Genomic DNA, 72089 nt, shown 5'->3' with positions numbered 1-72089 from the left:
TAGTCTTTTTTATTTTGAGAAAACAATGGAGTAAACTCGGTGACTCTAAGAAGACTTAATACTTGAGGCTAGATAGCCTTTGGCTGTTGTGACATCATGTTCTCAGTCTGTCTTATGACTCACACAAAGGTGCAGAAGTGATTTCAAAACAGTTTTGTTAAGTACATTAAATAAAGAGCACTACAAAGAGAACCCTAAACACAGAGAAATATCAGAATTCCTGTGTGGATTAGATTATGAGTAACCATTCTTTTATTTGTTCTGCTTTGTCACTGTATACTCTGTCAACATAAAGAAAGGACATACAACAGAAGAGTAATCATGAGTGGACGGAAGATTGAATGCTGTCTTTGAACACCTGTAAAAAAGGAAGGAGAGACTATAAGCAGACAGAATACAGATTTTTGCAAGGAATCTCCCTTGGGTATGATACCTGCACATTGGGATATTTGAATTGTCCCAAATGATGTTCAAGCAAGCCTCAAAAGAAGCAAGTCCAAATTCTAGGCACCATAGAGAAGGGTGACACACAGGGGTGGGTTCTACTTACCTTTACTACCGGTTTGCAATAGGATCATGTGTGCGTGCTCGCTTCGCTCGCTTCACTCGCTCATGTCCAGATGACAACATCTGTGGTGGTGTGCGGGGCCTCCCATCGGTTTTACTACCGATTCTTGCGAACTTGTCCGAACCAGGGACAACCCAGCAGTAGTGGGTTCTAAACATAGCTCTGAAGAAAAGGTGTTGGCATGTGACTAGGACCAATTCAAAAACACACACCACTAATCCATCTGTGTGCATGCAGAATCATTTGAATGATCCACTGATCATTTTTATAGCTTGGTACAAGCATCGCAATAATTATGTGGCTATGGGGACTCAGATCAACAGACACTAAGCTTATGGGTGTATTTTGATCCCTCAAACATACATATCACTCCTCCACCATCATATAGCAGTATTATTTTACTCTACAGGTAGTCCTTGACTTACAACCGTTCTTTTAGTGACTGTTCAAAGTTACAATGGCATGGGAAAAAGTGATTTATGACCCTTTTTCAAACTTACAATCATTATGGCATCCCCATGATCACGTGATCAAAATTTGAATGTTGGCAACTGACTCCTATTTATGACAGTTGCTGTATCCCAGGGTCATGTGATCATCTTTTGTGACCTTCTGACAAGCAAAGTCTATGTGGAAGCTAGATTCACTTAACAACTGTATCACTAACTTAACAATCTTAACAGAACTGAGGCAAGAAATATCGTAAAATGGGGCAAATTTCACTTAACAACTGTCTCATTGAGCAACAGAAATTTTGGGCTCAATTGTGGTTGTAAATTGAGGACTACCCATACTGTGTTTGCAAATAATCACCCCAGAAGGAATTAAGCTATTAAATGTTGCTTTCCCCCCATTTTGAGAAAAGAAGTTGTAGATTCCTCCTAATTATTTTTTAAAACTTTATTCCTCTCCTTAGCTAGAACTTTAGCTACTTCTCTACTTTTTCAACAGCAGCTACCACAACCTGTCCATCGAACAAATGATCTATTGGGTTAGGCTAAGACCTAGATTTGGGGATCAGCCACCTTGGTGAGTCCACCCAAAGTTGAACATCATACACATAATAAGGCATGTTTATAGTGATAGACTTTCTAAAACCACATGGAAGGGTCTTTCTGCATTCAAGCATGTAAAAAGAGGTAATTATCAAAGACCTCTCAATTCAACATGAATTCAGGCAAATAGGGGATGGCTGTTGATCTTTAGTGGATGGATGGATCTTGATAGACTTGAACACTGGGCCCTATCTAACAAAATGAAATTCAACGTAGAGAAAAGTAAAGTCTTACACTTAGGCAAGAAAAACCAAAAGTACACATATACTGTAGACTCAGTGAAACCAGGCTTAATAGCAGTAACTGTGAGAGAGATCTTGGAGTCTTAGTGGACAACCAATTAAATATGAACCAACAGTGTGCGGTGGCAGCTAAAAAAGCCAAAGCAATCCTAAATTGCATTAACAGAGGGATACAATCAAGATCAAGTGAGGTACTAATATCACTCTATAAAGCCTTAGTAAGACTACATCTAGAATACTGCATCCAGTTTTGGTCACCACACTATAAAAAAAAATGTTGAGACTCTAGAAAGAGTGCAGAGAAGAGCAACCAGGATGATTAGGGGACTGGAGACTAAAACATATGAAGAACAGTTGCAGGAACTGGGTATGGCTATGTTGCTAGTCTAGTGAAGAAAAGGACCAGGGGAGACATGATAGCAGTGTTCCAATATTTGAGGGGCTGTCACAGAGAGGAAGGAGTCAAACTGTTTTCCAAGGTACCCGAAGGCCAGACAAAGGAATAATGGATGGAAACTGATCAAGGAGAGATTCAACCTAGAAATAAATTTTCTGACAGTGAGAACAATCAACCCATAGAACAGAAGTTGCCTTCAGAAGTTGTGGGAGCTTCATCACTGGAGGCTTTCAAGAAGAGACTGGACTGCCATTTGTCAGAAATGATGTAGGGTCTCCTACTTGGGGGGGAGGGTTGGATTAGATGACCTACAAGGTCCCTTCCAACTCTGTTAATCTGTTAAAGATCTGTTAATCTGTTAGTGTGACTTTTGTTATTGTTTTGTTGTGGTGGTCATTGTTGTTTTCCATTTCTGGTTGTTCTGGAGCAGTTCCAGCTCTTTAAAAAGTCTTTTTTCTTCAGTGAAACACTAGTAGACACCACCGCATTAAAAAAAATAAAGCAACCACAAAGCAAATTGCTGTTGGGCGATAACACTCTGGAAGGAAAATAAAACAGTGCAGCAAATAAACTTATTTAAAGCACACTGCAGGTGGATAACAGCAGTGCCAGTCTCAAGTACAAGATGGTTCTGCTTTATTCATATTACAAATTCTGCTACTTGCATTTTAAAGATAGGAAGGAGCACACCTTAGAAAAACTTGGGGGAGGTAGCAGCAGAGTTCTGTCAGAGCTTTACAATGTTGTAAGAATGGTGCGAATAAAAATAAGTTAGGGATACTGAGAGTAGTGGTAATATTTCTGAGTAAAATCATATGGATTGAACTTCTGGAAACATTCACTTTGGGATTAATGAAGTAGGTTTGGGAGCCCTTATTTTCTGGGCTCCTAGATTGATTGAGTTCAAACGCCAGACTTTTATAAAGGATAGAAAAGCCAAGAAAGAAAGTTTATTATAACATTTTGCATAACCAGTATAATCACCGAACAAAGTTTTGCAAAATGATGATTGTTTACCTTGGATTGATTACTTATCAAATAGCCACATTCAGTCATTCTTCTTGTTTCTTCCTAGAATTGTTAACAGCTAATTTTTGTTCTTTTAGACTCTTGATTCATTTGCACTTCCACAAAAGGTGTCCGCTTTCTAGTTTATTTGCTTTTTCTATTCAACAGGCCTTGTTGCTCAGGACTTGTTACTACACAAGAAATCTATATAAATTAGGGCATTCTGGCTTTCAGAAAAGCAAGGAGGTTTTTTTTTTTTTTTAAACTTTGTAGTCATTCTGGTCATAAATATGCAGAAAAGAATATTGGTACAAAAAGAGTGGAAAATCACACCAGTTTTGTGCTAGTTGATATTGCAAGATAGTATTAACTCAATGCAACAGAGTTAATACTATCAGAGCCCTGGTGGTGCAGCAGACTAAAGCACTGTTATTAACATCAGCTGCCTGCAATTACTGCAAGTTCAAATCTCAGCAGGCTCAAGGTTGACTCAGCCTTCCATCCTTTCTAAGGTAGGTAAAATGAGGACCCAGATTGTGGGGGCAATAAGCTGACTTTGTATAAAATATACAAAAGTATGAAGGCTATTGCTTAACGCATTGTAAGCCGCCCTGAGTCTTCCGAGAAGGGTGGCATATAAATCAAATTTAAAAAAAAAAAACTTAGAAAAGGGAATGATATTTCTAGTTCTCCAGTTCTTAACATTAGGTGCAAAACATAGCAAAGTCAAACCTGTAAACAATTTCTGAGCAGATCTAAGGTACGTGAAAATGATTGCCCCGGGGTGAAATCTACTTACCTTCCCTACCAGTTCAGAAGTGCACACGCCATCGTCACGTCTAATTTGTCACCCTCTGCGCATGCAGAGTCAAAATCAGGGTCTGACAAAGTCAGAGTCAGTGTCAAAAACAGGTTACTTCCTGGTTAAAACCAGGAAGTAACGACGTCCGGGCAGGTGGGCAGAGCCTCGCGCTGCTGCCACTACTAGTTCGCCAAACCATGTGCCACTGCCGCTACCAGTTTGTGCAAGCCGGACAGAACTGGCAGGGTTTCGCCACTGGATTGCCCTCCTAAATTCTCCAGTGGCAGTACAAGAACCATAATATCGAAGGCAAAAAGACCAAAAAAATCCCACTCCATTAGTCCTACACTTTAATTTACTTAGGAGTTTTTAGGCCCATCTTTAATCTGCCTACATCCTTGCCCTCTAAGAAGTTTCTTTTATAACTAAGAGGATATGCAATAGGATTGTATGAGCATATAGGATTCCTGGTCATCTATTCAAGGGAACATGGATAGAAAGATTTCCATACAACCCATAACAAGTATTGCAGTTGGAACAAATGTATCCAGGGAGAATAGCAAATGATGAGTGAATGGCTCAGTGTTGGGAAGCTACTGTCTTTGCTACAATTCTGATGAGGCAGCTGCAAAGCCAGACTGGTTTCAGAGGAAAATAAGAGTCAAAGATTATCAGCATCAGTGATGAATGTTTTTCAGCTCCTGAGCTTTTGACAAGGGTCAAAACATGTTGACCTCCAAGCCAGGGGTGGGTTCTACTTACCTTTACTACTGGTTTGCAGTGGGGACGCGCGCACACTCTTCTGCGCATGCGCAGAGGTGTTTTGATGACATCAGGGTTGGTGGGTGGAGCTTTCTGCTGGTTTTACTACCGGTTCAATAGAACGATGCGAATTGGGGGCAACCCACCACTGCTCCAAGACAACCAACAAGTTGCTCCCTACATCTAAATACAACATTGCTTTGGTAAAGGAGGATCATTAGAGCATATACAGTAAGAAGAAGGAAAAGATCGTAGTATCTATGCAGTTGTTGATAGATCTCTAATTCCTTGCTAATGAAGAATTTAATGTAAATATATTTGTCTCTTATATATCTATAGAAAAAAAAAAAGAGGAAACAACACTCAGGAAAATGAAAAAAGAAAAGGAATTGGCCTGACTTGGAGACACATAGATCAAATGGTACCTTACAGGCATGTAGGTTAAACATTTCTCATTCTTCTCATATAAGATTGCAGCCTGAGTGTACAATTGATTGATTGATTGATTGATTGATTGATTGATTGATCAACAAATAAGAAAACAAGTAACAAAGTAGACACAGACATGGACACATGAAAAATTTTTGGCACACACACAAAAAAGGATATAAATAGGCAAAACATAGCCATAAACACATAGAATGATAACATATAATTGAGAACAGTAGGACAGGGACGGTAGGCACGCTGGTGCGCTTATGCACACCCACTTAGGCACCTCTTAAGAAACATGAAAGGTCCATGGTAGACAGTTTAAGGTAAAAGGTATGGGGATTAGAGAGACTAACAACAGGATCAGGTAGATTGTTCCAGACATTTACTACTCTATTGCAAAATTCTAAGGAAGATGGAGATTACTGCCAAATAAACGTACACATATAGCTTGAATTACCAGCAAACTTCTCCATTTAGTATATCATGATAGTGACCATGTCTTCCACAAGGCCATTCAGCTATCTGAGGATGATGGGAGTTATCATCCAGTACAGCTGACAAGCATCCAACTGAAGAAGACTAGCTATCAAAGCATTCCCTCTGCAACAGTGTGCTGACACTATTGCAATATTGATCAGTGAGTTCCAATATGTTTGCCGGTTCAGCATAAGTTCAGTAAGCTCCTTCCAACAGAAGAGAATACCTATAACTCAAGGTTGGAGTCCTTGGTGTTCTCTGAGCTTGTTGGTTTGCTTGCAGACATTCCATTACCTGAGTAATAATATAACCAGTGTGAGTGAACGGGGGCTTTGCTCCTTGTTTATATGCAGCAGTCACCCCAGGGTGGCCTCCTTTTCCTTTGTCCCATGAAAGATTGGCACCTCATGCACTCAAAATACATGGAGGCACAGTTGCAAATTCTGTGAAATTAATTTTTTTAAAAAATGGATTGTTTGGAATTGCACATTAAATTAGACCTTTGTTTCCCCTAGCAGGATGTTTACAGTCATGGCTTCCTTCAGTACATTAGACTGCAAGGTAGAAGTGAAAAGCAGTCACTGCAGTTTCTAAACCAACAATTTATGCTTCGTCTAAACCAGGGGTCAGCAACCTGCAGCTCTGGAGCCGCATGTGGCTCTTTCACCCCTCTGCTGCGGCTCCCTGTCACTCAAAATATGCATCACAACTGCCAATGTGTGACACCCACCGGCACACGATTTATTGAGCTTTTCAATAACCATGGATATAATCCAAGAAAAGAAAAGTTTCAAAGGAAAACAGAACATTTAATTCAACTACATATGCTAGTTTTGTGGCTTCTCAAGAAATAGTCAGGCATGGGAAGGGTTTTGTGGTTCCCGGTGTTTTCTTTTCTGTGGGAAACGGGTCCAAATGGCTGTTTGAGTGTTTAAGGTTGCAAATCCCTGGTCTAAATGCCGAAATGTAAGGCAAAAAGCCTGCTCTTCCTACTGACGTGGGAAGGAGCCAGAACAATGCTCTGTTGGACCACACAGGCAAAGCACATGGCTTTTTCACAGCCCTGGTGATAACTGATGTTTTGCCCATGTTCTGTTTGATATCATGCAGCTTTGTTTTCAGAGCAAGCTTTGTGCGTCTGGAAAGCCTTTGATTTTTTTTGCCATTGTTTTGTTTTTCATCTCAAGATGTACTGTTTAATCTTTTCCATTCAGATGCCAGCAGCCCGGTGGGCAAACTACTAAGGAAGAAACTCTTCAAAGATGGGACTGTAAACAGACACCTGTTGCCCACCGAACATACTGACCACCTGAGGTCTTATATGTGTTTATTTAATTAGTTATTAAAAGAGACCAATTAAATCAATACAATTGTCTGGTCATATGCTACTGACTTGTTTTCCTATCACTGTAACATTCAGAGTGATTAAACCAAAAGGAAAAGGAAGATTATTGTCATAAACTAATAATTCCTAAGTATATAGAAATTTGCCGCTTTAGAAGTTTCATCTTCTCCAGTTTTATTTCTGACAGAGGGGTTCTCTCTGTGCATATTTTTACAAGTCAGGGCTTTAAATGTCTTCCAAAAAGGAATAGACAAAAATGATACACGTGACAGCTAAAAATTGCCCATAGCTTTCCTGGCAATGGATTGAGAAATATTTCTTCATCTTTTCTTGCATAATCATTTTTGACGCATTCTTTGTTCCAACAGTGTTGTTTTCATCAAATCACAAATCCTGGGGAATTGTAGAAATTTCTCTCTCTCTCTCTCTCTCTCTCTGTTTTTTAATCCCCTTTCAGAAGCTATTGACAGTAATCACTGAAGAGAACATATTTCAAAATGCAGCTTTTATTAGCTAATATCCCACTTAGCCGTTATACAGGTTTCCTGTATAATTCCCAGTAAGCAGGCTGTTGACAGCCAACAGTTGATGGATTTCACCTGGCATAAGAAGCTAACTTGAAATGGGAGGGGAGAGGATCTAAATCACACTGACTTTCTGTATAATTAAAAGTCCATCATAGATAGGCATGCCAAATAGAATAGCAACATTCAGTTGCTCAGGTGTAAAACCAATGTAACAGCCAATCGTATGGTACCTGAAAACCTGCATGATATACCCAAGATGTTATATTTTTAGATCTATATCCTAGACCAGGGGTCTGCAACCTTAAACACTTAAAGAGCCATTTGGACCCATTTCCCACAGAAAAGAAAACACTGGGAGCCACAAAACCCTTCCCGTGCCTGACTATTTCTTGAAAGGCCACAAAACTAGCATATGTAGTTTATTTTATTTATTTTATTTTATTTTATTCAATTTGTATACCGCCCTTCTCCTAGTGGACTCAGGGCGGTGCACAGCCAGAACTAAAACACATACCAATACAAAATTCAAAATTATTAAAAGAATTACATACTTTGGCCCAAATTTAAAACAATTCGAATTAAAACCCATTGACAAATTAAAAGCTAAAAGACTAAAAAAGACTAAAAAGGGGGGGGGTTCATGCCAGCCTGTTTGATGGAAAAGAAAAGTTTTCAGGGCACGGCGAAAGACCCGGAGATCCAATATCCTTCGTATCTCCGGGGGCAAATCGTTCCAGATGGCAGGAGCTGCCACAGAGAAGGCCCTCCCCCTGGGGGTCACCAACCAACATTGCCTGGCTGACGGCACCCTGAGGAGTCTCTCTCTGTGGGAGTGTACTGGGCGGTGGGAGGCTATCGGCGGTAGAAGGCGGTCCCGCAAATATCCAGGTCCTATGCCATTGAACAGTTGAATGCAGTTGAATTAAATGTTCTGTTTTCCTTTGAAACTTTTATTTTCTTGGATTATATCCATGGTTATTGAAAAGCTCAGGTTATTGAAATTGTGTGCCGGTGGGTGTCGCACATTGGCGGTTGTGACGCATATTTTGAGTGACAGGGAGCCGCAGCAGAGAGGTAAAAGAGCCATGTGCGGCTCCAGAGCCGCAGGTTGCTGACCCCTGTCCTAGACTTATTTCTTTAAGAAAAGAATCAAAATATAGAAATTTTAGTACTTCCTTAAGGTTATTTCCTTTTCTCCTTTTTCAGAACTGACTTTACTATTTATTGCATGTTTGGCTTTAGTATTTCAACAATGACCCTTTCAGATGCTAAAAATCCCTCCTTTTATTGCGAAGTTTCATTGTCTGTTGTTTTATTGTAAGTGACTTTAACTCAGTTTTCCTCTGAGCACCAGGAAAGAGGAAATATGGAGGGAGGGGGTTATCCAATTTTTCACCTTTGACCTTCCTGTTTTGATGGGAAAGAACCTGAAGGGAAGATAATATGTTTGGTTGATCAAATGTGCACACACACACATATATAGATTTTTCCTATAGATTTCTCCTATCCCCCTATCCACATGTGGTAGTCACAGAAATTAAAATAGGACAGGTAATTTCAACAGGAGCTCTGGTGGCTCAGCAGACTAATTAACATCCACTTACATCTGCTGCCTGCAATTACTGCAAGTTCAACTCTCACCAGGCTCAAGGTTGACTCAGCCTTCCATCCTTTCTAAGGTAGGTAAAATGAGGACCCAGATTATGGGGGCAATAAACTGACTTTGTATAAATATACAAAAGTATGAAGGCTATTGCTTAACGCATTGTAAGCCACCCTGAGTCTCCGGAGAAGGGCAGCATATAAATCAAATTTAAAAAACAACAACACAGTTTGGCCCTAGAACAGTTGTACCTGCACCTGTCCAGGTGAACAAGTATATCCCAAGCCAGTGTTTCTCAACCTTGGCAGCTTTAAGATGCGCGGACCTGAACTCCCAGAGTCCCCAGCAAAACTGGCTGAGGATTTCTGGGAATTGAAGTCCATGCATCTTAAAGTTGCTAAGGTTGAGAAAAATTCTCTTCAGCTGTTCAGAACAGCATGGGAGCCAAGAGTGTGTCTATGGGGCATTACAGAATTTTCATTCCTGTAAATACATAATGAAGTTATTTATGAATGTCTATTAGGATTAACCAGATGAAGAGTAGCCTCTTCAGAAGATTGTTTAGGATGTCAGCCGTATGAAGACATATTCTATGTGTCATCTCTTTAAAAATAGCTATCTTGGCCGTTTCTTTACATAATCCCTGAATACTATTGTTAGTTTTTAAAATCTGGATAGAAGCATAAATTAAATAGATCTGTGAATAACTGGCTATCCCATGCAAACTCCAATTTAAAAATCCATGATAACTGGTTGCCTAGGCCCAACTTGAAGACACTTAGTGAAAAGATCAAGATTTCTATGAGTAACTGGTTTGATTGTCAAACTGCTCCTATTGCTAAGAAAATCTTACCTTTGTGTGACTTTCTTCTGTACGATAAACTACTACCCTACATTATGCTACCATATTTCCCTTCAGTCCTAAAATGCATGGACTTCAATACAATGATGAAAAAAATGATGAAATGCAAATTATGGCCTTACAATATAAACCTTAGTCTTGTGTACTTGGTCTTGATATTAAACACCAGAAGTAAGTCCTGAGGTTTTCATTGTTATATTACAATATATCACCTGGTCCCTACAGATACCTGAGTAAACAGCTCCAACTCATCCAATCCTGACATAAGACTTAATTTCTAATATCATTCTCGTTGCCCCTTTTTTGACTCCTTCCTACTTTGTCTTCTTAATGTGCTTCCCATACATTGGGTGGGATCTCACCAACACAGAATAAAATAGATAGCTATACTTCCCAGTATTTCTGAAGCTATCCTTCTGCTGTTAGACTCTAAAATTGTATTTGCCGTTTAGGCGGCCAATGTTGATTGGTATTTAAGTGTACAATCAGCTGTTTTTGCAACACTTTCCAAAATTATGGTGGGAAGTGTCATCGCACTTCCTACCACCATTACATGGTTTTGCCAAATTGTCAAGAAATAGGATGTACCAGAATCAAAACAGAAATGAAATTATTCCCAGGTATGAAATCAGTCTCAGTAATATTAAATTAGTAAATATTATTGTGGCACTCCACTGTACCCATTATGACAAACACATACACACACATAAGCATATGTGCGTACATGGACACACAGACACACAAATATCCTGATCAGATGCACTGAATTTTTTTTTAATGTGTCCAAGCTACGGGGGAATAATGTCAAGTCTGCTTTAACTCTCACTGATTTCAAATGACTAGTCCAGAGGAAATTCTTAATTCATTTTAACCTTCGTTCTGAGGTTGCTGAATGTGCTGATTTTTTTTTTTTTTAACTTATGCAAAAGCTGCATCTTTATTTGCTAGATTTGTTGTTCTGTTCTGTTCCTTCCTGCTTCTTGCCCTTCTGGAGACAGTCCCGTTTTCATTATCATCCAAGTTCTAAAGTTCTCCAGTGGCCAAGACTTTGAGATTTTAAAATATATGGCACTTTTCCTGAACTGACACGTGTACATTTTTTAATTAATTATTAATTAATTAATTAATTAATTAATTAATTAGTCATATTTCTATGCTGCCCACTCTCCGAGGACTATGAGCGGCTTACACCAAAGACAGTATACTAAATAGCATATTGCCCCCTAACAATCTGGGTCCTCATTTTACCCACCTCGGAAGGATGGAAGGCTGAATCAACCTTGAGCCAGTGGGATTTGATCCACTGATCTACTAAACTAGCAGTCAGCTGAAGTAGCTGCAGTGCTGCACTCTAACCACTGCGCCACCTCGGCTCTTATGGACGTCATTTATGTCTTATTCAGTGCTGTCTAATTTCCGACCACCTTTCCAACAACCCAATCATAGCCAATTATGGTCATTATATTCTAGTGATAAAAAAAGGAGCTTGTTTTCTACTTTTCCTTGCAGATTTTATAACCACATTACATTTCTCTCCCTCCTTGAGCACGCTCTTCCTATCTCATGTTGCAATTTTCGAATGATTTGCATTGCCCACAAACACTAGCATACCTGGAAACACACTTCTTCTATAAAAATAATGCAATATGACAGCCAATTATGTCTCTATGTAATGTTTCAGAAAGGAACCTTCTGTATGCTAATTTTTGTTGTTTTATGCCGCACTACGCCTTTCATATTACAGTGAATATCCATAGAAATCATCTTTCAAACCTTGGATTCTAATTAAGCTGATTTGGCTGCCATTGAGATGGAGCCCTTCACAGGGTGTTTATAATGAGAACTTGATGACTTCAGAGTGATAGAATGTCATACACATCAAGAGTCTCTCTCTCTTTTATCATCTTTGCATAAACTTATGAGGAATATAGACATGGTGAGCTACTCTGTTAAGCATTGGCTGTCATTTAATGGTCTTTTGGGACTCAGTTTCATAAAACCTGAGTAACATCACTATTTACCATAGATCACTGGAGATTTCAGCATTTCTTTCCCCTTCTGTTGAACAAGCAAATAGAACAAACTGTTCTTCATTGCCTCTGTCATAGGCCTCTGCGTGGTTATTGGAAGAGAGCGGTAAGTGAATGGGCAATGCTGAGGTCACATTGCCTAACAACCCAGAATATGAATGTAGGGCTTAATTATCAGTTAAGAAGTTGAAAATATAGATTGAAAGTTCCTCTTTAGAGATGACCCTGCATACCACTAGCTTCCTGTTGCTGGTTTCCTTACCTTCCTGCCAGGAATGGGGCAAAGTTTGCATTTTCACTTATAGTGAAAAATAAATTCATGTTTCCTTCCTGCTTGCTTCCAGGATAGAAAAAGTACAAGTGTGTGTCATAATTGTCCTTACCATTTTAAAATTATTTATGATGAGGAAGTAGAAGGCTGCTTTATACTTGTCACAGCTGCATTCAAGGGGGTTTATCTGTCACCAGCTGTAAAATTAGAAAATCAGCCATTATTGCTTAGAGGCAGAAACTTACAATTATGAAATGTTGTATATGGTGCACTGATAATGAACTGTCAAAGCTCATCCAATCGTCTTATGGATTTTTTTCTCTATGATCACTAAGGAAGTAAAGGTCTTTAGAAGAATTTATAGTTGGTTTAATAGTAGTTCCCATGATGATCAGTCCCAAAGACTTATCATCTGTTCCTTCCCCATCTGGAGCAGCAGCATCAATGTAAAAATCAAACATTGCATAGTCCATCATCCCAACCATTCTCCACAGGAACTTTATTCTCATTGTCCTCTATCTTATTAATTTATCATTTACATTAACACTCGCATTTGGCCTTGGGAATCTGTTTTCTTGATGACATATTCATGACAGCATGAGGCTCCATTTAACATGAGAACAACACACCCAATGCGAAGCAAAATAATAGAAATAGAATAGAAATCAACACAGCGAATCAAAATCAATGTCAGGGAATAAAAGGGAAGCTAAGAATGAGCTCAATAAAAGGAGAGGAAGATTAGGTAAATATATATATATATAGTATCATTACAATCAGAATAGTTATTCAGTAAAACCTGAATATTGCCAAGATATGAATTTTTGGGGAGGATTTTTGGAATCAGTGGCAAAAAATGATTGCAGAGATTTAGGTCTTAGAAAGCTCTTATATTTCAATGATGACATAAACTATTAATATGCAGAGAAGAGAACTAAAGATATAGCCAAGAAATATAAGATTAAATGTGATTTGTAGTGATGCCAGCATTGATTCACACTGCAGTTTCTGAAGGATAATTCTAAGAATTTATTTAAAAGAAGGAGTTAGGAAGAGATGGATAAATCCTAAAAAAAAATTAGTTTTGACTAATGGGACCACATTCAGCTCCCTATAATTATTATCGGTCATCAAGTGATAAGCAAGTTTGTCACTCTCATCTATCTATCTCAACTATCAACTATCAGTAACATTCTTTTCCATATTTAAATTAGTTTGCTGAAAAAAATATATGCCCTGGAGATAAACCAAAAATATTACATTAGGAAGCTTCTCAATATCTTCAGTCCATGGTCACACATTTTTAGTCTGAGCACTTACTGTTCCTTATTTCTTAACACATACTAACCTGAACTGCTCTTCTGAATATGCCTGGTTAGTCGAATTTCATTAAGTCACAAAGTCAATCCCACAGAGATGCCCTAGCTTGTTAAACGCATTATAGTTTGCATAGGTAGTTGGAATACTTCTAAAATTGGGTTTGAGTTCCCTTTTCTGAATGAAGTTACACTAACTACAGTATAGAACTAATGAGCCACATGGAGATAAGTTTAATTACTTTCAATGCTGTTGCCTAGAAGTAGCTTAAGATGGCAATATTTCTTACTTGAAAGATAATGAAGGAAGAAAGACGACTTCATTAGATAGACAGGAACTCTAAGCAAGCAGGCTTTTCAAAGAAGACTTGAAGGTCAAATCATCACTTGTAACCACTTTCAAGCCAGGGTGAGCTTTCACCATCTCTGCAAATAGTAACAAACAGTTTTATTCTTATCTTATTCATAGATTTTACCAATTTACCTCCACTTGCTATTTAATTGCCTAGCCTGATTTAAAAATAGGTTCTGCAAGAGCATTTTTACAGGAAAAAAAAATCAAAGGGCAGCTGCAATTGTCACACAGATATACCAATTTTCCTTCAAAGACATGGGCTGGGATCCAAAAAGATATTTGAGATGCACTCAGAAGCTTCTGTGTATTCTCATGAGATATGTTTTCCCTTCATGAAAGAGATCTCTATGCCATTTCTAAAACTACTTGTGGAAACAAATTCCCTATTAAAAAGGGCTTATTGCAGCATAGGTAGAACCATTAAAAAAAACAACAGTATTTGGTGTAGTAGTTGCAACAGGTACCTTGAAGAGTTCTTAAAGCAGAGGTGTCAAACTCGATTTTATTGAGAGCCATATCAGGGTTGTGTTTGACCTTGGGGGCTGGAGTCGGCATGGCCAAGGTGGGCATGGCCAGATTGACATCACTCATTTTGGGGGCACCTGTGGTGGCCCAAGTGTTCTGCCAGTGAAAACGGGCTCCCGAGCGCTGTTTTCGGTGGTGAAGGCCTCATGCAACCCTCTGGCAGCAAAAACGGAGCTCATGAGGGTTCCATGCAGCCCTCCCAAGCTTTGTTTTTGCTGGCAGAGGCACCGCGGGCTGGTCCTTCACTGTTTCCAGGGTGGTCCCATAGGCGAGATGTAAGCACTCTACGGGCTGGGGCCGGCCCACGGGGCTTGAGTTTTACACCCCTATCTTAAAGCATTTCTCCCCATATCCAGCAGTATTATTTTACAAATAGTAAGTTGTCATAGCATCATCATCCCAATGATGCTACTAGGAGTGGCTAAGCAAGGAAGCCATTGAGCAATTGCATGATATGTGAAGAAGTGTACATTAGATCCATGTTAGTATCATATGCATTTATGTATAACTGCACTCCATTCGTTTCCTCAAGGAATAGGTAGGAATCTTCACAGAGGGCAGAGTAATGTATCAGACATCCTGGTTAGGTAAAGGTAAAGGTTCCCCTCGCATATACGTGCTAGTCATTCCCGACTCTAGGGGGCAGTGCTCCTCTCCATTTCAAAGCCAAAGAGCCAGCACTGTCCGAAGACGTCTCTGTGTTCATGTGGCCGGCATGACTAAACGCCAAAGGCATACAGAATGCTGTTACCTTCCCACCAAAGGTGGTCCCTATTTTTCTACTTGCATTTTTTACATGCTTTCGAACTGCTAGGTTGGCAGAAGCTGGGACAAGTAATGGGAGCTCAGCTCGTTACGCGGCACTAGGGATTTGAACCGCTGAACTGCTGACCTTTCGATCGACAAGCTCAGCATCTTAGCCTCTGAGCCACCACGTCCCTACATCCTGGTTGGCAGAATTGAAAAAAAGGATGGAGGAGCACAGAAGGGATCTAGCAGCTCAGCATTATGTTTTTGCAATGGATCATCCCCTACACTTTGGGACAACATGACCTGGATGACTGAGAATCTTTACAGACTTTTAGCTACACCACCTTTGAATGGTGTGGAGTAGGAATGGATTTCTAGAGGAAAAATTGCAGACTATAGGAACCAGAAGCACTACTCAGGTGACCCCGAGGACACAGATAAACCTCCAAGTGCTTCAACGACCCTCTAAAAGGATGCAAATGACCAACTGTCTGCAAGGAATATAAATCCTTCCATTCCTCATTATCCTGTCAGAGCTGAGGAAGCTTCTTGGATGAGAAGCGAAATCTCTTCAAAAACAAGAAAGTTCAGTTGCCTCCTGAAAAAGGATCTTCGGGACAACCATGACCTGGATGACTGAGAATCTCTACAGACATCATGTCCTACAATCATATGTGAATAAAAAACTTGTTCCTCATTTGAAAAAAATTAACTAGCCAACGATTATACATACTTTTTAAAGAAAAACACTTGATGTGATATACTAAAACTGCTTCTATACAGATTGCTGGGACTCTGCGTTGCAAAGATTTGTCTAGCTACACAAGACTTAAAAACCATCAGCACTATATAATGCCTCTTGTTCATTATTCTAATAAATATTACAGCAATGTATTTGCCTCCATATTTTGAAGTTATAATGTATGTTCAGTGAAATATAAACTGGGTTCATTTCTGTATTCTCTGTGCTGCCAGTCTTAATCTTTTTCAACAGTGGATCTTCTATGCCAGCTTGTTCATTCTGGAAAATCTCAAGTAATTTTATCAATCATTCTTAATTGTAGGCAAAGTTGCTGACTTTCAGCATTGAGTGTTGATGATCTGAGCAGCCAGAAGACAATTTAGAATATTTAAGTTGATGGGGGAATTGATAATTGCCCTTAATATGGGCTAATAATTGTGGATCAAATCATTTTTATAATTGAGAAAATGCAGCCCCTGCATCAAAGCACAATCCACCAGAAATTAATAAAACTTGCCAAATATGCCTATTTTTTTTTTTGACATCTGAAACTTTAAAGGTATTTTTAACTGTTTTTCCAATACTGAGGTCAGTGGGATGAGATCAGAAATATTAGGCTAATAACTTTCATGAAACTAGCCTGAAAATTGAATGCAGTTGGAAATCAATATAAGTAATAAAGGACATCTTTTTTTTCCCCAAGTAACTGTTAAGAACCTAACATTATAATAACTTTAACTATATTAATTGGTTAAGGTTAGAATTTATAAAGTTTCAAGGCTGGACTCCCTAAGAACTGTGAAACTTTGAAAAACTTCCATTATGAAAAGAGTGTATGATTTTTTTACTGTTTTTTTCTTCAGGTAACAAAATAAACGTTCATCCATAATTCTTACATCTATAATTTCTAATTAAAACTTTGCTGAGTTAAGAGTTTGGAATCATTATTAGTGTAATTCTAATGCAGATTTTAAAAAATGGAAAATGAAACGGTTTTGTTTATTAAATTAATACCTACAAAGATCAGAACTGTGAAAGTCATGCTATTCTTTGCGACTGTGTTTGGAAGCAAAAGTTGGATTTTAAAGTAGCAGGAGATGAAGATTATTGTCATTTTTGAATTTTGGTGTTCCTGAAAATACCGTGGACAGCCGAGAAAATAAACTGATTGATCACCAAATAAATCAACTCAGGATTCTCATTTGAGACACAAATAGATCATAGGATAATAGGGTGAAAAGGGATCTTGGGAGTACTCTAGTCCAACTCCTTGCTTGAGCAGGAGACCTTATAACATTCTGGCTTTCCAGTCTCATCTTGAAAACCTCCACCTGCAATTTAGAGCACCTACAACTTCCAGAGGTAAGACATTTCACTCATTAATTGTTCTCATTGTGCAAGAAATTTCTCCTAGGTTGGATCTCTCTTTATATAATAGTCAGCTGGTGCCATCGCTGACTATTGGGGGCGAATCATTGGCCCCCACGGAAAGGGCTCGCAACTTGGGTGTCCTCCTGGATTCACGGCTGTCTTTAGAAGAGCAATTGACGGCCGTGACCGGGAGGATTTTTCATCAGGTTCTCCTGATCCACCAGTTGCGTCCCTTTCTGGATCGGGACTCGTTATGCACGGTCATTCATGCCCTCGTCACCTCCCGTCTGGACTATTGTAATGCTCTCTACATGGGGCTCCCCTTGAGGAGCACTCGGAGGCTCCAACTGGCGCAGAGTGCGGCCGCGCAGGTGGTGATGGGAGCGACGTGGCGCTCCCATGTAACGCCTCTCCTGTGTGAGCTGCACTGGCTCCCGGTGGTCTTCCGAGTGCGCTTCAAGGTTTTGGTTATCACCTTCAGAGCGCTCCATGGCTTAGGACCTGGTTATTTGCGGGACCACCACCAATAGCCTCCCACCGACCAGTATGCTCCCATAGAGAGGGACTCCTCCGGGTGCCGTCGGCCAAACAATGTCGACTGGCGGCCCCCAGGGTGAGAGCCTTCTCTGTGGGGGCACCTACTATCTGGAACGAGCTCCCCCCGGAGATATGGAGGATCCTGGATCTGCGTACCTTCTGTCGCGCGCTTAAGACGTTCCTATTTCATCAAGCTGGCCTGACCTAAATTTTCCTCTTTTTAAATGGGAATTTTAAATTTGGTTTTAAACTATTGGGGTTTTAAAATGGTTCAGCCAAATTTATTTAATTTGTTTTATCTCTATTTTAAATTTTGTATCTATATGTTTTATTTTATGGCTGTTCACCGCCCTGAGTCCTTCGGGAGTAGGGCAGTATACAAATTTAATTAATAAAAAAATAATAATAATAAATAATGATCTTCCACCCATTATTTTTTATCCTGCCTTCAGGTGCTTTAGACAACAAGTTTACCCTGTCTTCTCTGTGATCAAGCTCAAACTTTGGACACATTATTTGAAGACCCAACTAATGGAGAAGGCTCTAATGCTAGGAATGATGGAAGGATAGAGAAGAGGATGACCAGAGGATGAACTCTGGTGATACAGCAGTGATGAGTGCATCATAGGGAGACTTTAAAATAACAGATTAGGGATAAATCATCATGGAGAAAACCTATTCTATGTAGTCAATAGGGGCCAAAAACAATGATAGCAAATATCAATCAATTTATTTATTGGATTGGCATTCTGGTGCAGAATAGATTCTCAGCAGTTCGCATACATCAATAAAAGTGCAATTAAGCATTCACAGTAAATTGATAAAAGCACTTAATGCAATATTACATACAGTAGTTGCAATCTGATGGTACCAACTCATTCCCAGTTTATTTATCCTAAATGTCTGATATAAGATGGAATGACTTTGTTAATACAGTCATAAAATTCCAGGCATAAGTCTGTCCAGGAGAAAGACAGGAAAGCAAAGGTCAATAGGAAATTCAACTGTATTCATTCTTCAGGAAGATCCAGATTAATAGATCAAAGTAATCTAGGGCTACAGATATTGCCATTGGGAGTTGACCAATTCACCATAGGTGGCAACTGAACTCAGGATCCAATACAATGGTTGTCATCATTAATTGGTTCCAGGAAGTGCAACGAGAATCAAAAACGATGAGTACCAAACACATTTTTCCTATAAGGAATAATGTAAATAAATTTAATGTGTTTCCAAACTAAAGACCCATGATGAGAAAAAAAATGCCTCAAAATACAGAAAATGGCCATAGAAGCTAAGACTGCAAGGGGATATGCACAGGGCAAGAGATAGCTTGTGATTAATGGATGGCCCTTTGTTTTGGCTGGAAAGGGTAAAAAGTCACAAGGCAACTGACACCAACAAGTTCTAGCTTGCACATCAAGTACAAAACAAATGACAAGTACCTGGACAAAATTTTCATGTCAAAGTCATTGATGAGTTTTAAAACAGTCAAATATCAAGGTATGACCATAGTTTCTATTGTTTTCTCTGTGCTGAACATTTCCCATACTAAAGGGAAGAGCGAATATAGAAATGATGATGAATACAGCTGAAATAACTGGGATGGAGTCCCATGAGTTATAATTGCAGTTATAAATCCAGCTTTTTGAATATTTATTTATTTATTTATCAAAATTATCCATCAACCATCTCACCCAAGTGACTCTGGCCACTAGGGTGGCACTAAAAGTTTAAAAACTTGATGGACCTCTGCTCGTCACTCTTCAACTAAACAACCAGAAGATGGTTGAAGTACCGTATTTTTCGGAGTATAAGACGTACCAGAGTATAAGAGGCATCTTAGTTTTTGGGGAAGAAAATAAAAAAAAAGCTGATTGGTGGGTGGATCAAATACTCCCAATCAGCTGTTCCCAGAGGTGAATTTTAGCAACAGTGTCCTTGGTTGTGTGGTCTGTGCCTTGTTTTTTTATTCTGCCTCTGAAACTTCTGAAACTCTGTTTCAGAAAAAGCTTTTTTTTCTGCCTCTAAAAGCTTCCGAAACAGCTTCAGAAAAAAAGCCTCAGAAGCTTTGTTTACGGGCTTCTTTTCTGAAGCTCTGTTTGAGGGCTTCTTTTCTGAAGCTTCGTTTCTGATGCTTTTTTCAGCCTCTGAAACCTCCGTTTGAGAAGCTGGGCGGGGCTACATTTGGAGTATAAGATGCACCCAGATTTTCACCCTCTTTTTTGGGGAAAAAGGTGTGTCTTATACTCCGAAAAATACAGTAGATAGTAAACAGATGAAGATACTGAACTTTCCCCATGTTGACAATTAGTTTGGTATCCAAAGATGGATAGTTCTTATTAATTGAAACTATTATTTTCTGTTGTAGGGAAAACTAATAGTTTGGACTACGTGCTTTATCTAGGATCAATATTGCAGCTAGATCATCTTAGATTAAAGAATTCTTAATAGTCTTATAGATAAGTATGTGCATTAGTTACATTGTGAAATGTGTCATTAACTATGATTTTTCGCTTGCTTACAATTCCTTTCTTGCTTCTGCTTTTCTGATAATTTAGAAAATTTGTGGGCTTTTTTCCAATTGCGTGATTTAAAATAAATAAAGAAATCAAGCAGCTGCAATGTTAGATTTTATTCAGAGTAGAGGTGTAAAATATAGCTTACTTTTGCACACTAAATATATTCCCTTCAAAGGAAGCTGTATTTCATTCAAGAAATAAATAATCTATGTATAAAACGAAAGTGGAATCAACAACTGCCTAGCCATCCTTAAATCATTTCAAAAAGAAGAGAGTGTGCTAAGGTGAACAGTGTCTGCATTGATGTGACCATTACTGGAATATGGCAACTACTGCCATTATCACTTGTTCTCTCCACGGATGCTTGCCCTGCTCCAAAGGATGAGAGTCCTTGTCTCTGATTTTATATGCAACATCATCAGAGGTGGTATTCAGCTGGTTTAGACCAGTTCACCCGAACCGGAAGCGGAAATCATGAGTGGGCCCACCCACCCCGCCCCTGCCCCGGCTCTATGCCATCCTATTTAGGCATGTTTCTGTGGCTGGATGCATGCACTGAAGGCATATGTGCAAGCAAAGTGCATGCACAGAAGGCTGGGCGCATGCCCGGAAGGCAAGCATGCACACGAACCAGGCGCGCACGCACATGAAGCAAGCATGTACGCCAGAGGTGGGTTTCAGCAGGTTCTGACCAGTTCTGGAGAACTGATAGCGGAAATTTTGATTAGTTTGGAGAACCAGTAGTAAAAATTCTGACTGGCCCCACCCCCATCTATTCTCTGCCTCCCAAGTCCCACCTGATCGGGAGGAAATGGGGATTTTGCAGTAACCTTCCCCTGGAGTGGGGAGGGAATGGAGATTTTACAGTATCCTTCCCCTGCCACCCCCACCATGCCACGCCCATCAAGTCATGCCGTGCCCATCAAGCCACACCCACAGAACCGGTAGTAAAAAATTTTTGAAACCCACCACTGGTGCACACGTGTGGTGAACTGGTAGTAACATAATCCGAAACCTACCACTGAACATCATCCACTAACATCCACACTTCTCTTCTGCCACAATGAAAAGACTTTCTGCAGTTTTCAGATGGATTCTCTAGATCATTTTACAGAGCATCAGGTCTTTTCTCTGGGAATTTCCCTTTAGAATTTCCCACTGCAGTACAAAAAAAATTGAACTTCCTTGTATTTTCTTCTCAAAACTGATTATTGTCCATTTCTTCCACCTTCTCCACATAACATTACCTAACCTGAAAGCGAATAATATGCTAGGTATTTATGCCCTTGTACTTGCATTCATCTTTGGGCTTAAAGTTAGGCTGTTCTTAACCGAACTGGAAAAAAAAAAAAAGCCCTTACAAAGATCAGTTCAGATCCATAATAAGGACTTCTCTCCTGATGCCTGTTGCTTGAAACAGATGAAAAGGAGATGTCAGAAAGAAAGAGGTGTCTAAGAGTCCTGCCACAGAACAGCCTCTTGGAGAGTTTCAAGCTGTCCCTTCTATTTATCTTCTGGGATGAGCTAATGTTGACCAGCTTCAAAATAATTTTCTGAAGTTCATCTGAGCACAGGAACAATAAATAGCCCCTGAAAATTCATCCCACTGATCACTGGGCTTAGAAAGGTCACACAAGAGAGACCTAGAAACAACCTGGTTCTTTAATGGAGCCATTTGTAACACTCTGGGTGAGGCGCTGGCATCGGTGCGCTGCTGTTCCTTGTCAAAGTGCAAAGACAGCATTGTAAGCATGGAATGTTTGCCATGTATGGCAGTGGCCACAGCCAGAAGGCAAAGGGCCAACGGGAGAAATTTACTGGCTTTTGGAATTAGCTACATCTAATGCTTCCTTTAAGGGACACAGTGGCTCAGTGGCTGGGAGCAGACATTGCCTTTTTGCATTTATGTAAGAATTTTAGATAAGGGACCCGGTGGCTCAGTGACTAAGATGCTGAGCTTGTCAATCGAACAGTCGGCAGTTCAGCGGTTCAAATCCCTAGTGCCGCGTAAGAGCATGAGTTCCCATTACTTGTCCCAGCTTCTGCCAACCTAGCAGTCTCGAAAACACATAAAAAATGCAAGTAGAAAAATAGGGACCACCTTTGGTGGGAAGGTAACAGCGTTCCATGCGTCTTTGGCATTTAGTCATGCCGGCCACATGACCATAGAGATGTCTTCGGTCAGTGCTGGCTCTTCGGCTTTGAAACAGAGATGAGCACCGCCCCCTAGAGTCGGGAATGACTATCACATATGTGCGAAGGGAACCTTTACCTTTTACTGCTTCCTTTAGTGAACCCACCATGATGCTTTCAGTGACTACCTTGATCAAAAGTGATCCACAATTTCAAAAGATTGCCCAATCATCTTCTGAGTTATTTGCTATACTTAGCAACATCCATGCAGATATATCACCTTTGATTGCAAACATATCTGATTCTGAAGGCCACTGGAGTGTGATTTCAAAGCCCTCCCGTGCCACCAGCTTTTGCCTTGGTAACCCAAACACTTTCTCCATTTGTTAGAATCACCGGAGTCCTTGCCGTCTAGCTGGTGTTTTCATTGATAGACTGACACTAATTAAGAGGAACAGAGCTGGGACACTGCAGTACATTTTCCACAGCCACTGCAGGTTGGGCTTCTGGCCAAGACAGCGAACGCTTCTCTTTGCATTCCTTTCTTCTCCCCAGAGAAGAGCTATTTTACAGACACCTGGCATTTGCAGATCCAAGAAATCTGGGGCCGCTGCTGTTGAAATGTTGCCGTGAAAGAAAATTTCTGCCGCAGCACAATCCTCTCTCTGAAGTACCGTGTCATTAAGAGAATGAGGTATTTTCAAACGGAGGAGGGTGAGAGGCTGAGACTTCCATTGGTTTAAATCTTCAAGTTAATTTCATTAAAGTTGTAATTGCTCATTTTGAAAGTGGCACAAATACCATCCTGCTTTGCCAAGGGCAGACTTGGGGATAAACCGCTAACAAGATAAATTGCTTATTTATCGCAGGAGTGGACGTTCTTGTAGAACATCAGCTGAATATACGAGAAATAGGCTGCCTTTGGGCTCTGGCCTAGAGCACATTTCTTGGAGAAAGTAAGACCAAAAGTGAAACAACAGGGAACAACTTGGATCATAGCTAAGGTGACCAGATTTTAACATTGGTAAAGAGGGACATTGTGGGCGTGGCTTATTTTGTGGGCGTGGCTAGCTGGTCATGTGACTGGGTGGGCGTGGCTAGCTGGTCATGTGACCGGGTGGCCATGGCTATGTCTATAGGGTAAGGTGAACAGATTTTAACATTGGTAAGAAGGACACCATTGTGGGCGTGGCTTATTGTGTGGGCGTGGCTTGGAGGCCATGTGACTGGGTGGGCGTGGCTACCTGGTCATGTGACCGGGTGGCCATGGCTATGTGTATAGGGACTACTCAGAGGGCTGAAAAGTCATTTCTGACAGGTCCTCACACTTTTGACTGGTCCTCACACTTATGACCATCCTCACATTTATGCCCGTGCAGCATTCTTAACAACCATGTCACTCATTTCACAACTGCTTCTCTTCAACATGGTGACAAGATAGGGCAAAAATGTAAAATGTGAGGACAGTCGTAAGTTCGAGGACTGGTCAAAAGTGTGAGGACCAGTCAAAAATAACTTTTTCAGCCCTCTGAGTAGTCCATATGCACAAAAGGACTAACCAGAGAGCTGAAAAAAGTCATTTCTGACAGGTCCTCGCACTTTTGACTGGTCCTCACACTTATGACCATCCTCACATTTATGCCCATGCAGCATTCTTAACAACCATGTCACTCATTTCACAACTGCTTCTCTTCACCATGATGACAAGATAGGGCAAAAACGTAAAATGTGAGGACAGTCATAAGTTCGAGGACTGGTCAAAAGTGTGAGGACCAGTCAAAAATAACTTTTTCAGCCCTCTGAGTAGTCCATATGCATTAAAGGATTACAGCAATAGAGAGGGATGAAGGAATGGAAATTAAAGTAGGAGTGAGGGTAAGAGAGGGAGGAAGAGAGGAGGAGAAGGAGAAAGAAAGAGGAAGTAGGGAGGAGAAAAAGAGGGTGGGGGGAAGAGAAAGTAAGAAGGAAAGAAAAGAGAGAGGTGGTAGGTTTGAGGAGAAAGATTGCTGTACAATAAAAAAGATGAAAGGGAAGAAAGCCAACCCCAAGCAAATATAAAGATATTAAGATAAAGAATGAATTGTTAAACTTTAAAGAATAAAAGAGAACAAATATGAATAAATAGCAATAATTAGAAACACACATACAAACATACAATGTATTTTCTTTGAACAGAATATTTGGCTGGTTCACAAATTTAAACAGCGTTTAGTCATTTCAATTAAATTTACAATTTCTATATTTCCTTTTTGCCATATTTATTCCTCATCTATTTTTTAAAAAAACCAATATTACCCTTCATCCTCATCTCTAATCTTAATCAAATTCAATTTTTCCCTTCTATTCTATATTATACCCCTTCCCATTGTCATCTATTTTTATATCCATCCTCACATTGTTTAATTATGTAATTATGTAATACAGTTGTTTAATACAAATTCAACATTTTAATATAAATCAATTAGTTATAAAACTATCTTTTTTGTATATTAATCAATATGAACATGAATATTCCAATTATTTCCATGCAATCCAATTTCTTACAAATCAATTAATTATATTTACCAATAATAATAAACCAAATAATTTCTCCCATATATTCCTCCGAACCACAACTTAACCATTTCTGCTTTCAACACAATATACAATTAATAGTATCTCAATTATTACAATTCCCTAGTTAAATACAGCTTTTTTTCCTTTGTGTTTTAAAATCTTGAACTCTCCTCCTAAATTTCCCATTGTTTGGAGTTTTTCACCTACCTTTTTTGGGGAGGAAAAATAAAAATAAAAATAAATCTCTCTCTGCCTCATTTTGTCACGCTGCACCAAAGACCCTGGTTTCGGTTTCATTTTCGTTTCTGAAGCTTAGCTAGGGGGGAAAAAAACTGCTTTACACTGATTGCCTGTAGGGCGGCCCTTTGAAGCCCCGGGCAAGAGTTTAAACAGTTTTTTTTTTCTTCTCGCCATCAGCTGGGGCTCAAGAAAAATCGGGACTTTTTTGAAACGCCGCGGGACGCGGGACAAATTGCTCAAAAGCGGGACTGTCCCGCCAAAAGCGGGACGTCTGGTCACCTTAATCATAGCCTTCATGAGCTGGAGGTCTAAATGTACTTTTCAGGTCATCATTGGTTATGGCCTAAGAAGAAAGATATTTCCCAGCTTGTTTGCAGAGAGGGGACCCAAGAAATTAGAATGATAGCCCAAATCATGTGATCAAAGCTCTTTTATTTTTTTTATGTGCATGGTAACACGTGCCCAAAAAAAGGTAAAGATTCTCCTTGCACAAATGTGCTAGTCGTTCCCAACTCTAGGGGGCGGTGCTCATCTCCGTTTCAAAGCCGAAGAGCCAGCACTGTCCGAAGATGTCTCCATAGTCATGTGGCTGGCATGACTAAATGGCAAAGGCGCACAGAATGCTGTTACCTTCCCACCAAAGGTGGTCCCTATTTTTTTCTACTTGCATTTTTTATGTGCTTCCGAACTGCTAAGTTGGCAGAAGCTGGGACAAGTAACGGGAGCTCACCCCATTATGCAGCACTAGGGATTCGAACTGCTGAAACTGCCGACCTTTTGATCGACAAGCTCAGCGTCTTAGCCACTGAGCCACCACATCCCTCTAAATTGAAGAAAGCTTGCATCTAAAAGCCATTTCTGGCTTTTATTGTATGTTTGGAGAGACATCACCATGACATCTTTTAGACATCTTTTATTTTTCCCTTGACTGACTGTTATCCTAATTTCCCTATCCAGTACTGTCATTACCACTACAGTTCCTTCCTTGCATTTGCGAAGATAAAATGAATAAATCAAAACTTATTTCATATACCATTTTCCTTTCTTCCCTGTCTTATTCTGCTCCAAAGAACTTCTGCCCAATGTAAACTTCTCAAATGTTGCACTGATTTGCAATTTGCAATTTATTTATCATTCCAGAATGACAGTGCCTCAAATGTTGCAATACTGTTGGCAGCATATTTTTCATGTATCAGAGCAAACTGGAAAAACTGCTCAGAAAAACTTATATTCAAAAGTATATAAAGTATATAATATAGGAGGGGAAATTGTTTCTAAAATTAGAACTCTTAGGTGTACTTGCAATGACAAATGCATATACAGAATGTAGAGATTGGTCACCCCAGGTGATAAATGTATTAACTTTAAAACAAAATTGAAATTGGATTAATTGAACTCAGCTTGCTTAGAAAAATGAGAGACTGCAATTTGAGAGAAACTGCAATGAAAAGATTCATCCATTTCTATGCTTTTTGGCTCAACCACCTTACAAGGATGACAGCCACAGATAAACAGTAAAGGATGAAACAGTAAAGGATGAAACAGCGGCTCCCTGGGTGGCTCAGTGGCTAAGACGCTGAGCTTGTCAATCAGAAAGGTTGGGGGTTCGAATCCCTAGTATAGGTCTCCTGCATGAGCAGGGGGTTGGCCCGGATGATCTCCAAGGTCCCTTCCAACTCTGTTACTTCGAGTTTCTAATAAATGAAATTAAAATCACTCCATTTAACCCTTACATGACAACATATCGTGATGGGAGGATGGGTTTAGCTGGGTAAGGATGTCCATATATTACAGCTAGGAGAGGACCTGCCAGTGAAAAATTATTTTGGATGGCAGATGTAACTTAGGTTCCATCTTCTGTATTTTTAAAGGAAGATCTTTATGTATGCATATATAGAATAGAATAGAATAGAATAGAATAGAATAGAATAGAATAGAATAGAATAGAATAGAATAGAATAGAATAGAATAGAATAATTTATTTATTTATTATTTTATTAATTAAATTTGTATACCGTCCTTCTCCCGAAGGACTCAGGGCGGTGAACAGCCAAGATTAAAATACATACATAAATACATAATAAATACATAATAGAGTTGGAAGGGACCTTGGAGGTCTTCTAGTCCAACCCCCACTTCAGAAAAATGATTATCCAACATCTTCTTAAAAGCTTCCAGTGTTGGAATATTGACAACTTCTGGAGGCAAGTTGTTCCACTGATTAATTGTTCTAACTGTCAGGAAATTTCTCCTTAGTTCTAAGTTGCTTCTCTCCTTGATTAGTTTCCACCAGTAGTGGGTTCCACAGTTCCAGTTTGGAACTGTGAGCGTGCATATATGTACGCTCGCTTCACTCACGCATGATGCTTCTGCACATACACAGAACCTTCTGCGCATGCGCAGAGCATCCGTGATGACGTCCAGACAGATGGGCGGAGCCTCCTGCTGTCGCCACTACCGGTTCGCCCAAACTGGGGTGAAGCAGTAGAAACCTAACACTGGTTTCCACCCATTGCTTCTTGTCCTGCCCTCAGGTGCTTTGGAAAATAGCTTCACTCCCTCTTCTTTGTGGCAACCCCTGAGATATTGGAACACTGCTATCATGTCTCCCCTAGTCCTTCTTTTCATCAAACTAGACATAGATACATATAGACATATAGATACAGCACACAGTGATATGACTTCATATCAGAATTTAAAGACAGAATTTGAAATGAATATCAAATTATATAATTTTGAGAACGCCGAATAATGGGCCAAAAAATGAAAATGATTGATTTGCCCAGTATTAATCCAGGCATGGTACAGTTAGGAGAAAATCCTTGGTTTATGATGGGGATTACAATGAAATGGTAACAAGAAAGAGGTAGTTCAGGTAGCTCTAATCCAGTCCAGGGTTTTTAAAATCAATACTGATTTCTCTCCAGTGAATATACAACTGTCATGAAAGAAATCCATTATCCTACGAGGGGTACAATCTCCACTAATGCCAGATTGTGAAGTACAACTGTGCTTGATTTCCTTATTCAGACAAAGCTATTGATTTTTTTGGAGAGACATGTGAAACAGACAGCAAGTGGCTGAGATGTCTGGCGGGGGAATTAAATGTCTTTATCCTAACAGAAACTCCAAGCAAGAAAGATGGAACATTGTGAAAATGGGATCTTTTGAAAAAGAGCCACAGAGACAATAGCAGTAGCATTTAGACTTATATACCTCTTCACCATGCTTTACAGTCCTTTCTAAGCAGTTTTACAGAGTCAGCATATTTCCCCCAACAATCTGGATCCTCATTTACCGACCTCAGAAGGATAGAAGGCTGAGTCAACTTTGAACTGGTGAGACTCTAACTGCCGAACTTCTGGCAGTTGGCAGTCAGCAGAACTAGCCTGCAATACTGCATTTTAACCACTGGGCCACCACGGCTCTACGGGCCAAAATAAAGTTGCCATACATTTTGAAAGGTTGTATTATGGCAAAATCCAGCACGCAAAGATTATACACAAGCAAGCAGCAGCAAGACATGCAAACAAGACAGATCTGGGTGTCTAGTTGTAAATAGAATGTGGCTTGAAGGCTCCATGCATCTTCATGGCACTTCGCAAGACTGGTTGCCTCTTCAGCTGCATTTATAAGGATTAACTGAGCAGCGCTCATGCATCAAAATACTCCCATAACTAGAGGAACATCTGAAAGCATGATTAAAAGAACAGAACACCTTAAGACAGTCAGGAGGTGGGTATCTCTCCCTGCATTATATATCTCTCTCTCTTTTTCTTTTTAGATTGCAGGATGGGGGAAGATCACAGGTTTGGATTGTTGAAAAGGCATTTCAGAAAATATTCTTGGCCAGAACTGCTCACAAACACTGAATAAATTCCAAACTTGTACGATGTTATAAATGTATTTTTGCTTTTAATGTTATTTTCAGATGACCCGCCTTTCCATCATCTGTTCAGTGATTATATAATTAAAACATACCACCAGAACTCATCTTGTTCTGATTATTTCACAGTTTTGCTGTTGAGTCATTCAATAACTTTTGACTCTCCATAACCTGAAAAGCTGTGTGTCTGTAACTACTTCTTTTAATTCTTGTAAGCTAATGTCATCAGACAACCAGTCATCCTCTAGCCCCTGGCCACACTTTCTTCTCTCAGTGTCTGTTTTGATTGCCTTACAAGTTTCCAAACATCAATATTTTCCCATGTGTCTCTTCCCTTCATATTACGAGTCCAAAACATCCACACTTTAACGTCATTATTATAAGAGTTTCCAGTGAATAGTCTGCTTTTATCTCATCTGGTACTGATAATGGCCACACGGAACACCTGATGGAATACCATTCAGTTAAAAAAAAAAAAACTTCTTGCAAATAGCATCCCCCTGTTTGACAAATACAAGAATTAATCTAATTGTAAACTCATAGCAATAGTGATTGCTATGTGATTGACAGTCATTTCAATCCACGATCAGATCTGGAAATAATCGGAGATGTGGGGCATACCCAAACACTAATTATAGTGTTGGCTTGGCTCTTAATGTGTTAATACCAGTTCACCGACAAAAAACATTCTTGCAGCCTTCTCCACTTCATTCAAAACCTCTGCAGAGGGCTCAGGACTCCACTTCAGTGAGACCATCTTCTAGTGTGTAATTCTTTTTTATGCCATGTTAAAATATTGCATTCATTTTCATTTCCAGTTTTCCCTAATATATATAAAAAAAATTGAGGAAGAATGTGACAAGTGGGAGAAACAGAAAAAGAAGCAGGATGTAAGAAGTTAACATGCACAGGAAGTATGCTAGGAAATTAGAATCAATGGTGAAGATGCAGGGGAAGAAATGATCAAGAGGAAATAGTAGAACGGAAAGCTTCCTACTCCACCTTCGTTTCCAATTTCATAGTTTTCATTTCAGGAGATGAGAAATATCTCAAGAATTCAGAGCTACAACTTCATCCCAGCAAAAGTTGCTCAGAGACATAAATATCTGCTGCATCCTTTGAAGACTATTTTAAGCCTCTGGCAAGTCCTAAAACAGCTGAGACATGGATGAAAGATTTGGTTCCCTATCCCAACCTGTTTCAAATAGATAGTAAGAGCCCAACAGTATGACTGCAGCAAAACTGGAGACTCCAATGACACCAGATGAAAATCAAAAGCATGATACCTACATTTTTGCAGTGTCTTTCATAGAAGATGTATCAAATTCTAACATGTCCAGTTTTCCAAATGGAATCAGCTTCTGTCCATTGAGGAAGGTTTCCAACCTTAGAGTGGTAGAGTATATGTTTTGCATGAAAAGTGATTCTAAATTCAATCTATAATCCTTCCAATTAAAAAGATCAGGTGGGTAGCAAGAGGAAAATTTCTACCTGGCCTGGAAAATTAGAATGTACAATACTGGGCAAAGTGAATCAATTACCACATTATTAACCTGTTAGTTATGATTTGGTCAGCCATGATTTATTGAACAATTATGCTTAGCTCAGTGGTGAGTTTCAATTTTTTTTACTACCGGTTCTGTGGGTGTGGCTTGGTGGGCGTGGCATGTCTTGGTGGGCGTGGCAGGGGAAGGATACTGTAAAATCTCCATTCCCTCCCCAATCCAGGGGAAGGTTACTGTAAAATCCCCATTTCCTTCCAATCAGCTGGGACTGGGGAGACAGAGAATAGATGGGGGCGGGGCCAATCAGAATTTTTACTACCGGTTCTCCAAACTACTCAAAAATTCCACTACCTGTTCTCCAGAACTGGTCAGAACCTGCTGAAACCCACCTCTGACTTAGCTTTGTGTTGCGAAGAATCAAACCTAGATCGGGCTCAATGTGGAATTAGACCACAGTCACCATGCAACTACAAAATGGCTAGGACTGATCTTCCCCCAAGTTCCTTGGAGCCTTATCTAATTGTTCCCAGGAGTAGCCTGTCAGTCTTGGGAGATTCCTGTATTATAGACAGAACTTAATTAAGTAGCTTGAAGTCTGTATGTGTGGGCCTTGTTGTTCATACCTGACAGTATGATTGAGACCAGGTGCAGAGGTGATATTCAGCAGGTTCTGACCAGTTCTGGAGAACCAGTAGTGGAAATTTTGAGTAGTTCGGAGAACCAGTAAATACTGCCTCTGACTGGCCCCCATCTATTCTCTGCCTCCCGAGTCCCAGCTGATAGGGAGGAAATGGGGATTTTGCAGTAACCTTCCCCCAGGAGTGGGGAGGGAATGGAGATTTTACATTATCCTTCCCCTGCCATGCCCACCAAGCCACGCCCACCAAGCCATGCCTCGCCCACCATGCCACGCCCACAGAACCGGTAGCAAAAAAATTTGAATCCCACCACTGACCAGGTGGTAGTTAATTCTTCTTGGAGGGAGAGGATAGATGGTAAGCCAACTCTGGAAAATGATTTTATAGTCATTGTGCTGTGTGAACAAAGCCAATTTTTCACGATGACCCTTCTCACCTATAGATCCAGTGCTGTGACATTCTGAGAGAGATAAAAAAAACCAATAATGACCTTTTTAACATTCTGCTCAGAAAAATAGAAAATATATGATACTAATTTAGGTCTGGTTCTACCACTTTCCTAGAGAGATTATGAAACTTTTCTTAAAACCAAACCAAGCAGAAACAAAATAGTAGCCGAGTGACAATTCTTCAGATCCTTTCATTCGGACGGATACTGAAGCAAGAGAAAAGAGAAAGTTGCCCTGATATTAAATCACCAGTTTATTAGTGTAGTAATCTCATAACTGAAGAACGCTTTAAATTTTTTCTTAACTGAAAGAAAACCTAAAAGCTTGCCTTACACATTTGGATTTGAAACTCAAATATGTAAGCCATCGTGCTTTAAATTCTTTTGGTACTGACCCAGACCAGGAAATTCTGGAGAACAGTGTGGAATCTTACAGCACCCAGTTTCCCCAGGTGGCCTCCCATACAAACACAAACCAGGCCTGACCCTGCTTAGCTTCTGAAATAAAGCATTTTCAGGGTGGCACGGAGATAGTTCTTCTCAGCTTTTTGGTTAAGATCATGTGTAGTATCTGCTCTTATCAGTTTAATGTGGAACCTTCCTTATGCAAAATCGCTACTCCATATTTTGCTGTGAGATCTCCCCAAATATTTCATTTGATTCCTAGGTAAAGATCAATTTCTCTTTTAATGAATTGTAATGTAATATAAACGAATACTCCACTGCAGCAAGAGAACATCTTACTTTTCAAGATTCCAGCAAAGGCAACTACCGTACAGTATTGAAATTCTTTAGTTTTGTTTGCCACCTATTTGTGTTTTTACACTGCCCAGAGCATGAAAACAGAAAGAAAAAAAGGACATTTAGTTTTCTATGGTGATTCTGGTTATGTCTGCATTTTCCATGAAAGGGATAGCCAACAATCATCAACTATGATGATTTTATCTTTCTTATTGCATTCAAGATATTTGTAGTCTGGGCTTCATTCCCATTTAGGGTTGTTAGGGGTTTTTTTTTTGGTTTTTTTTTTACATTGGCTTGGGAAGAGAAGATTTTATCAAGTTAATGTAAGAAAAAAAAATCCATATAAAAGGGTGGACGGAATGAAGGTTGAAACGACAAGATGAAAGATATGCTCTGGCCCATTTAAAAGCATGCAAGAGCTGGTGGAAATTTCTTGACTCTTTGGAGCAAAGGAATATTGGCAGCCTACCCAGTCTAGACCCTTCTTTCCCAATGTTGTGATATGGTAACTGAATCACACTGTTAGTTCACATGCCTAGTACTCTTTGCTCTAACTGGACAGGATCGCCAGGGCCTCGGGCATAGCTTTTTCTTCTCTCATTTCCTACCTGATCTTTCTAAATGGAAAGATCAGGCATTGGATCTGGAACCTGAAGTTCAGGCTGGCTGAGAATTGTTAGTTACAAAATTTTGAACGGCGTCCAACTGGGGAAAACTGATTTAGACACAGCATAGCTTGGTATGTTTGTAAAGTTCTTGATTAAATCTGCTTGTATGGGAATGCAGCCCTGCTCAGGGACCAGCCTTGTCTTGATTTAAAAAGATATAAAATTTGTTTACTTTACAAATCATAAAAGATGGACCTCAGTGTAAGTTTTCTAAATCAGGAGATTACAATTTCGCATGAATTATCATAATAGAAATTGTAGTAGGAGGTCAAGAGAGACATCTGGATGTTTTATTAGGTATTGATGTAGCTATGGAAGATGCACTTCAGTTTTTCCTTTAACTACTAACCAAGAACAATGAATGATTAATAAAAATGTAAAACAATAATAAAATAGAATTAAAAGCAACTGGTACAATAATGTAAAACACTAGCAAAATAGATAGATGATGATATACATATATACTGCTCAAAAAAATAAAGGGAACACAAGCAGAAGACATCCGAGATCTGAATGAATGAAATAGCCTTATTAAATACTTTGTTCTTTACATACAGTAGTTTATACACTGCTCAAACAACTAAAGGGAACACAAAACTACTGTATGTAATGAACAAAGTATTTAATAAGGCTATTTCATTCATTCAGATCTCGGATATATATATATATATATATGTCTTTGGTTATTCGGGTCTTCTCCCACGTAAAATTGGAAGTGTCTTGGCGACGTTTCAACAAAGTCTCATTCGTCATCTTCAGGCTGGTGTTCTCGGCTTCGTGCTTCCAGGAGCAAAGCTGAAGATGACGAATGAGACTTCGTCGAAACGTCGCCAAGACACTTCCAATTTTACGTGGGAGAAGACCCGAATAACCAAAGACCTACATACAAACACCCGCGAAAACCTGAGAAAACAAATATATATATATATATATATATATATATATATAAAATTTGTTTTCTGAGGTTTTCGTGGGTGTTTGTATGTAGGTCTTTGGTTATTCGGGTTTTCTCCCACATAAAATTGGAAGTGTCTTGGCAAGATACACACACACACACACACACACACACACACACACACGCACACATGCACACATACACAAACATATACATATACAGATATAGATATAGATATAGATATAGATATAGATATAGATATAGATATAGATATAAATAGAGAGAGAGAGAGAGAGACAGACAGACAGACAGACAGAGAAAGAGAGAGAGAGACAGGGAGTCAGAGAGAGAGAGGGAGTAGATAGCTATCTAGATCAGTGGTGAAATGTAAAATTTGTTACTACCAGTTCTGTGGGCGTAGCTTGGTGGGGGGGGGGGGGGTAATGTGACGGTGGGCGTGGCCAACTTTTTTTTTTACAATCACAGCTGTGCCTCATGATCGTCAGAGCCTTTTTTTTTAAAAAAGTATTTTTTTACAACCTATTTGGCCGAATAGATTGTTAAAAAAATGCTTTCAAGAGTAAAAAAAAAGGCTCTGATGATCACAGCTATGCCTCGCAATCATCAGAGCCTTTTTTTTTACCTTTTAAAAGCAGGAAGTAATAACACCCGGGCGGGTGGGCAGAGCCTCGCACCACCATCGCTACGGGTTCTCTAAACCACCTGCTACAATCGCTACCGGATCGCCTGATCCGGTCCAAACCGGGAGCATTTCACTCTTGATCTAGATGATAAGTAGATAGAATGATAGAGGGAGGGAGGGAGAGAGATGGATGGAGAGAGAAAGGGAGTGTTTTTGTACATATCCATTCATATTCTGCACAAGTAAAGAGATTTTGACTGTCTAGAGGCAGAGAGAGCAGTTCTCCAAATATCTGGGGGCGGAGTTTACTATGATTTGTTTTAGACAGCTGAGGTTGTTTCTTTTTATTCATTCACATTCTAAACTAAACAAATTGTTTCCTGTGCCCTCCTCGACTGGGAAAGCCATCCAGCAAGCTGCATAGAGGTTCTCACAGCTGCTATGAAAAGCCATGTGCTTCTTAAAAATAGGACAGAGAATCTGTGGTCTTCAAAACAGTTATTTACAGCTATTCTAGAACATCTTTTAAAAAATGAAAATGACTGTGGAATTCAATGAAGTAATATTCAGAGTGATTTGTGATTGAAAGATGCCTACTCAAGACATAATAAACTAAGGGCACAAAGCATATTGGACTATTACGGTTTTAAATTGTTTCTAAAGAAGAATGGGTGGGGTTGCTTGAATCTCCATGGTAGGATGTTCCACAGTGTGGAGACCACCACTGAGAAGGTCTTTCCACAACCCATGTTCTTTGTGAGGGATGATCTCTGAACAGGTCCTCTCTTAATGACCAGATTGACTGGTAGATTCAGTTCTGCCAAGATGATATATTCCAGGGACACTATTCCTATTTATCATTGTTGACCACTTTGTTTCTTCTCCAATGCTTGTAGATTTAACTCCTCAACCTGGGATTTGATCTTTTTTTTTTTTTTACTAATGTTCTGTTGCAGGCCAATACCTAAAAGTCTAAGTCAGGGGTCTCCAACCTTGGCAACTTTAAGCTTTGCTGGCTGAGGAATTCTGGGAGTTGAAGTCCACAAGTCTTAAAGTTGCCAAGGTTGGAGACCCCTGGTCTAAGTTATGGCTTTTGTATCTTACTTCAGACATAATGCTTCCATCTAATCACAAACGGATAATAAACTTTTTTTCCCCAATTTCTCATGGCTTTCACTACAAACACCGTCTGCACAAAACACCATCACCACTATTCCCTCATTTATTTTCTTATTATCTCACTTTTTTTTTTAATTTGATTTATATGCCGCCCTTCTCCGGAGACTCAGGGCGGCTTACAATGCATTAAGCAATAGCCTTCATACTTTTGTATATTTATACAAAGTCAGCTTATTGCCCCCACAAACTGGGTCCTCAATTTACCTACCTTAGAAAGGATGGAAGGCTGAGTCAACCTTGAGCCTGGGGAGATTCGAACCTGCAGTAATTGCAGGCAGCTGAATGTTAATAACAGGCTATTAGCCAGCTGCGCCACCAGGCCCCTTTTTCTTTTTCTACTACTTTCTCAAGTACTTTCTTCAATGAACATTTCCCCCTTCTTCAGCACCACTGACAAACTATTAGCTCCCAAAGCAAAACCTGTATTATCCAACTAACTAATCCCAGATATAACTAACAAGTAGATGCCATATCTGTGATCTATGCTGATGAGCCTCTTTGGATGTTTGTGAGGCAGTTGATAGCCAGGGAGAAGACCATGTTGAGGCAAAATGTGACACTTCTCAGAATTTCCTTTGCTAAACATTTTTACGAAATTCCCTTTCTTATTTTTGATTGCATGACAGATTAGAATTTAACAATTCCGTATATATTTTGAGTGGTGGATACCACAAGGTGTGCCTCTAGAATAGAATCTAAACATATTAGTCATAATATTCCATAAACCAAATCAATCAATCAACTGACAGAAGATTGATGAGATATGATCATCTGGGGATCCCTGCTTGAGCCTACAATATGATGACTTCAATCAGGTAATTATGAAACCTTCTTAATAGAAGTCTATGTTGCCCAGTTGTAGTTCACATCTCAAGACACTTACGATCCCATTTTTGTTTTGAGATTAAATATTTTTTCATTCTGTCAACCTAATGTCTGTGGTGATAGCTAACTTTTTAAAAAATTATAGAGTTAATTATTACACTGTTTTTTTATTTTTTTTCACTCCTTTTTATTATATATTGTTTAGTCCATTGCTTTTGGCTCCTTTAAGATGAAATGTAATATATAAATATAATACCTAACACAGCAGTCAATGACCTTTCAAATATTCTCAGCAATCTTTGAAGTCTACTGCTTCCTGCTGTTACGATACTGGATGCTATTTGATTTGTTCATCTGACTTGTGTTTTATTTGATGAATACAATCTAGCAGTTGATGACAAAGGGTAGATAGACAAGACTAACATAAATACAATAATTCAATGCAATCAGAGTGGGAGGGTAGTGAAGGTTAGTTAATAATAAAAGTAACAAAAGCAAATATACCCTCTAGCTTCTCGAAATGATATCTGAAGTATATTTGTAGGACTATCTTTTAAACATATATTACAAGGAGCTTCTGTCAATCTTGAGCTCTTGGTAATTATATTCGTGATCTCAAAAGACCTTAGGTTATATATTTAAGTCTTCGACATAGATTCATACAGCTGCTGCTCAGCTTGGCTGCTGACTCAGGCAGGCTGTGTTGAGGTTCTGTTGACAGAGAAAATATAAAGCTGAAGACATCTGAGTTTGTATCTGATGGGAGGAGAAATCCTCATTTCAGATATGCCTTACAGCAACACTTGAATTAGAAGTGCTGTGTAGCCCAGATACATATTCTACTTAGTTTCTTTTTTTGGTGGACACAACTGTCCAAGGGCTTTCATCAAGGACATCCAGCTTCTGATAGGGGAAACAACTTGATTTCTGCTATGTTAAAAAAAAAAACCCAACAATTTCAGGTCTACTGAACAGAAAAAAAGAATTAGAAAGACAACTGACTTGGACAGTCAGTCTAGCAACGGGAATTAAAAGCAGAGTTGAACAAAGCTGTGCTGGCTAATAATGACAAGCTATTTAACTTTATATACTGAGTTAAGACAAGATTTATGTGATATTTTTGAAGTCTGATTGATGTCTGTGATTCACATAAAAACACACCACCACATTATGTAGAGAATGTAGAGAAAAGTAAAGTCTTACACTTAGGCAAGAAAAACCAAAAGTACACATATACTGTAGACTCGGTGAAACCAGGCTTAATAGCAGTAACTGTGAGAGGGATCTCGGAGTCTTAGTGGACAACCAATTAAATATGCGCCAACAGTGTGTGGTGGCAGCAAAAAAATCCACAATGCAATCCTAAACTGCATTAGCAGAGGGATACAATCAAGATCAAGGGTGGTACTAATATCACTCTATAAAGCCTTAGTAAGACCACACCTAGAGTACTGCACCCAGTTTTGGTCACCACACTATAAAAAAGATGTTGAGACTCTAGAAAGAATGCAGAGAAGAGCAACCAAAATGATTAGGGGACTGGAGGCTAAAATATATGATGAACGGATGCAGGAACTGGGCATGGCTAGTCTAGTGAAGAGAAGGACTAGGGGAGACATGATAGCAATGTTCCAATATTTGAGGGGCTACCACAGAGAGGAGGGGGTCAACTGTTTTCCAAAGCACCTGAAGGCCAGACAAGGAATAATGGATGGAAACCAGGGGTGAAATCTACTTACCTTCCCTACCGGTTCGGAAGTGTGTGCTGAACAAGGAGAGATTCAACCTGGAAATAAGGATAAATTTTCTGACAGTGAGAAGCATCCACCAATGGATCAGCTTGCCTTCAGAAGTTGTGGGAGCTTCATCATGGGAAGCTTTCAAGAAGAGACTGGACTGCTATCTGTCAAAAATGGTGTAGGGTCTGCTTGGGCAGGTGGCTTGGACTAGATGACCTACAAAGTCCCTTCCAACTCTGTTAATCTGTAATCTAATTATCTGTGTCCAAAAGTAATCTCCCTGAGGAACCCCACTGTTCAAAAACTCAGGCCATATCAGGCCAGCATCAAGCCAGTATTTTGTAATGATTAAGATTACCCTTTCCTTACCCTTCTATAGGGAAGGTGAGATATAATAAAAGTAGAATACCATTAGCATATGCTTTCCTTTGCTCTCTGCCTCCTGTGTTTCTATTATGAACTGTTGTAAACAATATTTTGCTAATCACCATGTCTACTAAACAGAGTTACAGATTGAACATGTATGTTCATTTTTATCTTTTGATAAGTGTTTAGGATTTTAGCCACCTTGAGTTCAGATAATTCAAGCTCTGGTTTTTCTGCTGTTCTCATTCCTCACACCCCCCACCGCCTGCCCCCTCCCCAAAAAAACCCCAGTGAAGTTGATGAAGGGATATAAAAATATCCTATGTGGTTGCCAGTTGCTGTATGAGCAATTCAGAGGGTTTGCTCACGTAGCAGTGTTCACAGGTGTGAGTGGTGCCTTCTGGGAAAGCCATGACCTCATAATCTATTTGGAAGTGGCCCTCTGTGGTTGAAATTGAATCCTTCACCTGTTAGGTCCAGAATAGATGCAAACACCATTGCCACCCTCTATAAAGAAGGCATCTCAAACACTTTACATGTACGTAACATTTGGCTAGAATCTCGATGCAGGCACAACCTTCTTAGAGTCACAATTTCTCCATCTGATTTTAAATTTAAGATTATTAGAACTCGGTTGCATAAAATCTGGTAGCTAAGGTTTCGTGAGCTTCTTTGCCAACATCTAGCTAACATTTGAATTTTTACAGTCCACAGCAGGATTGTCTAGTTTGATATTTGCTAGCTGGGCATCTGGATCTCTGCTCTCATGAGCCTTAGCAATGGCCATGCTGGCTGGGGAATTCTGGGAGTTGAAGTCCGGGCATTCCAAAGCTGCCTAGGTTGGAAAAGACACTCAGGTTCTTGTTTCTTCTAACAAGAAAGGAACTAAAGACAAACTCATTCATAAGTTCACTGGATTCCTGCCTTATAAACTTTCACAAAGGTCACAGTATTTTATCTAAACACAAAAATATGTAAGGATTTATCACACTTATGCAAGCTTCCCTGATATCATGGGCTTCCCCAGTCAGCCACCCAATTTGGTTTGTTTGCAAGTAAAGCAGGTGTATACTATTCATCAAATCTAAATAAAAATAGCAATATAACATGTTAATAAAAGAAAGCTAAATATATTTGCAAATACCTTTGCAGTAAAAAAAAAACCCCCACATACACGTTTTCATCTACATAATGCATATAGTATTCCAGGTAGTTTCTGCCCAATTTTATAAATTTCCTTTAAAAGCTATTGAAGCTCATTAACTCTCCTCTACTACATGAGTCAGACGATTTTGCCAGTGAGCCTAAGAGTTAGTGTCAGCCTTCAGTTAATAAAGAAGATAGAACCATGTGCTATTCCAGAGGTCTTCAAACTTGGCAGCTTTAAGCCTTATGGACTTCAACTCCCAGAATTCTCCAGCCAGCTATGCTTGGGGACCACTGTGCTTTATCTATCTATCTATCTATCTATCTATCTATCTATCTATCTATCTATCATCTATCTATCTATCTATCATCTATCTATCATCTATCTATCTTTCTATCATCTGTCTATCTATCTATTTATCTATCTATCCATCTATCATCTATCTATCTATCATCTATCTATCTATCTTTCTATCATCTGTCTATCTATCTATCTATCTATCTATCTATCTATCTATCTATCCATCTATCATCTATCTATCTATCTATCTATCTATCTATCTATCTATCATCTATCTATCATCTATCTATCTTTCTATCATCTGTCTATCTATCTATCTATCTATCTATCTATCTATCTATCTATCTATCATCTATCTCTCTATCATCTATCTATCTATCTATCTATCTATCTATCTATCTATCTATCTATCTATCTATCAAACATCTTAGCCAGGCATCTTCCTCTTGGAGTGATTGTGGACAGTTTAATTTCTTGGTTAAAAACTCAGGTTTTTCCCTTTCTTCTTCAATTGTAGAGGCCTTTTTGGCAATTGAAATCACAAGTGAACTTGGCACCTTTATCTTTCTTATTAAAAGAGGCAGGCACCTATAATGAATATTTTGATGGAGTTAATTCTACTGATGTAGGAAAGTCTATGCAAAATAAAACTAGTCTAGTGCTTGGATGAAACACCTATAGATTAAACTGAGAAGTTGAATATCTTTAAAAAAAACATTTAAAAAAGGAAAAAGGCAAATCCAGGTTTTCACCAGAAAATGAGCTTGATTCAAGGAAGACTTTACTTTTTAAACTCTCTGAACTGCATAGGCATGTGAATCATGAATAAACTAGGCTGCCAAATTCTGTAGCCTGGGAAAACAACAGGAATTTTATTATAAGTCTTCCTTTATGTATTTTACCTGCTGCCATCTATTTCAATCCAGTCACAACAATGGCTGGAAATGTTTAAGCAATAACAATTCCAGAACCTGCCTGACACACTTAAGTGAAAAGAATATGTTGATATTTTACAAATACATACAATGCATAAATTGAAACAGGGCTGAGATTTCAGGTTCCATGTCCAAAGCTATATAATTGATTGGACTTTGTGCAATAAATAAAAATAGTTTATGGAGAATCTGTTGCATACAAGCCATGCCAACAATGGATCCATACTATCAGACCTGTAGTAGATACACATAATATATGTTATGCACATGAAACATCTAGTCCGATAAAATCTATAGCAATTCGTATTGATTCAAATGACTTTGAGAATGCCGGCTAATGGAGCACAACTTTGTTTCTACTTGGTAACCATTGGACTTCTTGCTAGAATCTGAAAGGAATGAACATTTAATTGAAGATTTAATGATTAGAACTGTTTATGGTTAGAAACATTATGCAGTGTTGATTTTAGAAGAAGATTATTATTTTGTATCTATATCTGTATTGAAGATATCCTCTTTTCCAGGGGTGAAATCCAGCAGGTTCTGACAGGTTCTGGAGAACCAGTAGCGGAAATTTTGAGTAGTTCAGAGAACTGGCAAATGCAATCTCTGGCTGGCCCCAGAGTGGGGTAGGAATGGGGATTTTGCAATATCCTTTCCCCAGGAATGGGGAGGGAATGGGGATTTTGCAGTATCCTTCCCCTGTCACGCCCACCAAACCACACCCACAGAACCGGTAGTAAAAAAATTTGAATGTCTTTTTCCTCTTTTTCTTTGTTTTCTTGCTTTAGCATTTAGCATTCTGGTTTGTTTTGTTTTTTTAAATCTATCTTTTCCCTAACTCCTTTTTTCCTGTATTTTATCCGTTGCTGAAACTTAATTTTTTAAATAAACAAAAACAAAATGCTGACTAATGGCAAGCATCATATTAAGTGTCCAGCAGAATAATGTCTTTTTTCTAGATGCAGGTTTATAGAATCTGATATTTGGCTCTGTTTTCCATTTTCATCTACTGAATACTGAAGGCCTGAACAGAATGCACCTTCTCCATTTAGATTTGGGACAACACAAGCAAAACTGATTACTTCTTTATATTTGGAGTGATAAAGACTTCATTGAAAATGTTTCAAGAAAAGTTTAATTTCCTGTTTATTTTATTTCCTGTTCCCTGGGGCCAATTCAGATATTCCTATGTAGCACAAAACTGGCAGTTGGTTATATTCTTGGCATCTGAATCATGCTGATATTCCAATTTTAGTGATCAACTTGGGGTAGTTCTGGATAGATATGACACACAAAACTGGAACCTTTAGATGGATCAGCTTCAAAGAAGGCATAAGAGTGCTATAGCCATAAGCAAAATACTGTATCAGTAACACTCACTGCGAAGACTTTTGATTGTTAATATGCATGCCCAGAGCACAACTCACTAAAATAAGAGTCTGAAGACAAGTTATCGTTAGTCACTCACACCCACTTAATGTTCTTGGGCTGTCACAGACTTAACCATGCAGTCATACATACTATCAATGGAAAGAATGTTCATTGCTTAGGATGGAGGAAAGGTCACTCGGTACCACTCACTCACACATTGTATTTGATGTTGGCTAAAAGACAAGGTGTCCCTAATTGACCTTATGAGCATATTTGCTGAAGTTGATACAGTTGTCTGTTACTTCATTGGCAGCCCTCTTGAATTTCTTCAAGCCTCAGTTGATCACACTGATTGGAAACTGTGAAATGTGTAGTCCAGCATATCTGAAGGATACCAGATTGGGGAGGATGTCTCAAAGATTATAGTAAAGGTAAAGGTTCCCCTCGCACATATGTGCTAGTCGTTCCCGACTCTAGAGGGTGGTGCTCATCTCCGTTTCAAAGTCAAAGAGCTAGCACTGTCTGAAGATGTCTCCATGGTCATGTGGCTGGCATGACTAAATGCCAAAGGCGCATGGAACACTGTTACCTTCCCACCAAAGGTGGTCCCTATTTTTCTACTTGCATTTTTTAAGTGCTTTCGAACTGCCAGGTTGGCAGAAGCTGGGACAAATAATGGGAGCTCACTCTGTTATGTGGCACTAGGGATTCGAACTGCTGAACTGCCGACCTTTCGATCAACGAGCTCAGCTTCTTAACCACTAAGCTACCGTGTCCCTTCTGACTTCTTCTTCTTCTTCTTCTTCTTCTTCTTCTTATTATTATTATTATTATTATTATTATTATTATTATTATTATTATTACTAATTATTATGACTAATTATTATTAGGATGATTATAACCAGCCCTAAAAAGGAGCAACTCAACCTGATAATGTGTAGCCATATCCATAACCCAAGTTCCCTAAGGAAATATATATACACGGAGAAGCATTAAAGATGTTTTGAAAAGGACTGATCTGGTTTTCTGAATTTACTTAATCCCCAAATTTATAGTCTGCCAGAGGAAGTGGAATAATTGTAAACTTTAATAAAATCCAGCAAAACAGAATGAAATTTGCAGTCAAGCTAGAGCTTTGTTGATAAAGTATAATCATTTTTATTTCAAGTTATGGTACTCTAATTAAATCTGCAGTTTTACTAGTATTTCTGGGGAGAAACAAGCATGTCAATTTTCTGACAGGCATGCTGTATAGTTTTGTGCAAAAGGAACAAAGTGTACAAAATAAAGGACAGTGTTCCTTTTTTAATGTGGCTGATTGTTACATGTTGGAGGCAGAAATGTGAAGTATTAACTTGGTATTGTGAAAATAATGGGTGATGTCACCAGAATTTCTAAATTAGATCACATAATATTCTAAAGTAATAATAGGCTGGCCAAATTATTAAATCAAATAACTATCTGTCAATCATCAGTACAAGAGATTGAAACAATAAGGTAGGACTACATGGATCAAATGGTAAAACAGGATATTTGCATGCTCCAAAATCTCATCACTTCCAAGACACCATGACTGGAATGAGCAATGATATCTTGAATGCAAAGATCATTCTAATCTGGGGGAAGACTTGCCAGTTCCTAAAATCTTATACAGGTACTCCTCAACTTATGACCACAATGGAGCCCAAAATTTCTGTTGTTAAGTGAGATAGTTGTTAAGTGGGTTTTGCCCCATTTTACAATCTTTCTTGCAGCAGTGATTAAGTGAATCACTGCAACTGATAAATTAGCAGCCTGGTTGTTAAGTCAATCTGGCTTCCCTGTTGATTTTGCTTGTCAGAAGGTCACAAAATGTGATCATGTGACCTTGGGACACTGACATATCATATATATGAGTCAGTGACGAAACATCTGAATTTCTTTTTTTAAAAAAAATAATTTTTATTAAACAGTTTGTCTTTAAAAACAACACAAAGAACAATCACACGTATATAAAAACAAAACATGTCAAGACATAACGTATTGAACATTACATAACATTAATGGTAATTTTACAGCATTTCATATCGATTTACGTATTTTGCTTTTGTAGTTCTCTATTCTATCATTTCTATTTACTACTCAATAGTAGGATAATTGCATTACTCCAACACACACACACACAGAGACACACACACATATATATATATACACACACACATCATAATATTCATTGTTCTTATCTACAAATTTATATTCGTTTATATTTACATCTCTTTATTTCATGTTGTTCGGTTACTTTAAGTTTCATCAATATTAAGTTAAACATTTCTTGTTCTGATTTTTATTTTCGAGCTAACTGTACATTTTATTCCATATTTCATCTGAATTTTAATCACATGATCATGGGGATGCTGCAAAGGTTGTAACTATGAAAAACGGTCATAATTCACATTTTTCAGTGCTATTGTAACTTCAAATGGTAACTAAATGAACTATTGTAAGTCGGGGACTACCTTTAGTTCACATTTCTCTACTTCCCATCCTGGCAATCCTCAAAACCAGAGCAATATTCAAGCTGAGATGTGAAGTGAAGTAAACTCAAAATCCTTTTTTCTCAACTTCAGGAAGCAAAACTCTGCTCCGAATTTACCTGTTCTGTTTCAGTATCTGGGTTTTAGCAAATCTGTGCCCACTTGTTTAAAAAAAAGAGCTGCCTTTGTTAGAATTTAAGATATAGATCTCAGCATAAGCAAAGCAGGATAAACTCTATAGTGCTGCCCCTCCTGAAAAAGAAATTTTACAAGAAGTGAAGTGAATACATTGACCTTGAGTTTCATGGATGGACCTTATTTGGTTCACGTGTAACCAGCTGGGCTTCATCAATGTTTTTTTTTCCCCTCCAAAGATCTTGCCCTGTCTTGCATTACACCAGGGGTGTCAAACTCAATTTCATTGAGAGCCGCATCAGGGTTGTGTTTGACCATGGGGAGATGGGGGGGCTGGCCAGGATGGGCCTGGCCAACTCAATGTCACTCGTGTCTGGGGCACTGGTGGTGGCCCAGGTGGCCCACCCAGGCTCTGTTTTCATCTGGGACAGCTTCCTGCAACATTCTGTCAGTGAAAAAGGGCACAGTTTCCCTGAGCTCTGATTTCGCTGGCAGAAGGCTGCAGAAGGCCGTCACAGCCGAAAACAGAGCATGGCCCATCTGAGCTCCATTTTCGCTGGCAGAGGCACTGCAGGCCAGTCCTTCGCTGTTTCCAGGGAAGTCCCGCAGGCCAGATCTAAGCACCCTACAGGCTGGATCCAGCCCCCAGGCTTTTGAGTTTGATACTCCTGCATTACACTAAATCTTATAACCCTGGAACTATTGCCTTTTTGCTACTGTCCCTATTGTCATCTTCACTGGAGTATTGCATTTATTGATTATGTTTGTTTCTGCTGATTAGAAAAATCTGTAATTAAAAAAAAAATAGGAAGGAAAATGCCTTTTCTCTTTATAACAACAGGAAAGATAACCTAGCAATACATCCGGCTCGTTTGCTCAATGAATGGAAAGTAACTTAATTTAAAACTAGCTTATTGTGATGTAATAGAAGTAGTATCACTCCAAGCTTCTTTGCAATAGACATGTTCTCAGTGTGCTTACAAATGGCATTGGTTTAAGTTTTTAAAAGTTTAGATCTGATTGGGAGGGGGAAAGAACAATTTAGTATACTTTAGGTTTTGCCAAATGTGAAAAAAACTGGAACAGCAGGAACAATTCTAGGAAATTTGATTCTGTGATCTTTACACCTCACAATATCAGATTAAGAGCACCAGTTTAAGTGCTTTTGCTAAATTTAGTTAAGCTGACTCAATTATAATTACTACCCATCTACTTATAAAGCTAAGAGGGAGGTTCAATTGGAAAAAAATTACCAAGGCAACTAAATAAAGGTAGAAGTGTAAATTAGTTGGATACAGATGTGTCCATGTAAGCTCAAAATATGGTGGTCCTGTCCAGTAATCAAAGTTCTAATATGAGGAGAGGTCTTAGATTGTACAGATGTGGTCAACCTCTGGACACTTTTTATCCCTCCTCTGGACAATCCTTAGTTAGACAGAAATAACTCTGAAAGCTTACAATAATATTGCTTCAGTTTTTTCTTAGCTAAAACTTTTTCCCAATTCCTTATTGCGTCTGTTAATCCATTGTTCATAATAAACCTATCAAGACACTTTGTGCAGACACCATATTTATGTTTATATGACTCTAATGCTTTTATAATTGAGGACTGAATGTCCTCAAATAATTATATTCCAAAGCTTACAACATTCTCCTTGAATATCCAAATATTCATAACAGAACAGCTTAATAGAATAGAAATGATGCTGCTTTTTTCTCTTTGTTTAAATTGCCACTCATGTCATTGGCCCCTTCAAAATCCTTTGATGTTCATTAACTATTACTTACATTGTTACATATTGATTATGTTTCAATCAGGATCAAAATGATAGAGATGCTATACCTAGTTTTATGATTACAGTGTTCTCATATAACTCTTTATGTTTTCTACCTTCACTTTTGTTGGCTTTTATTAAGAAGAACCACGAAGCTCCCTCTTATTTTTATAATAAGGATGTCGTGCCTTATTATATTAATTCATTGTTACTTTTTTTTAAAAAAAGAAAAAGGCAGACAAAAATGTAAGATTATACTTATACAAAAATGTAACTATTATACTTATCTGGCAGTGGAACTACAGTGCAAGATTAATTAATTAGTCATGTTAAGAAGTGTGTTTTAATTTGAGGGCCAAATTGTATATATTTGTTTTAATTGGTTTTAAATTTTATAAATTCATGTGTTTTAATGTGGCTGTTCACTGCCCTGAGTCCCCTGGGAGAAGGGCGGTATAGAAATCCAATAAACTATAAACTACAACTATAAACTATAAACATAGCAAAGCATTTTCTCAGTGGAATTTGTATTGCCAAGATAATGCAAAGAAGAATATAAGCTTTTAATGGCACCATATATTTAGTAAACAAATAGGACAAAAATCTGCAGGAAAGTTAGACAAAAATTACTGGCTGTTCCAGCTTTCATACGAATTGGTTTCCCCATCCCAGGGTAAAGGCTCTTCTCACCACAATGTTTTTTGGAGACCAATAGGAAAACTTTTTTCCCTCCCTGCTGTACATAGCAACTAGATACGGGCGGGGGGTATGGCCAGTGTGTGACGCATCCAGCCTGCGGGCTGGGAGTTTCACAGCCCTGATATAATGCATGTCCTTTTAAACGTAACTTCTTCAAATGGAAAAAAATATCCTACAGCAGGGGTCCCCAACCTTTTGGACCTCAGGGACCACTAACTTCATAATTTTAAATCCCACGGTCCACTAATATGATCTGCCTAATGACCGGCTGGGTGGTCGTGGCTAAGTGGTCATGTGACTGGGTGGGTGTTTGCCAACTTTATATCATTTACATTGAGGGGCATCTCGCTGGCCTCTACTTCTCCTCCCCTCCCAGCCACTCCTCGCCTCCCCACCTGGGCTCCTTAGGGTCCCAATAGGAAGCAGTTGTTGGAGCTAAGCAGCCACCACGAGAAAGAGTTGGCAAAACAGCTCAGTTCAAATTGGATCTGACTGAGAAGGAAGCTCAGCAGAAGCACCTCACTGAGGACTACGAGCATAGGCTTTCCAAGCAGAGGGAAGACCTGCGGGAGTGCAAGGCCAGATACCGGCACCTGAGATGCTCAGCCAGTTCCAGGCCATGATACAGTCCCACTGGAACAAGGCCCTCCAGCTCTTTGCCACCAGCGGCGCTTCCCTCCAGCCTTTGCCCAAAGCCCCACACCAGGAGGCCAAAGCAGACTCCAAGTTGGAATTTCTGCCCCCCTCAGACCCACACAAAATGACCCTGAAGGGGGAAATTCTCTGCAGCAACACAAACATTCATTGCATGTATCTGGCCCAGGGACTGTAGTTTGAGGACCCCAATTTAGTGCAATAGTTTTCTGCGGACCACCAAAATTTTCTTGCAGACCACCAATGGTCCACAGACCACCAGTTGGTGACCAATGTCCTACAGCATTATAAAAAGGACAAGAGAAGCTATTTATTATTTATTTATTTATTTATTTATATCCCACCCTTATTTATTTTTATAAATAATTCAAGGCAGCAAACATACCTAACCCTCCTTCCTTGTGCTATTTTCCTCACAATAACAATCCTGTGGGATGAATCGGCCTGAGAGAGAGTAGCCAGCCCATGGCTTAAGGCAGGACTAGAACTCACGGCCTCCAGGCTGCTGGGATTCACACACTGGAGCCTATTTCATCATGTGTTTCTTCCGGGCATAAAATTATCTTAATATTGAGATATCTTAATATTTTTTCACTTTTTGTCATTGCTATTTCCTATCTCTTTTTCTGCAGTAACATTACAATACTGCACCCACTGCTCTGAATTGCTTTTGTGGAGATGAAGAACTCTGGATGAAAAGCCCATCTGGGCGTGAAGAATCAAAAGTCTATGCTATAGTAAAATATCTATTGCCATCTATTAATTAACTGGGAATCATACAAAGAAAGTGAATTACTTTACATTTTGCAAGTAAATGAATGAACTTGCTAATGGCATTTTGCCAATGACATTTTTACCTAAGTTAAAGTTTAGAAGGTAGGATTCCATTAGGGGTGTTTCCAAAGAGGACTCCCAAAAGTCAAAACAGAGCTGCAATGACATCGCTGAAGTTCTGCCACTTTTTGTATGAACTTGGGTGTTGAACTCTCCTGGAACACCATGAGCTGTACTGACTGCCAATCTGCTTCCAGGTCTGATTTAAGGTATTGGCTATCACCTTTAAAGCCCTTAATGGCATAGGATCAGGATATCTTTTTTAAAAAATATTTTTATTGTTTTTTTTTCTTTAAAAACACAAACAAAAACAAAACAAAAACAAAAACAAAAGGAAAAAAGTTTCCATTTTACAATAGTTCCGTATCAGTGTATAATCACAATTTGTATTTTTCCCCCTTCATAGTCACATAATTGTGACTATGAAGGGGTAATTGTGGTTCCCTTATTTCTTACATATTTTCTATACTACTTCTTACTTATTTATACATTTCTATTATATCTATATATTACTTTACATATATTGTGTATTCCATACCATTTTCTTAATACTTCCTTATCTCTAGCTCATCTCTATTGTATATTTTCGTATTTATGTTGTGGTCCGCCAGCAGCCTGCGAAGCTGGCAGCAGAATTGGACAGTGAGGAGGCTGAGGAAGAACATGGGCCAGTCCTGGAGGCTGGGGAAGGCCCAGATGAGGGCTCTGTGTCGGAAGCAGAGATGGGGCCAGGGCCATCTGGGTGTGATGTGTGGACTCCAGAGCCTCCAGAGGCTGACAGCAGAGAGGCAGAGGAACAGGAGGAGCCTGTTCCTTGTGCACGTATAAGAAGAGCTGCCAGAAGGCAAGAGCAGCTACAGCAAAAAGGACGACTCAGGAGTAGGGCCAAGAGATGATTGGCGCCTCCCATAAGGCTTAAAAGACCAGCAACGGCTCTTCGACTCTTTGTCAGAAAACAATGTTGATAGACTTGTTCTTGTCTTGCTGCACTTATCTCTGGTTGGCGTCTTCTGCTTCTGAACTTTTGCAAAGAAAAGCCTTTGGCAGGTTGCCTAATTAGACCAAGGTTGGTGATAAGGCTGAAGAATTGTGTTATGAAGAATTAGTTTGGACTATGCTGAGAATGAGTTAATTCTCAGCTGTTCTAATGAAGTCTGTTTGTTTTTGAACTGATTGCGTCTGATGATACCTACTTGGGCCTGGGTCACAACAATTTATTATTCCTGTCCTCCAACCATTTATACAATTTATTCCATATTAAGTAGTATTCCATTTCATCTTTTCCTTTTATTTCTTTCATCAATTTATCCATCTCCGCACAGTCCAAAATTTTCCTTCTCACCTCTTCATCTTTTGGTATGATGTTATTTTTCCAATTTTGTGCATAGGTTATCCCAGCTGCAGTTAAAATATGTAGAATTAGATATTGTATTTCTTTATTATAATTTCTTGTATGTATACCCAATAAAAATAATTCTGGTTTCCAGTCTATATGATGTTTAGTTATCTCTTTGAGCCATTTTTTAATTTTAGTCCAATACTTTTTTGCTGTTGCACATATCCACCATAAATGATAATATGTTCCGTATGATTTTTTACATTTTCAACAAATCGGGGATGTGATCAGGATATCTTAGGAACTGTTCTTCCCCAGTGGGACTGGCCCACCTCAGTCTTTCTGGTGGAAAGGACCTACTGCAGATCCCACTAGCCATAGAATTTCAGCTGGGGTGGTCTAGAACAGGGGTCTCCAACCTTGGCAACTTTAAGCCTGGCTGACTTCAACTGCTAGAATTTTGGGAGTTGAGGTCTGCCAGGCTTAAAGTCACCAGGGTTGGAGACCCCTGGTCTAGAAGAAGAACCACTTTTGCCATGGCCCCCACCGTTTGAACAATTAATTAGTGGAACAACTTGCCTCCAAAAATTGTGGGTGTTCCAACAATAGAGGTTTTTAAGAAGAGATTGGACAATCAGAAATGGTATAGGGTTTCCTGCTTGAGTAGGTAGTTGTCCTAAAAGACCACTAAGGTCCTTTCCGACTGTTATTCTGTTATTCTGCTTACAATAACTTGTTGCCGGAAGTGAGATCCGCCTCAATCCTTCTGGTTTTCAGGAAGAGCTTTAATATCTGGCTGTGAGGGTTGGTGTGGGGCCCTAATAAAGAGGTCAGCTGGAGATGGTTGGTGCAGTAACAGAAAAGGTACCACAACCACCACTGGTCTGTCTCAAATTCATCGTTGTTAATCTGTATTTAATTTTTTGTAGATTTAATCTGTTTTTAAATTTATGAGCCTCGGTGGTGCAGTGGTTAGACTGCAGTATTGCAGGCTACTTCTGCTGACTGCAATTTTGGCAGTTCAAATCCTACCAGGCTCAAGTCTGACTCAGCCTTCCATCCTTCCAAGGTGGGTAAAATGAGGACCCAGATTGTTGGGGGCAATATGCTGACTCTGTAAACCACTTAGAGAGGGCTGTAAAGCAGTATATAAGTCTAAGTGATATTGCTATTATAATGGTTTTTGTTTCTCTATTTTTTATTATATTATATACTGCCCAGGGTCACCTTGGACAGCAAGATGGTCAGCATATAAATTTAGTAAACAAATAAATGAACCGGTGGATCATCATATAAATCAGCCCAGAGTTCTCAGTTCTAGGCATAAATGACCAGGCTCAAATTATCTTACTTTAGACACATGATAGGAACACCCAGCTCACTGGAAAAAGGTTCTGGGAAAGGCTGAATGAAAGAGAAGAAAATGACCAGCAGCAAAGTGGATGGACTCAGTTACACTGGTGATGAATGCACCGCAGGGGTGGGTTCCTCCCAGTTCAGCCCGGTTCGGCTGAGCCGGTAGCAGTGACGATATGACGTCACTGAACCGGTTCTCCCCCCCTGCCCCCTGCCCCCCACCCCCCCTGCATTATTCTTACCTTTTATTTGAGCCCACCCCCAATCTATTGCTGCCTTCTGAGTCCCAGCTGATCGACTAGAGGGAAAAAACTGTTTAAACTCTTGCCACGGGGCTTCCGAGGGCCGCCCTACAGCTGATCAGTAAGAAAACAAATGAGTAGACCGATGCCTCCAAAAATAAATTGGTAGACTGGTGCCTCCAAAAACAAATGAGTAGATCGGTACAGCTCTGCAAGCAGTTAAAAGCCTGGTAGACCAGTACCTCTGCAAAACCTAAAGAATTCTCACATGACCATCAAGCCACACCCACAAAATAAGCCACACCCACAGAACCGGTAGTAAAAAAAATTAGAACCCACCCCTGATGCACCGCTGGGAGATTTGAAAGAACAGATTAGGGATAGATCATTGAGGAATAAATCTATGTAGTCACTAGGAGTTGAAAATGGCTTGATGGCACATAATCAATTGATCACACATAAAAGGTGAAGGGCTTCAATTGCACAGTCACAGTTCTTAACTTTTTTGACACACAACACACACCCCGAAGCCCCCAAGGAAACTCATGGCTTCCAGCATGTGCTGAGATAATGAATCAAGTATATAAATTCACTAAGCGCGTCTCTGCAGGATTTGCAAAAAGCATTTACAGCTGCAAGCAGATCAGACAGTGAGAACCTTGTACAACCCTGTGCAAAATGCCGGCAAAATGTCAACCGTATAAGAAAAATAAGCAGCATCTACAAGCTAATTCATCATTCTGCACATTTTTCCAAGGTATTAGCAAAAACATTCCGCCAGCCAACAGACTGAGTCAGAACATTGTTTTCCTGTTCTGAGCAGTTTTATATATTAAAGACAGAAGAGTTTATTCAATATTTCAAAGCCTTTAGAAAACTATCTCAAGTGTTGCAAAGAAAATGCTTCACGGAGTACAAAGTAGCTGTGTTTATTGGACAATTTCATGGTTCAAGATTTCAATAATGAAAAGCAGCTAATTTCCTGGTCAGTTCATGCCAGAAAACAAAGGAAGGCCAGGTCCAACACAGGATGGATTCTTTAAGGGGATTTATATCACATTTACTGAAGATAATTAGCCATAAAGCATTTTGTTGGCAGAATCAGTTGTAATGCAGGCTACACCCCATATGTATAGACATGCATCATTGTACTTGGGATCAGCTTTAGGCTAAGGCAGAGGTGTCCAACCTTGGCAACATTAAGACTTGTGGACTTCAACCCCCAGGCTGTGGCTCTCCAGCTGGATGCAGAATTCTGGGTGTTGAATCCCACAAGTTTTAAAGTTGCCAAGGTTGGACACCTGTGGGCTAAGCCCCTGGCCTGGAGACTAAAGCTTAGAGCAGTGGTTCTCAACTTTCCTAATACCATGACCCTTTAATACAGTTCCTCATGTTGTGGTGACCCCCAACCATAAAATTATTCCTAAAACCATTGAAAATATGTGTTTTCCGATGGTCTTAGGTGACCCCTGTGAAAGGGTCGTTCGACCCCCAAAGGGGTCCCGACCCACTGGCTTAGAGGGTGCTATCATCACTCCTCCTTCTGAATCATACTAAAAATGCAAATCTTTGCATTGGTAAGAGATGGCATCATCAGTCAACGTGCCTTAGGGATGCAATATAGCTGTAAACCTACACTAATCACAGTGCATCTCTGAAAGGGATGGAGCTTGTACAAGTAGTCTAGACCATTCATTAGCAACCAAAGTAATGGTACTGAAAAAGTGATTTATGTCTGGTCTTTCCACTTACAGCCATCACAGTATCCCCATGGTCATGTAGTCAAAATTGGTTGCTTGGCACCCAGCAGGTGTTTAAGATAGTTACAGCATCCTGGGGTCATGTGATTGCCAGTTGCAACCTTCCCAGATGTCTTACAACAAGCTAAATCAATGGGAGGGGGAGCTGGATTTGCTGGATGACTTAATAACTTAATAACTGTAATGATTATCTTCACAACTTTGGCACAAAGGGTCATAAAATCAGGCGTGACTCATTTAACAATTATCTGGCTTAGCAATGGAAATTGTGGCCCCAGTTTTGTCATAAAGAGCCATGGTTAGAATGCACTATTCCAGGCTGACAAAAAAAAAGAAAAAGTGAAGCACAATTCAGTTACCAACAGAGCCAAAACCTGGCATTTAAACTATACAGTACAGAAATCATGTCTTGTTTTGTTTTGTTTTGTTTTGTTTTGTTTTGTTTTGTTTTGTTTTGTTTTGTTTCGTTTCGTTTCGTTTCATTTCGTTTCGTTTCGTTTCTCTTCTTTTCTTTTCCTTTCTTTTCTTTTCTTTTCTTTTCTTTTCTTTAAAAAAAAACCAAATTATTAACTGGAAGTACTAAGACCTAAAATTCATGAGGGCCACGTTAAGAAGGAAAGAGGAAAATCTAACCTATACAGGTGTATTTGGAAGCATAACAAACAAATGACATAAAAACATCTTTTAGTGCAAATGGATATTAAAAAAAAATAAGAAAAGTGCTTGCACAATCGATTTCAAAAATAAAGATATTGGAAGGGAGGGTGCCAAAAGAATTGTACCACTATGTATCTTTAATTAAATTAATAAAATCAGAAATTAGAGAATGATGGCATACATTCTCTGTATGGCATAGTTTAATTCATAGTTTGCATTAGTGTATTATACTTTATTTTTATATTAACTCCAAAAGCCACTCTCAGCAGATTACATTAAAATAGAATTTAATAAAAGCATAGGATCAAAGTATATAATAACATAGCAAAAGCCCCTTGCAGACACAGAGATGGGGAGCTGACATGTGAGTAACAGAAGACAATTTTTGCACTCTGGCATGTATTTATGATGCGGTGGCTCAGTGGCTAAGAAGCTGAGCTTATCAATCAAAAGGTCGGCAGTTCAGCGGTTCGAATGCCGCATAACGGGGTGAGTTCCTGTTACTTGTCCCAGGTTCTGCCAACCTAGTTTGAAAGCACGTAAAAAAACGCAAGTAGAAAAATAGGGACCACCTTTGGTGGGAAAGTAACACTGTTCCATGCGCCTTTGGCATTTAGTCATGCCGGTCACATGACCACGGAGATATCTTCAGACAGCGCTGGCTCTTGAAATGGAGATGAGCACCGCCCCCTAGAGTCAGGAACAACTAGCACATATGTGCGAGGGGAACCTTTACCTTTATGTATTTATGATGGTTGTAGCATTCTGGGGTCATGTAGCCACCATTTCCTGTCAGCTTCCATCAAGCAAAGTCAGTGGGGTAAGCCAAATTCACTTAACAACCATATGATTCGCTTAACAACTGCAGTGATTTGCTTAACATCTGGGGCCAAAAAAAGGCATAAAATTGGCCTTGACTCACTTAACTGCCTTGCTTAGAAATGGAAATCCTGGTCCCAATTCTGGTCATTAAGTCTGGGACTAGATGTTATATTGTGTAAATGGGAATACATGTCACAAATGCTTCCTTGTTCCTAAAATGTTTTGTTTAAGACAGTGGCCTCCAGCATTTTGGGCATCAGGGACCAGTTCCGTGGAGAGACATTTTTCCACAGACAGGAGGGAGTGTAGTTTTTGCATGCTGCCTGAATCCCATGATGGGGCTTTGCTTGTTTGTATGGCCCTATTTTTTGCATGCCGCAGCCCAATGCCGGTCCATGGACTGGGGGTTGGGAATTCCTGGTTTAAGACATCAGTGAAGATTCTCAGTCATCCAGGTAGAATTATCTGGAACTTGAATCATGACAATTGGGATTCAGTTCTTGTGGGTTCAAAACGTTTCCCTGCTTATCCAAGTAGCTTTTACAGTCTGAGCAAGTTGATTGGGAGAACCCATATATGCCCTCTGAGCTGGTTTCATTTCTCACTTCATCTGGATAAGCTCCTTAGGTAAGCAGGCAGAGAGTTGTTGGGAAGTAAATCGGGGGTAGGCTTAAATTTTTTTTAGCAAGGAGTTCTCTGCCCATTGGCTGGGTGGATGTGGCCATGGTGGGCATGGCCTAGTCGGCCTCCTACACCATGGGGGGGGGCATTTTTGCCCTCCCTGGGCTATGGAGGCTTTCCTCAAGTCTCCGGGAGGGCAAAAATGGCCTCCCCAGGCTCCAGAGGCCCTCTGGAGGCCAGAAACAGGCCCTTTTCCAGCCTTTCCAAACTTCCGGTGGGCCCATTTTTCACCACCACCCCCCCGAGCCTTCACACACATCCTGCACTTACCTGCATCCAAAATGGGCCACGTGGGGACTCCTGGGAGGGACGGGGCGGGGTGGGTGGGGCCAGCCAGGAGTGGGATTTGTGGGTTCTCCTGTTGTGGCCCCGCCCTCTGAGCCTGTCCCATCGGAGGAAGAAAGCTCCGAGCATGAGGAAGAGGAGTCAGCCAGGCCTCCCTCTCCAGGCCCCTCCCCTCTGGCATTGTCTCAAGTGCCGGCCGAGGGAGAGGAGACAGCTGATTCGAGTCAAAGTGATAATGACACATCATTCCTGGACGCACGCCTCCGAAGGCGTGATAAACGTTTGCAGCAGCTTGGGAGGCGTGCTAGGGATTAGAACTGAGTCACTGGACCACACCCCAGAGACCACACCCCAGAGACTATATAATAGAGAGTGGTGGTCAAGGATCTTTTGTGACGAACAAAGCAAAACCTTGGAGTCACTAAAGCCTCGTCCGGAACTGCTGGGAGGAATATTATTTCTGTTTGGACTTTCTTGAACGTTCGTATCTTATCTGTCTGTTTGTGAAAATAAAGTAACTTGGCAGACGGTGTGTCTATCGCTGCCAAGTCGGAGATAAGAACTGGGTGCGTTCCAAAGTGTTTCCTTAACCCTCGACTGGCTGTGTGTGTGTGTGTGTGTGTGGGGACGGGGACAGATCATCTTGTTCGTCACCCCATACTCCATCGTTAACCCACGATGGACCAACAGCTGCAGCAGCAGTTACAGCAGATACTGCAGGCCAATCAGCTTCTGCAACAGCAAGTAGCACAGTTAACTGCCCAACTTGCTTTGGGAAATGCTCCTGCAGCTCCACCTCCTCCCCCTCCCCGTCCGAGATGCCCAGTGAACGTGTCAGATAGGTTTTCTGGGCAGCAGGAGATGTTTCCGGCCTTCTTGGGACAATGCCAACTGTTTATGGCAATGAGGCCGGAGGATTTTCCGGATGACCGGGCTCGGGTGGCATTTGTTATCAGCTCCCTCTCGGGCACTGCCGCCCGATGGGCCACGCCCCTGTTGTTGCAAGATAGCCCCTTGCTCCTGGACTTTCAGGGCTTTTTACAACACCTGCGCACCATGTTTGAGGACCCCCTCCGGGTGCAGACGGCAGCGAGGCGCATCAAGGACCTCCGCCAAGGCAAGCGCCCCCTGCAGGACTATATTGCAGAGTTCCGACTGCTAGGCCAGGATTCGGCTTGGAATGAGGTGGCGCTGATGGACGCCTTCCAGGACGGCCTTTCCGACGAGATGCAAGACGAGCTGGTTCATGTGGAGGCGCCACCGACCCTCGACGCGCTGGTGACCCAATGCCTGCGCATCGACGCCCGCTTGCAACGGCGACGGCCCCGTCGGGCTCTTCTGGAACCATCGACAGCGTCGGCACCCCCGCGTTTCGCACCGACAGCGCTCCGGACCGCACAGCGTTTTGTGGCGACGGCTGAGGAGCCTATGGAGCTCGGAGCAGCCAGACCTCAACTGACGGCCCAGGAGCGGATGCGGAGACGTCAAGGGGGGTTGTGCCTCTATTGCGGCGAGGCGGGACATTTTGCCGCCTCGTGTCCCCGGAAGCGGAGTGGACCGCTCAAGCCTGTTCCGGAGTCTCGGCGTGACCTGCCGGGAAACGGGCCAGGCCTGGCCTAGGGGAAACTCTGGGTCAGGCACGTGACCATGCCCCGCCGGAGTCGGCGGCTGTGGACTGTGAGCCCCCTCGGCACCTGATTTTGAACACCCGGGTGTTGTTGGCTAACCGGTCGGAGGGGCTCCAAGCGCACGCGCTGGTGGACTCGGGGGCCACCACGAACTTTATGGACCAGGCCTTTGTGGCCCATTACAAAGTCCCCTTGGTTCCAGTGGACCCTCCGTTGAGGGTTGAAACTATAGATGGGCGGGAACTCGTGGCGGGGCCCATCAAAACCGCTACCCAGCCCTTGCGCCTCACCATTGGAAACCACGAGGAGGCGATCCAGTTTTACGTAACGGCGGATCTGCACTTTCCCTTGGTCCTGGGGATGGCCTGGCTTCGGGCGCACGACCCTCAGGTGGCGTGGTCGAGAAACGCCATCTCGTTCCCGAGCCTGCAGTGTGTCGACCACCTTCGCCACACCTGCGCCGGCCAGGACGTCTCTGCCCCAAACGTTTCATTGCCTCCGGAGCTGACGCCCTTCGCCGATGTGTTCAGCGAGAAGGAGGCGGACCGCTTGCCCCCGCACCGACCCTACGACTGTGCGGTGGACCTAATGCCCAACGTGCCCCTGCCATCGGGACGCCTGTACTCCATGTCGGAGCCCGAGCTGGCCGCCTTACGGGACTTTCTGGAAAAGAACCTGGCCCGTGGGTTCATCCGGCCTTCGACCTCCCCACTCTCGGCCCCGGTCCTCTTCGTTAAAAAGAAGACGGGGGACTTGCGCCTGTGTTGCGACTACCGGCGCTTGAACGCCATCACAGTGCGAAATCGCTACCCCCTGCCGCTGATCCCAGAGCTGATGGAGAGGTTGCGGGAGGCCTCGATCTTCACTAAGCTCGATCTCCGAGGGGCTTACAACCTGGTGTGCGTGAGAGAGGGGGACGAGTGGAAGACGGCGTTCGGCACGCGGTACGGACACTTCGAGTATACCGTCATGCCGTTCGGGTTGACCAACGCCCCCGCGGTCTTCCAGCACTTGATGAACGATGTGTTCCGGGACATGCTGGATCGGTTCGTGGTGATCTACTTGGATGACATTTTGATCTATTCCCGGACCCCGGAAAGTCACCTCCAGCATGTCCGCCAGGTCCTGCAGCGCCTGCGGGAGCACCAGCTCTATGCGAAGTTGGAGAAATGCTACTTCTTCCAGACTTCCATAGAGTTCCTCGGGCACATCATCACCCCCGAGGGCATCGCGATGGACCCGCACAAGGTGGAGGCCTTGCGCAGTTGGGAACCCCCGCGTCGGGTGAAGGACGTCCAGCGTCTGTTGGGATTCGCCAACTACTATCGGACCTTCATCCCGGGCTTCGCCACCCTGACCTTGCCGTTGACCCAGCTCCTTCGGAAGAAGGTCCCGTTCCAGTGGGGGCCCCCGCAGCAGCAGGCATTCGAGGTCCTCAAGCAGGCCTTCCTCACGGAGCCAGTCCTGAGGCACCCCAATCCACACCGTCCGTTCGTGGTGGAGACGGACGCGTCCAACGTGGCGATTGGGGCGGTGCTGCTACAGGCTCCGGTGGATGGCGGCACTCTTTTTCCCTGCGCATACTACTCCCGGAAACTCAACCCTTCCGAGCGCAACTACACCATCTGGGAAAAGGAGTTGCTGGCCATCAAGGCCGCGTTCGAGGCTTGGCGACATCACCTCGAGGGGGCCCGACACCAGGTGGAGGTGCGGACGGACCATCGGAACCTGGAGCACCTCACCACGGCACGGAAGTTGAACCAGCGGCAGATCCGGTGGTCGTTGTTTTTCGCCCGGTTCAACTTCCACGTCACCTACATTCCGAGCAACCTCAACCAGAGGGCGGACGCGCTATCCCGTAAGCCGGAATACTTTTGCCCCAAGGACTCCCTTCCCCCCCCGGACGGTGCTGCCAGCGGACTCCTTGGCCGCGGTCCAGGAACCGGTGGACCTGCGGGCTCAGGTGCTGGAAGCGCAGCGACGGGACAACTGGTCGCAGCAGCGGAGAGCGGACGTCTGCCCCGCGTCCCCATGGACCGTGGAGGAGGGCTTGCTCAGACATCGGGGTCGGCTGTATGTGCCCACGAGTCCGCTCCGAGCCCTCGTCATGAACCAGTGTCATGACAACCCCGCGGCGGGGCACTTCGGCTTCTTTAAGACTTTGAACCTGGTGACACGGACTTTTTGGTGGCCTCGGGTACGGCACGACGTGCACGCCTACGTGACGTCCTGTGTGACGTGCCGACAGGCCAAAGCCGCGTCCGGCCCCCCTCCTGGACTCCTCCAGCCGCTGCCGACACCGGAGAGACCATGGGGAGCCATCTCCATGGACTTCCTGACAGACCTGCCCCTGTCCGCTACGTACACGACCGTCCTCGTGGTGGTGGATGCACTCACGAAGATGGCACATTTCATCCCGTGCCGCGGCCTGCCCTCGGCCCGCACCACGGCTCGCCTGTTCCTGCAACATATCTTCCGCCTCCACGGCCTGCCGGACCGGGTGGTTTCGGACCGCGGGGCCCAGTTCACGGCCCGCTTCTGGAAAAGCCTGATGGCCGCGCTGGAGGTGCAGGTGTGCCTGTCGTCGTCACACCATCCGGAGACTGACGGGGGCACGGAGAAGGTCATCGGCATACTGGAGCAGTACCTCCGCTGTTTTGTCAACCAGCAGCAGGACAACTGGGCCGAGTACCTTCCCCTGGCGGAGTTCGCCTTTAATAACTCCCAACACACCTCCACCCAGATGACCCCGTTCCATGCCAACGTCGGATACCATCCACGGCTTTTCCCGTTGACCATCATGGACTCCCCTGTTCCCGAGACCCGGGACTTCCTCTCAGAGCTGCAGGCGGTGCAGCAACTGGTGCGGCGGCAGCTGATCCGGGCGAAAGAGGATTATAAACGATTCGCCGATCGTGCCCGCCGGGCGACGCCACCGCTGGAAGTAGGAGATCGGGTGTGGTTGTCCACAAAACACCTCCCCACGGACCGGCCGGTACGGAAACTGGCCCAACGCTTTATCGGTCCCTTCCCTATCGAGGCGGTCATCAATCCGGTGGCCTACCGGTTGACTCTACCCCGCTCCATGCGGCTCCACCCTGTTTTTCATCGGTCCCTCCTGGTCCCTGAGGCCCCCGCGAGCCATCTCCGCCGCCCGCCGACGCCTGCCCCCCCAGCCGCAGCCGACGAGGACGACGCCTCGACGTACGAGGTGGACAGTATCCGGGACTCCCGTTGGCTGAAGGGGCGCTTCCAATACCTCATCACCTGGAAGGGGTACGGGCCCGAGGATTTCACCTGGGTGGACGCGTCTGCCGTTCAGGCCCCTGACCTGGTGCGGGCTTTCCACGAACAGTTCCCGTCCCGACCCCATCCCGACCGTCAGACCCGGGGGAAGGGCCCTGCGGTGGGGGATAGTGTTGTGGCCCCGCCCTCTGAGCCTGTCCCATCGGAGGAAGAAAGCTCCGAGCATGAGGAAGAGGAGTCAGCCAGGCCTCCCTCTCCAGGCCCCTCCCCTCTGGCATTGTCTCAAGTGCCGGCCGAGGGAGAGGAGACAGCTGATTCGAGTCAAAGTGATAATGACACATCATTCCTGGACGCACGCCTCCGAAGGCGTGATAAACGTTTGCAGCAGCTTGGGAGGCGTGCTAGGGATTAGAACTGAGTCACTGGACCACACCCCAGAGACCACACCCCAGAGACTATATAATAGAGAGTGGTGGTCAAGGATCTTTTGTGACGAACAAAGCAAAACCTTGGAGTCACTAAAGCCTCGTCCGGAACTGCTGGGAGGAATATTATTTCTGTTTGGACTTTCTTGAACGTTCGTATCTTATCTGTCTGTTTGTGAAAATAAAGTAACTTGGCAGACGGTGTGTCTATCGCTGCCAAGTCGGAGATAAGAACTGGGTGCGTTCCAAAGTGTTTCCTTAACCCTCGACTGGCTGTGTGTGTGTGTGTGGGGGGGGACGGGGACAGATCATCTCCAAACTGCACAGAATCTTAGCTAGAGGTTCTCCCGAATCCCTACAAACCCCCCAGCAGCTCACCCCTGAAGTAAATGCACAAGCTCCTAAATCCTTTACCCTGGCTGAGTCATTAAGTGTGGCCAAGTGTGTTATGTGTGTTCTGCACCCGGTCATCTTTTTCAGTATTTTTTTTTTAATGCTCTCCATGTCCAACTTTTAAAATAACATTGTTCGGTTGCTGGAATCCATGAGAGAAAGCTGCCTTGCATTTGCTTTTCTAAACCAAAGCAAAAAAAGAAAGCGATATTTACGTAAATGTACTAGCTACATTCAGGGAACTGCTTTACTTGAGTGGGCTTTATCTGCCTTTAAATATTGTACTTTTTCAAGATGGCCCCTTTTGATGAAGTGCCGTAATTAGGAACACATTTCTAAATCTTGGCTTATCACAGTACATTTGTTTCTATAATTGCGATACAATGGGAAATTCAGTGTTCAATTGCCCCTGAAGCTCATTGTCTTCTTCTCATTCCTGCCCTTTCCTCCTGACATGTAACATTTTTAACCTACATTTCCATATTAACCTTGCTGTGCTTTTCTACACTGCAGGCAAAAAAAAAAAAAAAAAAAAAAGCTGTTTGGTTTGCAAGGTGAAAAGGGGGAGGGGGGAAATATCCTAGAAGTGTTCAAAAGTGAAGACGACATGTAAATGAACTAACCTCCACTATGCTTTCTCTTCTGGGAACTCACACACACGGGTCATGTACCTGTCAACTCTAATTATGGGGCAAAAATAGCTATTCTCTTGCACGGGGCTGGTCTTGGTGACCCAATGAAGCAGGCTGCAATCTCCATTCTTCCGTTTCCAAAAATTGAAAAACCTATAAAGCTCTTTGAATATCATGAATAATGATTGTGCAATTAAAGATACACACTAATCCACCCACCCACTCACCCACAGGCACACACAAAGCAATCTCAGGTTTTGTTTGCAATGGCCTTAAAATGAAGGACAACTAACATGAAAAAACATTGCCACACAACAAGCCTGAAAAAAAAAAATGCCGGCTGTAGCTCACACCAAAATTCACGTTTAACTTCCATGGCTTTATTTATTTATTTATTTTTGTTTATTTGTTCAACTTGTATGCCGCCTTTCTCCGAAGACTCAAGGTGGCTTACAATGCATTTAAAAACCATATATAAAACATTAAGAGCCTTGATAGTACAAGGGTTTAGTGCACCCTGTTATTAACACAGCTGCCTGCAATTTCTGCTGGTTCGAATCTCTCCAAGGCTCAAGGTTGACTCAGCCTTCCATCCTTTCTAAGGTAGGTGAAATGAGGACCCAGTTTGTGGGGGCAATAAGCTGACTTTGTATAAATATACAAAAGTATGAAGGCTATTGCTTAGTGCATTGTAAGCCGCCCTGAGTCTCCGGAGAAGGGCGGCATATAAATCAAATTAAAAAAAAAAATTAAAAGTTAAACCATTAAAAACAATTAAAACCCATTCACACCATTCATGGCCGGATCTCACCAAATCTCAGCAGTGAGATCAACGGCCCCAGGCCTGCTGGAAGAGCCAGGTCTTCACTGCTTTTTGGAAGGCCAATAGGGTGGGGATGGTTCGGACCTCAGGAGGTAACTGATTCCAGAGAGCTGGGGCAGCCACAGAGTAGGCCCTCCCCCGTGGGCCCGCCAGCCGGCATTTTTTAGCTGACGGGACCTGGAGGAGACCAACTCTGTGGGATCTTACTGGTCACTGGGATCTTGCTTGTACCTTTTAAAGCTTCGAATTCTAAACTGATGTACATTAAAAGAGGTGGCACTAAGACCAGTGAAATTTCTCAGAAAATGAGTTTAACCTGACCCAGATCCAATTTTTTTTTAGGCTGCATAGAGTTTGTATGTTAATGCCGCTTTTTTACTTCTTTCTAAATACCCCTGTACTGTTAGCACCTAGTAACTACCCTGTTTCCTGGAAAATAAGACCCATCTGGAAAATAAGTCCTAGCATGATTTTTCAGGATGCTCGTAATATAAGCCCTACCCCCAAAATAAGCCACAGTTAAGATTGTCAGCCAGATAGGTGCATTTAGTACCATATTTCCCCAAAAATAAGACCTAATCAGAAAATAAGCCCTAATGCCTCTTTTGGAGCAAAAATTAATATAAGAGCCGGTCTTATTTTCGGGGAAACACGATACTTGGGAGGAGGACATATTCTTAATATGGACATCAAGTTGGAAAAAGAAAAGAAAGATGACTCTATACATTTCTCTCTCACTCACTCACTCACTCCAATGGGAACAAGAAAAGATACAAATATTACATCTTGATTGTAGAATACGTGAAGATTGGATTTGCTAGGCATGCACAGGGTTTATGGTTTATTTAATCTTTTTTTAAAGCTATTTTTGGAGGGTGGGTTTACTTATAGTCAGCGAACTATAAACTAAGGCTTACAAAATGGCTGGTTAAATATAGTCAGAAACAGAGAAGTTATATTTGGCTTGCTGTGTTGTGTGTAAAAGATATCTTTGTAGCATCTCACTGGACAGTAAAATTGTATTCATCATCTTTCATTCCTTTCCTTATAGAATATTTATTTATTTATTTTTTATTTATTTTTCATATTTGTATACCGCCCTACTCCCGAAGGACTCAGGGCGGTGAACAGCCATAATAAATACAAATACATATAGAAGTTAAAAACTATTAAGAAACAGATTAAGTAATTTAGGCTCAAAGATTAAAAAACATCCAAATTTATCTAAAGAGGTTTAAAACCCAATTTAAAAGACAGTTTAAAAGCCAATTAAAAAGGGAGAGTTAGGCCAGACCAGCTTGTTGGAATAGAAATGTTTTCAGGGCTCGGCGGAAAATGCGTAAGTCTTGGATGTTTCGTAACTCCGGGGGAAGCCCGTTCCAGATGGTAGGTGCCCCCACAGAAAAGGCTCTCCCCCTGGGGGCCGTCAGTCGACATTGTTTGGCCGACGGCACCCTGAGGAGTCCCTCTCTATGGGAGCGAACTGGTCGGTGAGAGGCTATTGGTGGCAGGAGGCGGTCTCGTAAGTACCCTGGTCCTGAGCCATGGAGTGCTCTAAAGATAGTAACCAAAACCTTGAAGCGCACCCGGAAGACCACTGGGAGCCAGTGCAGCTTGCGCAGGAGGGGGGTTACATGAGAGCGCCACATTGCTCCCATTACCACCCGCGCGGCCGCATTCTGGACCAGTTGGAGCCTTTGGGTGCTTCTCAAGGGGAGCCCCATGTAGAGAGCATTACAATAATCCAGGCGTGAGGTGACAAGGGCGTGAGTGACCGTGTGTAACGAGTCCCGATCCAGAAAGGGATGCAACTGGCGAATCAGGCGAACCTGATAAAAAGTCCTCCTGGCTACGGCCGTCATATGCTCTTCAAAAGACAGCCGTGAGTCCAGGAGGATGCCCAAGTTGCGAACCCCATCTGTGGGGGCCAACGACTCGCCCCCAATAGTCAGAGATGGCGCCAACTGACTATATCGGGACGACGGAAACCACAGCCACTCGGTCTTGGATGGGTTGAGTCTGAGTTTGTTCCTCCCCATCCAGATCCGTACGGCCTCCAGGCACCGGGACATCACCTCGAGGGCATCATTGGGGTGGTCTGGGGTGGAGATGTACAGCTGGGTGTCATCAGCGTACTGATGGTACTTCACCCCAAAACCACGGATGATCTCACCCAGCGGCTTCACATAAATGTTGAATAGAAGGGGCGAGAGGACCGATCCTTGTGGCACCCCACATATAAGGGGCCTCGGGGTCGACCTCTGCCCCCCTGTCAACACAGACTGCGACCGGTCAGAGAGAAAGGAGGAGAACCACTGTAGAACAGTGCCCCCCACCCCCAACCCTTCCAACCAGTGCAGCATGATATCATGATCGATGGTATCAAAAGCCGCTGAGAGGTCTAATAGGACAAGGACTGAGGAGCAACCCCTGTCTCGAGCCCTCCAGAGATCATCAACCAATGCGACCAATGCTGTCTCTGTGCTGTACCCGGGCCTGAATCCCGACTGGAACGGATCTAGATAATTCGATTCATCCAGGTACTGAGGCAGTTGTCGTGCAACCACACTCTCAACAACCTTTGCAACAAAGCGAAGGTTGGAGACAGGACGATAATTTGCTAATACAGCTGGATCCAGGGAGGGCTTCTTGAGGAGGGGCCTCACCACCGCCTCTTTCAAGACGGTGGGAAAGACACCCTCACTCAAAGAAGCATTTATAATCTCCTGGAGCCAGCCTCGTGTCACCTCCCGGGAGGCCAGTACCAACCAGGATGGACACGGGTCCAATAAACATGTGGTCGCCTTTAGTCTGTTCAGTATCCTGTCCACGCTGGATATAAGGTAAGAGCAACTATAAAATACATGCTAGAAGTTTTAAAAGCCTGCTGATGGGATAAAAAAGAAAAAAAAATATTCATCCAATAGAAGGTCTACCAAGGTCCAGTTTATATTTTTCTTGTGTCAAAGAAGCAGAAGCATTTATGTTACATCTGCGCGGTACATGTTATTTTCCAGCAGTTATTCTTGAAAATTCACAATAGCTTTCAACAATACATTAAGCATATTCTAGACATTTATTTATTTATTTATTTATTTATTTATTTATTTATTTATTTATGCAATTTATGCAATTTATGCAATTTATTTATGCAATTTATATGCTGCCCTTCTCCTGAAGGACTCAGGGCGGCTTACAAGAAGGAAGAAAAAATTACATAAACAACAAATCAATTTAAAATTAGTTAAAATTAATTAAAAATTTAATTAAAATTATTTTTTTAAAAGAAATCACTCTGACGGATTCAGCCCATTTGGTGAAAAAGCCACATCTTCAATTCACAGCGGAAGGAGAGGAGGTCAGGGGCTGTCCTGAGGCCGGTCGGCAGCCCGTTCCAGAGGGTCGGCACTCCCACAGAGAATGCTCTGACATTGTCTGGCTGGCGGCACTCTGAGGAGGCCCGCTCTGTGAGAGCGCACCGGACGATGGGAGGATGGCAGGAGATGATGATGATTTGGGTGATGCAAAAAAGCAAACTATTTATGCCACCTCTACCATTCCTAAGGTTTTACAGCTCATCTATCTTTGGGTCTGTCAGTTAAGTCTAGAAGCATTATTGACCTGTACTTATTTTAACAGCATAGTTTGCAAGTGTTGGAATGGCTACAACCTCAAGAATGGTCAGAAATGCCTCTTGCTGAGCGTTGTCAGAACTTTGAACAGTTGCTTTATGGATGGTTGTTAACCGAGGACTATCTATTCGGTTACTCTAGATCTCAGAAAGGCATTCATTTTACCTTCCCTGATTACAGTATTTCTCACATGGTATACAGGCTGTTTTGTATATCCTGTGTGTTGCATATGCTTTCAGTGTACATAAAAAGAGAAGATACATTCGTCAAGAATCATAAGGTACAACACTTAATGATAAATAAACAATCAAATCATACTAGGAAACAATTAATATAAATCATAAGGATACAGCAACGAGTTACATACAGTCATAAGTGGGTGATAGGAATGATAAGAAGATTAATAGTAATAGTAATGCAGTAATTGCATTTAGTGAATAATTTGACAGTGTTGAGGGAATTATTTGTTTAGCAGAGTGATGGCATTTGGGAAAAAAACTGTTCTTGTGTCTAGTTGTTCTGGTGTACAGTGCTCTATAGTGTCATTTTGAGGGTAGGAGTTGAAACAATTTATGTCCAGGATGTGAGGGGTTTGTAAATATTTTCACAGCCCTCTTTTTGACTCATGCCGTATACAGGTCCTCAATAGAAGGCAGGTTGGTAGTAATTGTTTTTTCTGCAGTTCTAATTATCCTCTGAAGTCTGTGTCTGTCTTGTTGGGTTGAAGAACCAAACCAGACAGTTACAGAGGTGCAGATGACAGACTCAATAATTCCTCTGTAGAATTGGATCAGCAGCTCCTTGGGCAGTTTGAGCCTCCTGAGTTGGCACAGAAAGAACATTCTTTGTTGTGTTTTTTTTTTATGACATTTTTGATGTTAGGTGTCCATTTTAGGTCTTGAGATATGATAGAACCTAGAAATTTGAAGGTCTCTACTGTTGATACTGTGCTGTCTAGTATTGTAAGAGGTGGTAGTATGGAAGGGTTTCTCCTAAAGTCTACCACCATTTCTACAGTGTGTGTTCACAGTGTGTTCAGTTCCAGATTGTTCTGGTTGCACCACAAGGCTAGTTGTTCAACCTCCCATCTGTATGCGGATTCATCGTTGTCTCGAATGAGACCGATCACTGTTGTATCATCTGCAAACTTCACTAGTTTGACAGATGGATTGTTTAATATGCAGTCATTGATATATAGAGAGAAGAGAAGTGGAGAGAGCACACATCCTGGGGGGGAGGGGGGCTGTGCTAATTGTACAGGTATCCGATGTGGTTCTGCTTAGCTTCACTTGCTGCTTCCTGTCTGTTAGGAAGCTTATGCTCCACTTACAAGTGTGTTCAGGTACCACTAGCTGATTTAGTTTAGTTAGAAGAATGCCTGGAATGATGGTATTGAATGCTGAGCTGAAGTCTACAAAGAAGACCCTTGCGTAGGTCCTTGGAGATTCAATATGTTGTAGGATGTAATGCAGAGCCATATTAACAGCATCATCTGTCAATCTATTTGCTCAGTATTCAAATTGCAGGGGGTCTAACAGTGGATCCGTGATGGTTTTCAGGTGGGACATCACTAGCCTTTGAAAGGTTTTCATAACTACAGATGTTAAAGTAACTGGTCTGTAATCATTCAGTTCCTTGATGGTGGGCTTCTTCGGCACTGGGATGATAGTAGAGTGTTTGAAGCAAGAAGGAACATAACACATCTCTAGTGATTTATTAAATGCTCAAGATCACCAAGACCTCCTATATCAAAGTGCTAAAAATAAATGAGACAAATACTGAGAGACACTAATGCTTCTTCTCCCTCTTAAGCTTCCTTGACTAGGATAGCTCTTTCTTGTCCCATAAAAATTTTGAGTTACAGCATTGCTAACATTTCTATATACGGTGCCATCAATCCTATGTGAACTAGAAATAGGCATGCATACATATTCTGGGAGGCTTTTAGCATCACTCCAAACTGGTTTGTGTTCAAATGCTGTTATCTGGGAGCTGATTAACTTCAAATTGAGCTTTGGTATTGTACAACATCACACAAACAAGTTCTCTTTCTGTTTGCAATTATGAAATTCAGCAGAACTTCCAAACAGGTTTTTTTTTTCCTCATTGGTATTCCCCCCACCCCATCCCCATTTTCCAGTCCCCAATCTTCTATTGAGATAATATTCTATTCATGGGTCTTCAAAGAGGAATGGTGACTTGACAGCTTCTCAGATCCCCTTTTAGAGTGACCACTCAGATTTTGTGGGGATAAGGAGACAAAAGTCAGAACCTACTCCCTATTAATTCAAACTTCAAATATAAATTCAAAATACAACTAGGACTTAACTGGCCTGTTTGAACTCTACACTTTTTCACACCTGTATGACATGTACAAAAGCCCAGGTAAAGGCACAAAATTATAAAAGTGAATAGAGAGGTTGCCATTTTTTTTCCTTGTATCTTTTGTGTGAGATTGTGGACTAACAAATTGTTTGTTTCTTTTGCTCTCACTCTTCACAGTCCAGTATGTTTATGATGTTAAGCTGTAGGAATTGTTTAAAGTGTATTTCCTCCCATCCTTCATTCAGGATACCACAATATGACTGTAACACATGGCAAAAGCACCTGGTTGCCAAAGTGCCAGCTTGCTATTCTTTCACCCGCCTAGCCAGCAATAAATTTTTAAATAGTACAAACACAGAAATTGTGGCTTAGTTGCTTCACATCTACTCTTTTATTGCAACTATTTAGTTTTTTTTTTTTTTTTTGGTAAAGAACATGCATTGGATGCTAAAAATTATGATGGTGGCAGCACTTTATTTATACTTTTGTTCTTGAACTTTAGAGTGAAAAAGATGCTACGAGGAAGTACCTATTTGGGGACGCAGAATTCTACAGTTCCTGGAAACCCAACCAACATGTGCTGAACATGCTTCTCTATTGTGCAGCACAAATAAAATGGCCTTTCCTACTTTAAAGAATAATGAATGCTTTTGTTATTGGATGAACTGCAGCCATTTCATCGGAAACTAGGATGCCTTTTGGCAACTGTGTTGTATCATACAAGTTGTTATACAAATTGCTCACAGTAGTCTTTACAACTTGTAGATTAGGGGCATCAAACTCGCGACACCATGTTCTTGTAACGTGACGTATCACAACTTTTCCCCCTTCGCTAAAATGGGGGTGGGCGTGGCCAGTGTGTGATGCATCTGGCCCATGGGCTGTGAGTTTGACACCACTGATGTAGAGAGATCCACAGATCATGGGTGAAATCCAGCAGGTTCTGACAGGTTCTTGGATTTCATCACTGCCACAGATGTAATGTCCAAAATTCCTAAACAATTTCTAAACAATTGCCATTGGCAGCAGGCATTATACAGAAAGGTATTTATGTATTTTTCTTGCATTGTCCCTTCTGCATAGACTTCGGGAATTAGAATACCAAATCATCATTTAGTCATTCTATATATACCCCAGAGATACTTGGTAGTTTACTACACACATTGATAAATACAATAAAATGTCAGTGTATATCAAAACTATCAAAACAATAAAAAGATACCTAGTTTGGTGTAGTGGTTAAAGCACCGGAGAACCAAAACAAATTCTCAACCATACATTAATCAATCAATCAATCAATCAATCAATCAATAGGATCAATTCATACTCAAAGATTCTCTGATAAGTCAGCTTTTAGCAGAAAGTCAACAGATGGAACTGATCAAATTTCTGAGGGAAGTCTGCTCCAAAGAACTGCACTGGTGAGCCTCCAGATCCTCACCTCACAGAAATGGAGAAAGTCCAGTTTTTCCAGGATATGTGAATCAGAGAAAAGTATCCTTGTAAGCACTTCAAGTTCAATTATATAAATCAGCTAGCACATGTTCTTAGGACATGGACATGGACAAAGAAATAGATAAAAGTTGTAACTGCCAATCCCACCATCTATACCACGGGTCTGCAACCTTAAACACTTAAACACAAGAGCCATTTGGACCCGTTTCCCACAGAAAAGAAAACACCGGGAGCCACAAAACCCTTCCTGTGCCTGACTATTTCTTGAGCAGCCACAAAACTTGCATATGTAGTTGAATTAAATGTTCTGTTTTCTTCTGAAACTTTTCTTTTCTAGGATTTATCCATGGTTGGCCTACCAGGGATTGAAAAGCTCAATAAATTGCGTGCCAGCGGTTGTTGCACATTGGCGGTTGTGATGCATATTTTGAGTGACAGGGAGCTGCAGCAGAGGGGTGAAAGAGCCACATGTGGCTCCAGAGCTGCAGGTTGCTGACCCTTGATCTATACTTACCCAGCATAACATTTGCGTGAAGTCTATTTTACAACCAATGTATGCTAAGCTTCACCTCTCTATTGTAAATATAAAATGTGTAGATGTCAACTCTACTTTGTGCATTTTGTATAGGTATTAGCTTTCTGGATATGTCATGCCAAATGTAAGAGGAAGTAAAGCCAGCGAGCAAAGCTTTATTATCTCCAAGATATATATGCATTTTGCTTTTAACTGACTTGTGTGTTTTCTTTGCTCTACCAAAATGTCCCTTTCTTTAGCCCTCCCCCCTTTCAATTTATGGGTAGTAAACAGATGGTTTAAGCTGCTTTTGGATTTTGTAATCTCTGGCTCCCTCAATTCCATATTGTTGACATCAAAATTGCTCAGCCAATCTGTAGTATCAGAGGACAAAAACTAATTATCCATATAAACTCTGTGACATATCTCTGCCCAGATCCATGTGACATCAGGCAATTGCTTTAACAATTCTCACATTACAACAGTTCACTGAGCCAATTATACTCAGACCAGTCATGTAAAAATGGCCTTTCACCCTTGCTAT

At 41.4% G+C, this 72089-nt stretch overlaps 1 pseudogene; it reads left to right on the top strand.

The window, feature by feature from the left end:
• Window positions 1-32440: 32440 nt before the first annotated feature.
• Window positions 32441-32591, top strand: LOC139320005 (U2 spliceosomal RNA; annotated as a pseudogene).
• Window positions 32592-72089: the final 39498 nt, after the last annotated feature.

This window comes from Pituophis catenifer, unplaced genomic scaffold, assembly GCF_029215685.1.
Source record: "Pituophis catenifer annectens isolate HBS135680 unplaced genomic scaffold, rPitCat1.0.hap2 SCAF_7, whole genome shotgun sequence".
In the NCBI taxonomy this organism is placed as follows: Eukaryota; Metazoa; Chordata; class Lepidosauria; order Squamata; family Colubridae; genus Pituophis; species Pituophis catenifer.
This window is presented reverse-complemented; position numbering and strand designations above follow the sequence as displayed.